We start from the raw sequence: 68,783 nt of genomic DNA on the forward strand, positions 1-68,783 counted from the left end.
CTCAATCTCTCCTCATAGCATCCGCAGGAGGTGAGTTATTTTAGCCCCTGTAATTATTGAGGAAGCTGATGCCGAGAGTTCAGGTGACTAACCTAAGGCCATACACCTGGGAAGAACCTGTGCTACCGTCTGATGTCAGCGTTCCCCACATCCTGACCTCTCTCCCACTGCCTCACCTCATGCCAGGTGCCGGCCACCACCCTCTCCCTCCAGCCCTTCACTCCCTCTGCCTTGCCAGATGTGTATCCTACAAGTTTGTTTAGAAGCTTGCCTGTGGGAGGACTGCGGATCTCTCAACGCTGCATGTGAGAATACCTGAGGAGGAGTTCCCGGTGTGGCTCCGTGGGTTAAGAACCCGACATCGTGTCTGTGAGGATGCGGGTTCGATCCCTGACCTCGTCTGGTGAGTTAAGGATCCGGCATTGCCACAAGCTGCAGTGTAGGTCACAGATGCAGCTCCAATCTACTGTGGCTGTGGCTGGGGTGTAGGCTGGCAGCTGCAGCTCTGATTCAACACCTAGTCTGGGCACGTCCATAGGGCACACGTGCAGCCATTAAAAAAAAAAAAGAAGAAGAATACTTAAGGAATGTTCTGAGCACTTGATGATGGTTCTGCCTTGGGTGGATCAGAGGAAAGGAAGTTCTCCTCCTGAGATTGGCATCAGGGCAGTCACCTAGAGGAATTCTGGAGTGATAACAGAAACTCCTTAGCACCCTTCCAGCCATTCGTGCTGTCAGGAATCAGCACATGCTGTCCCCAGGTGAGCTGGGGTATGAGGGCGTATTACTGAGTCACACACAGGTCAAGTTCTCTGGCACAAATCCAGCCTACGCTCCAACAACAGTTTGTCAGTGTTTCCCAATACCAAGCAGATCGTAAATCAGTGAAGCAAAAACTGGGTGACGGGGCAGCAGCTCACCCCAGTCATCAGGAAGGGAGGCTTGGAATTTAGTTCTCTCATCAGTGCTCTAGTCATGAGAACGCAGAGTGAACAACACTGAGAATTCTGCTTTTGTGGAGCTGAGGTTCTAGTGGGAGGGGGTATCACACGACATATGGGGTTGTGCTAAGTGGTATTTAAAATATAAGACAAGGAAAGGGTGGAGGTCGCCGTTTTCAGTAAGGTTAGCCAGGTGTTCATACCACGTGTCTTCAACTGAGCAACTTGCATGTAGGTGAAGGAAGCTTGGCAGTGGGTTCATGCCCTTGGGATTCACCACCCTTACCTGTGCCCTCTTACTCAGTAGCTGGAACGGCTGTTTAGGTGTGCTACCAGCAGAGAGACCACAGCCTGTGAGGTCAGGGTGTCATTCTGCAGGACAGCACATGGCCGCAAACTAGGAGTGGTACCTTGCATCTCGTTATTCACGTAAGAAAACGTTGCTTCCATCCACACAACCCTAGGCTCGCTAGATTTTGTGATCCAGTCACCTATTACCCCAGGGAATAGAGTTGTGGTGCCTGGTAAATTGGAAAGAGTCAACCCCCTGGCCATTCAGGGATTTTCACTTGCTGAACCAGTAGAGAGAGAAGGAGTTACCCCCCTGGGTGGACGGATAGATTCTGATGAGCAAGGGGAAATTCGATGGCACTTCACAGGGAACTGTGTCCTTAGAACCCAGGGGACTCGTGTAGGGACCCCTCTTTGCGCCTTCGTTCCATAATAATGGTTCAAATGAAACTCTGCCAACTACTACAGAACCGCATGAAGACATTGCTCTTGCCCTTTATCATGATAGGCATTCATACATACATATTTATACATTGACCTATGTGTATGCCCACACAGCCAAGCACTAAAATCAAGACAAAGGGCAGTTCCAGCGCTCCACCTGGCTCCCTCGTGCTCCCTCCCAACCACCTCCCTACCAGAAATAACCACGGCACTAGCTGTGTTTTTTCTTTTTTTCATCTTTTTTTTTTTGCCTTTTCTAGGACTGCTCCTGCGGCATATGGAGGTTCCCAGGCTAGGGGTCTCATCGGAGCTGTAGCTGCCAAGCCTATGCCAGAGCCATAGCAATGCGGGATCCGAGCCGCGTCTGCGACCTATACCACAGTTCACGGCAATGCCAGATCTTTAACCCACTGAGCGAGGCCAGGGATTGAACCCGCCCGCCACCTCATGGTTCCTAGTCGGATTCGTTGACCACTGCGCCACGAGGGGAACGCCTGGGGTTTTTTAAAATTATTATTAATTTAGTTAATTTTCCATTTTTTAAGTTATTTTTCCTTTTTAAAAATGTATTTATTTTCCTTTTTTAAAAAATGTATTTATTTAGTTTTCCTACACTAGCTGTTTTTGACTTCATATAAATGGACTCACACCGTATGTGTTCTTTTGCGTCTGGCTTTTTTCATTCAATATCATATCAGTGAGATTCATCCATGGGGGTCTGTCGTTTCCGCTGAGCCAGAACAGGAACTCCTATCTTGTCTGCTCTTAATTTGCGTTGCCTTGATGAGTATTGCTGACGACCTCCTATTCAGGAGCTCATTAACCATTTTTTTTTTGTCTTTTGTCTTTTTTGTTGTTGTTGTTGTTGCTATTTCTTGGGCTGCTCCTGCGGCATATGGAGGTTCCCAGGCTAGGGGTTCAATCGGAGCTGTCGCCACCGGCCTACGCCAGAGCCACAGCAACGCAGGATCCGAGCCGCACCTGCAACCTACACCACAGCTCATGGCAACGCCGGATCCTTAACCCACTGAGCAAGGGCAGGGACCGAACCCACAACCTCATGGTTCCTAGTCGGATTCGTTAACCACTGCGCCACGACGGGAACTCCTCATTAACCATTTTGATAGCGTCTTCTGTGAAGTGCCTGTGCTCAAGTACCTTACCCACTCAAAAAATCGTAGTTTCCTCACTGATTTATAGAAGACTTTAGATATTCAGGAAATAAGTCCTTTGTCAAAAAGATGTATCGCAGGAGTTTCTGTTGTGGCTCAGTGGGTTAAGAACTTGACAGAGTGTCTGTGAGAATGCGGTCTTTGATCCCCGGCCTTGCTCAGTGGGTTAAGGATCCTGCATTGCCACAAGCTACCCCGCACAGGTTGCAGATGTGGGTCGGATCTGATGTTGCTGTCACCGCGGCTAGGCTGCAGCTCCAACTTGACCCCTAGGCTGGGAACTTCCATATGCCACAGCTGCGCCCTCACCCAAAAAAAAATATGTATTGCAATTATATGAATCTCATTCTAAGGCTGCTATTTTTTTTTTTCTTTGCTTTTTAGGGCTGCACCCGTGGCATATGGAAGTTCCCAGGCTATGGGTTGAATCAGAGCTGCAGCAGCTGGCCCACGCCACAACCACAGCAACGGATCTGGATCTGGAGCCTCGTCTGAGACCTACACCACAGCTCATGGCAACGGCGGATCCTTAACCCACTGATCAAGGCCAGGGATCAAACCCGTAACCTCATGGTTCCTAGTCAGATTCGATAACCACTGCGCCGCGACAGGAACTCCATGTTTTGCTTTCTTGTAATTGATGTACTTTCTTCAGTGATTTTCAACGCATTCTTGGCTCCGTGGCTAGAGTTAACAAACTTGATCACACCATTCTGCGTTTTCAATGGTGGTACATTACTCTTAGTACAATGACCAGTCTCTTGCTTAAGGTATCTTAACACCCAGCTTGATCTAGCCACCTATTTCGCAAGCCAAATCCTGTGTCTACTGTACCACTCTAAGCACAGACACAGGGCACAGAGTTCCTTGGCCAGATCATACTGTCATCTGAAGAATGAGAGGAGAGTATGACCTCCGCCATACACAATGCGTCCATCCCCTAAGCTGGTTACCTACTACTCAAACTTCAGTTCTCACCTCCTCCAGGAAGCCTTCTCTGGCTGCACAGTCCCAGTGCCCTAAGTCTAGGTTAAGTGCCTTCCTTACATGCTCTCCTTGCACACTGGCTTTGTAATTGTGCTTAAGTATTTCTCTCACTGCAGCTTCGCTGAAGGAAAGAAGGAGGCCTATTTATTTATTTATTTAGGGTTTTTTTTTTGTCTTTTGTCTTTTTGTTGTTGTTGTTGTTGTTGCTATTTCTTGGGCCGCTCCCGCGGCATATGGAGGTTCCCAGGCTAGGGGTTGAATCGGAGCTGTAACCACCGGCCTCCGCCAGAGCCACAGCAACGCGGGATCCGAGCCGAGTCTGCAACCTACACCACAGCTCACGGCAACGCCGGGTCGTTAACCCACTGAGCAAGGGCAGGGACCGAACCCGCAACCTTATGGTTCCTAGTCGGATTCGTTAACCACTGTGCCACGACGGGAACTCCAGGAGGCCTATTTAGTTCACACGGAGGCACTCCCTAAATGTTATTGAATGAAGGAATAAATGTAAAGGAGAATCCTCTCTAGGGACCCAGAACACGTGGGCCGTGAAGAAATAACGGGGTTTCCATTCTCAGATCTTATACGCAGCAAATAAGTTAATACTCCAGAGCCTCAGTTTTCAAACTCGTAAAGTGGGAAGGCACCACGGTCTCCCAACAGCTGCCATGAGCACCAAGACAAAGCACGTACCGGCACCAGGCTTGGCGCGCAGCGGGCCCTTATAACAGCGATAAAAATGACAAGGGCAGGAGACTCGGACCGCCTAACTCCTTCCTATGCGCAAGCGCGGCCCTTGACCGCCCGCAAGCCCGGCCCATCGCGCCCTCGTGCGTCCCCACGCGTGCGCGTGTTCGACCGGAACTCGGGCCGGGGCCGGAGGTGAAGGGGCGGGACCTCCGCAGTGCGCCTGCGCCGTGAGAGGCTGTGCGCCGATGGGGCGGGGCTGCGCAGGCGCGCCAGGCGCCCCGGTTCTGGAGCGTAAACAAGAGCGGGGCCGGGATGAGGCGGCGGTTGATGCCCGCGCGACGAGGGGCGGCGAGCGAGGCGGCGAGCGGGGCCCGGCGCCGACCCTGAGCTCCCCCGAGCTGCCCTCGAGCGCGCGAGTCCCCGGCCGGGCCCACCCGCCGCGCGCCCACCATGAACCTGGCGAGTCAGAGCGGCGAGGCCGGCGCCAGCCAGCTGCTCTTCGCCAACTTCAACCAGGACGTCACGTAAGGACGGGCGTGGGCGGGGTCGGGGGCCGGGGCCGGGCCTGGGGGCCTAGAGCGGGCGAGCGCGGAGGCGTCCCCCGGGCGGGCGGGGCGCGGGGCGGGAGGGGGCGTTCTCCCCGGGGTCGCTCGGGTTCGGCCCTGGCGCTTCGGTCTCTGGGTGGGCAAGATGACGGGGATGGGGAGGCGCTTCACCCACCTCGGGAAGGTTTTCTCTTTTCAGGCCTCACGTCTCGCGAAGTTGGGGGCAGAACTTTGGGCCCTGACCTGTTGTCTCAGTCGCTTCTGGGGCGGTGGGAGTAGGTTTCCTCTTCATCCTGCCGCCGCCTCCTTCCTCAGCCCTACCCCTCCCTTCTTTACCCTTTTCAGGCCCTTCTCGTCTCTTCCTCATCCTAGCGTTCCTTTGATTTCCTTTTCTTCCTGTCTCCTTCTTTTTGACAGGTAATTGTGATGTCCTCCTGGAGCAAGAACCAAACTTAGCAGTAACCCTGGTCTCTGATCTGGGGAGAAACTGAGCGAACGGGGAGGTGACAGGAACACCCGAGGGGTCTTGGCGCTTCAGGGAATGAGCCATCCTTCCAGGGGAAGAGGGGCCCTTAAGGGCAGCCCTTGGGTTTGGACCGCTGTTTGTTCACGGCCGATTGGGTGTGGAGCCGATTCTTCAGAGGCTTTCTCCGGTGATGCGAGAGGATAGTTAAGAGATGAGGTTCCTGGAGAAGGAAGGATGAGTTGTGGGCTGGAAGGGAGGAGAGCCATGTTGGGAAGTGAGTAAGAGGAAGTGACCTAAGAGGGGAGAAGGCGTAGGTCATGGGCCTCACACTCAAGAGCCATTTGAGTTGGTCTTGGCCGAATGGAATCAGCAAAGTAGAACACGAGGGTTGTTGGTTTTTTTAAAATTAAAAGTTAATTGTCGGAGTTCCCGTCGTGGCGCAGTGGTTAACGAATCCGACTAGGAACCATGAGGTTGCGGGTTCGGTCCCTGCCCTTGCTCAGTGGGTTAAGGATCCGGCGTTGCCCTGAGCTGTGGTGTAGGTTGCAGATGCGGCTCGGATCCTGCGTGGCTGTGGCTCTGGCGTAGGCCGGTGGCTACAGCTCCGATTCGACCCCTAGCCTGGGAACCTCCATATGCCGTGGGAGCGGCCCAATAAATAGCAAAAAGACAAAAAAAAAAAAAAAGTTAATTGTCGGAAGTTCCCCTTGTGGCTCAGCGGGTTAAGAATCCGGCTAGTATCCAGTGAGGGTTTGGGTTCAATCCCTGGCCTTGCTTAGTGGGTTAAGGATCCAGCCTTGCTGTGAGCTGTCGTGTGGGTCACGGAGGAGGCTTGGATCCCACGTGGTTGTGGCGTATGCTGGCAGCTGTGGTTCCAATTCCACCGCTAGCCTGGGAACTTCCATATGCCACAGGTGTGGTCCTAAAAAGCAAAAAAAAAAAAAAAAAAGAAAGAAAGAAAGAAAAAGGTAATTGTTGGATGGCAGGCCTCAAGTCAGTGGCGTGCACCGAGTGCTCAACAGCCCCTTCCAGATCATGGATGTAGTGCAGGCAGCTCTGCAGTAGGACCTTCGACACTTGGGAGGAAGCAGATCGTCTCCTCCAGCTGCAGGGGAGAAACCAAAGCTGAGGAAGGTTCGGAGCAGAGCCTCAGTTAGTGGAGTCAGGGCAGGCGTGGGATCTAGGTTTCCTGAATTCTCTTCCAGTGTCCTCTCCAATCTGCCATGCTCTTGTTTCTCCCTACAGAGTAGGGTCTGGAGGACATGCAATTTAGGAAGCAGACTGTAGCAGTCCTTAAAAATGCAAGCTATCCAGCACCATAGCTTTCTGTGTGACCAAAAACCAGTGTTTAACAGAAACACTTTGGACAACCAGTTGCTGGTGGTTATAACTGAGCTGGACTGTGTTGTATTAATCCGGGTAGGGGAGATGACATGTCAAACTGACACGTTTGGTTTTTGAGTCCTTTGTACTTTGAGACTGGTAAGAATGGTAGCTTTATGGGGTTTTTTTGTCTTGTGTAAGTTAGAGGATTTCCAAAACATTTTTTTTCTACCCTTCTTTCAGTTTTTCACTGCTCCTCATTTATATTGAAAGGAAGTCAAATATGAGAAAGCGGGAGTTCCCATTGTGGCTCAGCGGTAAGGAGCCCAACTAGTAACCATGAGGGTGTGGTTTCCATCCCTGGCCCCACTCAGTGGGCTGGGGATCTGGCCTTGCCATGAACTGTGGCGTAGGTCACAGATGAGGCTCAGATCTGGCGTGGCTGTGGTGTAGGCCGGCAGCTACAGCTCCGATTCAACACCTAGCCTGGGAACTTCCATAGGCTGTAGATGTGGCCCTAAAAGGACAAAACAAACAAACAAAACACAACCAAACATGAGAAAGCATTCTCTTTTGCTGTTGTTTCAAATGGTGTTCAACTTCCAGCTTCCCTGCATAGAGAAGATTGTCCCTCTGGTCTGAAATAAGGTCTTTTTCAGACTTGAAGACCCTCTGCCTTCCCCCTCTTCCCTGAGTCCTGAAGTTACTAGTTCCAGACAAGATTTGGTGTGTTAGAATTTTGACTTGCCAGAGAGACCTTGCTAGCGTATGAGCATCAATTGTAAGGAATGGTAAGATAGGATCATACAAAAAGTTTATTGACCTTGCAAATCAACTATAGCAAAACTTTAAAAAAAATGAAAAAAGAGGAGTTCCCGTCGTGGCTCAGTGGTTAACAAATCTGACTAGGAACCATGAGGTTTCGGGTTCGATCCCTGACCTCGCTCAGTGGGTTAAGGATCTGGCGTTGCCGTGAGCTGTGGTGTAGGTCGCAGACGCAGCTGAGATCCCGCGTTGCTGTGTTTCTAGTGTAGGCTACAGCTCTGATTAGACCCCTAGCCTGGGAACCTCCATATGCTGCGGGATTCGACCCCTAGCCTGGGAACCTCCATATGCTGCGGGAGCAGCCCAAGAAATGGCAAAGAGACAATAAAGTAAAATAAAAATAAAAAATGAAAAAAGAAAGTTTACTGGTAAAAGTGACTAATTTGTTTTAAATCTACATCTGCAGGAAAAACAAAAGCTCCTGGGAGAGGCTTTACAGTTTCCTCCTTCCTCTTCCTTGTCCATCTCCAACATTAATTTTAAAAGAGGAATACACAGTTTTTCAATAAAGAATATCGGTCTACACCCACTGTATTCAGTGAGAAAATCTGGAGGCCATTTCACTTAATAAAATACATACTGTGTCTTAAGCAGTAATATTTCTTTCAGACCAATTCTGTCTGTCCTGTCTGTTGGTCCTGGTAATATGGTTTCGAACATGGTAATATTTTCTCTGTGATTCTTACCCTAGAAGGGTGAGTATTTTGTTTTATTATGACTTTTTTATTTTATTTTATTTTATTTTTTTAACTAGAATTGGGAACGAGGCATCCAGGAAAACTGGTCCCTGTGGTCTCCTTCCTAGCTGGTTAGTTCCAACCCTAGTTTCTGAAAGCAACCCTGGGAAGGTTTGTGTTGGAGGAACTGAAGTTTTAACATGGGAGTTAAAGAAACTCGTCAGGGGCCGAGTCTCACCTGAATCTTAGCTGGAAATGTCCGGGACTGGGGACTTGCAGGGGACGCCCCTCCGCTGGGGGAGGTCCGCGATTCGGCAGTGTCCGCATCTTTCTAAAAGGGAGAGAATGAGGGCAGGCGCCTGGCTTCCCTGGCTTCTGTCTGCAGCGTGGATGTGGTTAGTGTCTGCGAGTCACGGGCGTAGAGAGGGCACAGCCGACTGCTTTCTCGAACCCGCTTTCCTTCTGCCCGGGCACAGCGCCTGTTCGGGGAAGGTCGCATCTCTCCTTTTCCCTCATCGGTGGATTGAGGGGCTTGGAAGTAGGTGGTTTTGAAAGATCCTTCAACCTGAACGTCGTAGGTGGTTCTGGAGTTGCCGCCATGGCGCAGTGGGTTCCGAATCCGACTGCAGTGGCTCGGGTCGCTGCGGAGGTGCAGGTGTGATCCCCGGCCCAGCACGGTGGGTGAAAAGATTTGCCATTGCTGCACCCGTGGCGTGGGTCGCCGCTGAGGTTTGGCTGCAGGCCCTGGCCCAGGAATTTCCATATGCCACAGGTGCAGCCATAAAAAAAAGAAAAAGAAAAGGTTCTAGGTCCTTCTGCCTGCTCTGTAAAGGGTGTGTTGAGAAGGACAGGGCGGTCCCTGAGCAGGCTGTGGCCCCGTGGCCGTGGCCAGTGGAAAGGAGACTGCTGAGCGTGAGGGTTGCTGTGACCCGTGGCACACGCATGATGCGGTTAAGCGAGAAGTTACATTGCCCCCGAGTCTCCCGCCGGCCTCTAAGAGAGAGGTCTTAGCACATTGCTGGGGGGCGAGCAGAGGGGGCTCCCGGCTGGGGGAGGATGAGCTCTTCTTTGGCTCTGACTGAGTTTGCAAGGCCTCCGCAGTCCAGGTGGAGGCCTGGGGTGGAGCTGCGCTGAGGGGGGCCCTGCAAGGCCCCGCGCTTACGGAGTAGGGCCCCTGGGTGCTGGTCGCAGTTGGAGTGGCGTCCTTTTTACGGGTGTGGACTGTGTCTGCTGAACCCTGTCATGGCGTGTGGCTCTTTGACGAAGGTGATGAAAGCAGAAACTTTATGGACTTCTCACGGGCAAGAGGGCAGAGAAAAGGGGGTAAGAAAAATGATTTTTTTTAAATGTTTTTAATATCTTTAAAATGTTTTTTAAGAAAACGTTTTTGTTTTTAGTAGAAATCGGTGTCTTTTAGGTACAGAACACGCCAGTTTAAGTTCCGTGACAGAGACCCGCAGTTAAAGGTGGTGGATTTCTTTCTGCTCCCTCTCCAAACTCAAATAAAATATCAACAGTATTTTAAAAGCCTAGACCCATAGAATGCAGAGAACAAGAAAGGAGGCACTAGCCACAGCGTTTTGGCAAGTGGTGAGGGAAGTGGGTCCTGCCTTGCTAGTGGAGAGAGCAGAGAACCAGCCAGGCTGCTTGGAGCCACAGGGGGTCAGGACGGATGGTCCAGGGCAGCTCTGCCCGTGGAGCGAAGTGGGCTGTGATCAAGTGTGATCAAGTTCAAGGGTTGGCCCAAAGTACGTCTCAGAAGCAATCACGGTCTCCTGCCCTGATGAAAATACTTTGCAACCCAGCAGTGCCGTGTGTATCTGACGTAGGCACACAACCCCTAGCCCCTCGTTAGGGTCCGAGAGGGTCGCCTGATCACGGGGGCTGTTTAAGGGCCTGAGTCCAGGCAGGTGTGGAGGATTTGCCATCCCACGCAGAAGGCTGCATAAGGATGACTGCGTTTTCAGCTGCCCCCGCAGCATGTGGAAGTTCCCAGGCCAGGGATTGACTGCGAGCCAGAGCCGTAACCTACGCCACAGCTGCAACAACGCTGGATCCGTAACCCACTGCACCAGGCCAGGGATCAAAGCGGCGCCTCCACAGAGACGAGCTGGATCGTTAACCCACTGTGGCCCAGTGGGAACTTCCAAGAATGACTTCTTTAAAAATCAGAGATGGTGGGGAAAAAAGGCTTTGATGCTTAAAATAGGGGCCCTTGGTTCTCCGGAAATCATTGTCCTCAACATCCGTTTTCCCGAAGTCGTGAGTGGTTGAGAGATTCTTTTATTTTTATCTCCCCTGAATATTCTTGTATTTCCATGGGTTCCTTTATTGCTTTTCAAAATGTTTACATGTAATAATACCCAATTACTTCATCAGCGTAATTGATATAGTGAAGTATTTTTGCAGAGAAAAATTACATGAACTGATAGGGTTTCGTTTGTGTTTATACGTCTAGGATGAGCCAATTGCAATTTTAAATTTTAAAATTTTTTTCTTTCTTTTTTTCATGTTTGGCCACCCCTAGGCTTATGGAAGTTCCCGGGCCAGGGATCAGATCCGAGCCATAGTTGCAACCTAAACCGCAGCTACAGCAGTGCCGGCTCCTTAACCCACTGTACTGGGACTGGGATCCAGCCTGAGTCCCAGCATTTCCAAGACACTGCCAATCACATTGCGCCACAGTGGGAACTCCTTGATATTTAAAGTTTTTGTTTAATTGCAGTTTAATAGTGCTTATCATGGCTCTGTTGTTGGACTGTGTTTCTTCTACGTAAGTATAAAAGAGGTGGAAAAATCGCAAGTTTTTAATAGATGAAACGGTCATTAAAATAGCCCTGCCTTTTCTTCCTCTCTCTTTTGGCCGCCCTGCAGCACATGGGATTCCCAGGCCAGGGATCAGATCCCAGCCGCAGTTGCCACCTGCTCTGCGGTTCTCAGCCCACTATGCCGGGACTGGGGATGGAACCTGCGACCCAGCACTGCAGAGACGCTGCCGATTCCGTTGCGGCGTAGCAGGAACTCCAAAGCAGCCCTAATTTTTCTCTCTGTGTACACGTTCTCCTGGGAAATGGCCGGTCTTCGCTGTCGCCGGTCTTCTGGGTTGTCTTCTGCCGCCTCTTCTCCCGAGATGAGATACAGTCCCAGGGTCCCGTTCTTTGTCCTGCTGCTCCTGCTTTGTGCGTCCATCCTCTGCTTCCGAAAGCGGTCCTCCCTTCCTTCTCCCCTTGCTCGGCCCCGTTCTGGAGAGCCCTGATCTTCTGCGAGGCAGCGCTTGGTTTACTGGCTCAGGCTCCTGTGCTAGGCGCCTGCAGAGCTCGGAGGGCCCCGGGCTCCTAGAAGAGCGGGCGGGTTGGGTGGTGAACACGGGACCTGCCGCACCAGGCTGGCCTGGGCCACCTGTGTCGCCTTCCCGTTCCAGATGGAGAGCGAGCTCTCGGGTCTCTTGGGTTTCCATCCTGCTGCTCGGCGGTAGCGTCACGTAAGCGACTGGGCCACGTCTGTTGCGGCCTCGCTGCGGCGCAGAAGGATCGAGCCACCTGCCGCGGGCGTAAACCTCTCTCTGTCAAACGTACAGTGTTGTCTCCACCCGTGGGCTCATTGCCCCGCGCGGGTGTGTGCCAGCTCCCCTGAGGACCCCCACCGTGTCTCGAGGGCGTCTTTGTCTTAGGGCCGGTCACTTATTTACATGTCAGATTTACCTCCATAAAGTTGTCTGGGTTTTCCCTGAGAAGACCTTCGTCTAGGGTACTGACACCCGCCTTTTCCTGGCTCCGAGGTGTGGCGTCTCCTCTGCCGCTCTCCTCTGCTCGCCGCCACCCCTCGCCTGGGACCAACTGCGGGAAACTCTTGGTGCTCATTTTGGGTAGAGGTGATGGTGGCTGGTTGGTAACCGGAGCGCGTTTGTGCTTTTTATCACTGCCTACACGTATCAGCTCTTATTTCTGAATTTGGCTCTTTTGCAGGTCTCTAGCTGTTGGTAGTAAATCCGGTTATAAATTTTTCTCCCTTTCTTCTGTGGATAAACTGGAACAGATCTATGAATGCAGTAAGTGTTTGCTTTATTTTTCCCCTTCTTACAATAGACAAGTGATGCTTGAATGAGGTTGCGTTCTTAACTGCAGACGTGATGATTGCAATCCAAACACCCCTTGACCAGTAATCTTTTCTCACCTTAGTCTCTCTGGGAGGTGATGAAGTGCGGTCTGTATGTGCCCCCAGGTCTTTTTCTGTGCATTTGCCGACTTAGAAATGTACACGTAGAAAATACTTGTCTGTTTCAGAACATGGTATATGCTATATGCATTATTCTGTAATTTCTCCCCTTTTTTAAATGCCGCTTAAACCATTTAGGTTTCTGTCATAGAGGCTTCTAGAATTTGAAAATTTTGCATTCCCTAGGAGTGACTTATTTTCTCCAAATTGGCACTGTATGGCCTTTGAGCAGCTGTGTGTCAGTGGCCCCGGGGGTCGCGGTAGGGCCGTGAACTTGGCCACTTTGCTTAGTCATTTACTGTGACTTTAGGTAGATGGCTCCATGGACTTGGGTTGCTTTGGGTTTTTTTGGGGGGGAGGGGGAGGGGGGACCCAGTACTTGTTGAACAAATAGTGGATCCAGACCCTCCCCCAGTGAGAATAGCAGGAAGGCTTTGCCTTTATTTTCACTGATGTGATGGCAGATGTACCTACAGCTGTAGGAAACAACACAGATCCCCGCTCCCTCCCCGCCTCTCCCCCCGTGGTAGCATCTTGCAGAGCGGCCGTCCAGTCGCACAGCCCGGAAGGCGACCCTGTGTTGGGGTTCCTCCAGCCGACCTTGTACCCGCGTGTGTGGGTTGACGTCTTCCCACTCGTTCTCGCGTCCACCAGGGAAGCCTCGGGGCAGTTCCAACCCCAGGGGATCCTTGTTGGCTTTTCGTGACCACTCGTCCCTTCCCTGATCCCTGGCAGCCACGAGGCCGCGCTCCGGTTCTCAAATGCGGTCACTGCACGGATGTGACAAACGTGGACGGGCGTCAGCGTTTGCGGTGGGCTCGGCTCGCTCAGCACCATCCCTGGCGGTTCCCCTGAGCTGCCGTGTCGGCAGCGCCATCCTTTCTGTGGCCGGGGCGGGTTCTCTGTGGGGTGCGGCCCCACTGGTGAACCCTCACCTGGCGAAGCGCGTCTGGGCTGTTGAAAGTGGAGCTGCTGTGAACATGCGTGTGCAGGGGCTGGTGTGGGTGTAGCTTTTCACGTCTCTGAGATGAATGCCTGAGTAGAGTTGCTGGGTGGTGTGTTTGGTTGGTGGAGTGTTTTTGTTATTTAATTTTTTTTTTTTTAAGCGCTGAGCCGTTTTCCAGCGTAGCTATACCGTTGTTCGTTCCCACCAGTAACGTGCGAGTGAGCCCGCGCCTCAGAATCCTTGCCAGCTTCTGGTGTTCCCAGTTTTGGGTTTTTTGTTTTTTTCCTTTTTTAGCCGCCCCACAGCCTATGGAGCTCCCGGGCCAGGAGTCAGATCTGAGCTGCAGATGCAACCTAAGCCACAGCTGTGGCAGTGCTGGATCCTTAACCCACTACACCACGAGGGAACTCCTATTTGGGTTTTTTTAATGTTGCGTTTTGAGAGTTCTTTATATATTCTAGGTATCAGTCCTTTGTCACATACGTGGTTGATAATACTTTCTCTGTATATGATGCCCTGAAGTGTGCCCGTGGCCCTGACCTTATTAAGACTTCTTGGGGAGTTCCTGTCATGGTTCAGTGGAAATGAACCTGACTAGTATCCATGTGACCCCTGGCCTTGCTCAGTGGGTGAAGGATCCGGCGTTGCCGTGAGCTGTGGTGTAGGTCGCAGACTCGGCTCTGATCTGGCGTTGCTATGGCTGTGGTGCAGACTGGCAGCTGTAGCTCCAATTTGACCCCTAGCCTGGGAACCTCCGTATGCTGCAAGTGTGGCCCTAAAAAGACCCAAAAAAAGAAGGTTTCTTCTTGGTACAGGAGTGCTGCTGTGATGCAGCAGATTAAGGATCCAACTGCAGCACCTTGGGTTGCTGTGGAGCCTTGGGTTCGACCCTCAGCCCTGTGCAGCAGGTTAAGGATCCAGTGTTACCACAGCACAGGTCTTGTTCCCTGGCCTGGGAACTTCCATGTGCCACTGGTGCAGCCAAAAAAGAATTCCCAGTACAGAGAATCGCCTCCATCAGGGGCATGTGTCCGGCTTCCCCTAAGCCCCCTGTTTGCTGCCCCCGGAGGCCAGTGCCGGGTCCTCCTCAGGGAGATGGCTGGAAGTGGAATTCTCGGAGTCAGTGGCCCTGAGTCATGGCTCCCACCTTCGATTTTTCTCCTTCGTCCTCAAGCTTGCCTCCTGGTGCTTACCTAATTTTATTTTATTTTATTTTATTTTTTGTCTTTTTGCCGTTTCTTGGGCCGCTCCCGCAGCACATGGAGGTTCCCAGGCTAGGGGTCGAATCGGAGCCATAGCCGCTGGCCTACACCACAGCCACAGCAACTCGGGATCCGAGCCACGTCTGCAACCTACACCACAGCTCGCGGCAATGCCAAATCCTTAACCCACTGAGCAAGGCCAGGGATCGAACCCGCAACCTCACAGTTCCTAGTCGATTCGTTAACCGCTGAGCCACATGGGAACTCCCGATGCTTACCTAATCTTGTCAGAAAGCCTTCCTCTTCGTGTGCAGCTGGCAGATGTGACAGAGTCGTAACACAGCTCCACTTGAGGTGGTGGGTGCTCATCTCAAGTGGGTGTGTTTCTGAAAATCTCCAAATTGCCTGCCTTCATTTGATCCCCCCGGGATAGTTTCCTACAGGGAATTTCTTCAAAGAGAGGTAGCCTGATCTTTGGAAGAAGGATGCCCTTGGGCTTTTGTGAGTGACTGAAGCATTTGTGAAACCGACATCCACGCGAGTGCTCCAGTGGTGCCACTAAGTCGTGGCTGTCGTGATGAGAGTCACTGGGTCTGAGATCCACAGACTTTCTCTCCATTGGGAGGCCCGGAAATCATGAATGGCTTTATCTTTGAGCTTGTGCTCTGTAAATGAGGTCTGAGGGTGCAATGGAGCACGCGCTGGACAGCAGACGGGCTGGGCGGCGCAAGCGCAGGTAAGCCGGGGCCCAGGAGCTTCGATAGCGTGTGAGGATACCAGAACCTAGTCTTGATACGTCCTCAAATTGAATCAGTTTCCTTCATGTTTCTTAAGGGGTGTTGGGCACCTCGTTTTTCAGAGGTTTTTTTTGCGGCACAAGATGTGATGCCTCGCTAGCATCATGAAGAGTGGGTGTTTGCTGCGAGGGCGACGTGGCGTATAGATGTCTTTGTTCTTGTTAACGTTGGCCCTTAGAAGTAGGTGCTGGCCTGCACAGGGCAGGCACTCTTGGACAGTTCGTCCTCGAAACTGAAGCGTTCTTTTGCTTCTTTCTTTCGTACCTTTTATTAAGTGGGCAGAAGAGTGTCTCTCAGAGAACAGCTTAGCTACTGGGGTCAAGATCCTTTTCTGGCATTTTTCTACACGTCGTTTCGGAGCAAAGAGTAGTGTTGATGGCCTCCGCGTTCAGCCCAGGCTCCTGTGGCTGCTCCTGTCATGACTTTCGACCTTTCTATCAGAGCATCGGGTCTTCGCTGTGGGTCAGGCTGCTGTTACAGAAGGAATGAGCCAGAGCTCGTCTTGGGAGAAGCAGGTTGGACAACTGCGTGTTCTTTTGGTAAACAAACCAACCCCCCCTGTGCCCAGCAGCAGCAGCAGGTTGTTTTGAGGGCTCTGTTGTCGTCTCACATTTTAAGAAAGTTGTAAGAACTCCTGTGTGTGCTTTGCCCGCTCTCGGCTCCATGTGGTTTTGTGGTTCATCGTGTTCCCTTTCCCTCTCTGTATGTCCTTTTTTCCTTTTTTCTTTTTTTTTTTTTGGAGGGTATGTAAAGTGCAAACGTGGTCTCTCTCTCCCCTGAAATGTTACTGCCACAAAACCCTGCCCAGTTGGGCAATGTAAATAAAGGTGGTAGACTTAGTGTTTGTAACGTGGCTGGGAAGTTTTGAAGGCGAGGTTGGCCTTTTCACATCCTGCCTCGGGTGTCCTCTCTGCCTCTGCGTTTCTGAGCTGGGGAGACGCGCCTCCCGGAGCACCCGCTTGTGCAGTGACGCGTGAGCAGACTGTCAGCCTGGGTTCCGACTGGGTTCGCTCGCGGGGGGTTTTCAGTGGGGGCACCGACAGGGGCGAATGCGGCAGCCCCCGGCCGAGTCTGCTGGGTGGAAGGGCCCGGGCCGCCGACAGGCCACCTGGGCAGCGCGCTGAGTGGGGCCCGGCCCTGCCTCCTCCTCGCTGGCCGGCCCGGCGGCTCCAGCAGAGGCAACGCCGCGCTCCTTCTTCCGGGAAGTAGTTCCTTCAATTACATGTTGGACGCGCAAGCTCGAGGAGGAATGTTTGGCAGGGACCGTGGCCGAGGCCACCTGGCACAGGCTGTGACAGCAAGGCCTGGGCCACTCGCGGTCATCGAGGCCACCGAGGTCACTCTGGCTGCCTTCTGCCCGCCCCCCTCCCGCGGTGGCTGGGCTCCCGTCCCTCCGTCCCCCCCCCCCGGGCGGCCTGTGCTCTGGCTCTTCACCGGAGGCGGAGGCGCGTGCGTGCGTGAGTCGCTCGCGGGTCCTTTGGGTGCTGGTCTTTGGAAGCTCTTGGGAGTGAGGTGGAACAGGAATGTTGAAGCGCCTGAAGTGATGCGGCGGCAAGGGAGCCGCCCCGCGGGCCCCCGGTCCCAGGGCCGGCAGGGGTCGGAACCGAATCCTTCCGAGTGGCTTTTTACAATACGCGGGGACAGCAGTGGGCTCACTCCGGGCTGACTGGCAGGCAGTTCGTTGCCTTGTGCAGATGGCCTCAGCGGGGTTCTGGTTCCTGGGAATCTGCTGGAAGCTGTGATGCTTCCCAGAGAAAACCCGACATGTAGTCTATGATTCTGGCAGTTCAGCAACCCCGAAGGCTGCTCTGAGGCCCAGGGCCTTGTGGTCCTGGAGGCGGCCGCGGTGGCAGTCCCTCCTCCCCGCCCCCAGCTCTGCCCTCCGTCGGTCACACTTGTCCTCACGCAGCACAACAGGGTATTTCAAGGCCCTGCTGCCCTGACAGTCTTACTCCAGAGCTTAATATGTTGGCCTGAATGCTTATCGATGCAGTAGTTGCCTGTATGTGTGGGGGTTTTTTAATAGCGCTTTTGAGATGTAATTTAGATGCCATGAAAATTACCTTTTATAGTTCAGTGGGTTTCAGTGTATTTACTGAGCTGTGCAACCTACCTTAGTCTAATTTTTAAACATTTTTTTCTCACTCCCCAAAGAACCCCCAAGTTCATGGGCAGGGCATCTACTCCCCGCTCCCCACCCCCTCGGCCCTGGGCGGCTGCCAGTCTCCTTTCTGCCTCTGTGGATTTGCTGCTCTGGACATTTCAGATAAATGAAAGGGGTTTTTATTTGTTTGATTGTTTGTTTTGCTTTTTAGGGCCGCACCTGCGGCACATGGAAGTTCCCAGGCTAGGGATCGAATCAGAGCTGCAGCTGCCAGCCTACACCACAGCCCCAGCAACGCCAGATCTGAGCTGCGTCTGCGACCTACACCACAGTTTATGGCAACGCTGGATCCTTAACCCACTGAGTGAGGCCAGGGATTGAACCCGTGTCCTCGTGGATACTTGTCCAGTTCCTAACCTGCTGAGCCACAGTGGGAACTCCCATTTCAGAGAAACAAAATCACACGTGACAGCTTCCTCCACTTAGCGTGTCTTCGAGGTTCCCCATGTTAGAAGCATGTTTGAGCCCCCCCTTCTTTCTGGTGTTCAGTGACATTGCCCTGCGGGTGTGTTGATGGACACTTGGACTCTGTAACTAGTGCTGCTGTGAGCATCTGTGTGCAGGTTACCCGCCCTGTGGACTTGGTGCCGTTTCTCTTGAGTAGGTAGGCGCTGCAGGAGTGGAATTGCTGGGCCAGCATCTTCATTTTGCCCACGTGTATGGCTATAAGATCGGCTCCCAGAGGTAGAAAGACAGAGGCGACAGATAAACGCTTAAATTGATAGATATTGCCAAGTTGTCTTTGAAAAAGGTAGTACCAGAGTTCCCGTTGTGGCTCAGTGGGTTAGGGACCCGATGTTGTGTCTGTGAGCATGTGGGTTGGATCCCTGGCCTCACTCAGTGGGATGAGGATCGGGTGTTGCCGCAAGATGCAGTGTAGGTTGTAGCCGAGGCTTGGATCTGGTGTTGCCCTGGCTGTGCCGTAGGCCTCAGCTCCGGCTCCGACGTCACCTCCGGCCCAGGAATTTCCATATGCTTCAGGTGCGGACATGAAAAGGAGAAAAAAGGGTGCACCCCCCCCCCCCCTTTTAACAGGGGTCTGAGTGCCTGTTTCCTCATTTCCACAACACTGGGCATCATCAAACATTTCAATGTTTTCTAAGTCAGATTTTTTTTTCTTTCTTTTTTTTTATTTTCCCACTGTACAGCAAGGGGATCAAGTTATCCTTACATGTATACATTACAATTACATTTTTTCCCCCTAAGTCAGATTTTTTTAAATGTTCCTTTGTCTTTTTTACATTTCTTGTAACTGAAATGAAACTTTTTCTCACACAACCGTTTTTCCCCTTTGCCTGTTCTCCCGCTGGACGGCGTGTCCCTAGCCGACGGCAGGTTAGCTAGCCACGTGGTATGGGTTGCACGTCTGTCTTTGGGGTTGTCGGCGTTTTGACCTCGTTCTGAGGTCGTGAACGGCTGTGTGCTCACATGGGCCGCCTCTCGTAAGGCTCCTGAGCTGGACGAGCTCCTCCCGTACCCACGATGCCTGAACGCTCTCTTCCGATGTCTTCTCGGCCTTTGGATTTGTGTTTTACCGTAAATACTTCCTCCACCTGGAATCGCTTTTGCTGTAAGAGACGGTCCACGTTTATCCATGAGCTGGAAGATGTTTTTCCTGTGTTTATTCGGAGAGGCTTACCAGGGTATTTAGGGGAGAAGTGTCAGGATGATGAGCCTCTCTTTGAAATTTGACCAGAGAAAGAGATAGCTGAAGCTAAATGGCAGAAAGACAGTATTGGTTAAATCTAGATGATGGGTATATGGAGATTCATTATAATGTTCTCTTTTGTGAACATTTGCAGTTAAAAATAGCTTTGCTGACTCCATACTGCACTTACCCTGTTTGTAAAATTCTGAAAGTGTCTTCTGCTTTTTGTCGTTAAAGTTTAAAAAAAAAAAAAAACAACTAAATACAGAACTACCACATGACCCAGCAATCCCACTCTTGGACATATATCTGGACAAAACTTTCCTTGAAAAAGACGCAGGCGGAGGTCCCGTCATGGTGCAGCGGAAATGAATCTGACTAGGAACCATGAGGTTGCGGTTCAATCCCTGGCCTCACTCAGTGGGTTAAGGATCCAGTGCTGCCGTGAGCTGTGATGGAGGCCGGTGGCTATAGCTTTGATTGGACCCCTAGCCTGGGAACCTCCATATGCCTCGGCTGTGGTCCTAAAAAGAAAAAGAAAAGAAAGAGATACATACACCTGTATGTTCATTGCAGCACCATTCACAACAGCCAAGACATGGAAATAACCTAAATGTCCATTGACAGATGAATGGGTTAAGAAGATGTGGTATATACACATAATGGAATATTACTCAGCCATAAAAAAGAACAAAGTAAAGCCATCTGCAGCAGCATGGGTGGAACTAGAGACTCTGATACTAAGTGAAGTCAGTCAGAAAGAGAAAGACAAATACCATGTGATATCACTTAGATCTGGAATCTAACATACGGCACAAATGAACCTTTCCACAGAAAAGAGACTCATGGACTTGGAGAACAGACTTGCGGTTGCCAAGGGGAAGGATGTGGGATGGACTGGGAATCTGGTGTTAATAGGTGCAAACTGTTGCCTCTGGAATGGACAAGCGATGAGATCCTGCTGGACAGCACAGGCAGCTATATCCAGTCACGTGTGATGGAACATGTAGGAGGATAATGTGAGAAAAAGAGTGTGTGTGTATGTGTGACTGGGTCCCTTTGCTGTACAGTAGAAATTGGCAGAACACGGTAAACCCGCTCTAATGGAAAACATAAAAGCCATTTTTGGAGTTCCCGTCGTGGCGCAGTGGTTAACGAATCCGACTAGGAACCATGAGGTTGCGGGTTCGGTCCCTGCCCTTGCTCCGTGGGTTAACGATCCGGCGTTGCCGTGAGCTGTGGTGTAGGTCGCAGACGTGGCTCGGATCCCATGTTGCTGTGGCTCTGGCCTAGGCCGGTGGCGACAGCTCCAATTCGACCCCTAGCCTGGGAACCTCCATATGCCGCGGGAGCAGCCCAAGAAATAGCAAAAAGACAAAAAAAAAAAAAGCCATTTTTTAAAAGTCAGACTTAGAGTTAAGTGGGAAAGATGATTATTTCTCTGCTTTCTCTACACTTGGATTCAAGCAAATGTATGATGCAGCCTTTTTTCTTTTTCTACCATTTTATTATTGGAAGTTTCCAAACACAGAGGAAAGTCGAAGTGTTTTAGAGTCTCTTGCTAGCACTTTACCCCCCGTCCGTCCGTCTGTCCGTCCGTCCATCTTACTCCTCGTGCCTTGCATTTCTCTGTACCCTGCAGGCACCCGAACCCACAACCCTGAGCTACTTCAGCAGAGATGTCAGTAACTGCTGTTTGAAGAAGCATTTACACGCAGCCGAATGTGAGATCTTGAGTAAACATTCTGTGTTTGGACAGCGCATCCATCTGTGTATCCTGAACCCCTATCCGGGTTCACCGTCCCTCCAGAAGGCTCCTTCAGACCCCCACCCCACCACTCCCAGCTTGCTTCCGCCCCCCAGGGGGCAAGCAGCGTTCTGGGTTTGTGTCCTGTGGTTTAGTTTTGCCTGTCCGACCTCAAAGAGGTGCCGTGTGTGCTCTCTCAACGAGGTTCCTTTTGCTCGGAGTAGTGTTTTGAGATTTGCCCATGTTGTTGTGTCTCCGTTGCCCGGTCTGTGAACGCATGCCAGGTGCTGATGGAAATCTGGGCTGTCCCACTTGTCAGCTGTTGTGACTAAAGCCGCTCTGCACATTCTTAGAGAAGTCTTCTCGTGGACGCACCTTTTCCCTTGTCTTGGGTGAATGGAAGTGGGATCTGTGTTTCATTCTGTAAGAGACACCCCGCCCCTCCGAAGGGGGTCCGTGGTGTGTTCCCCGCAGAGCTGTACCGTCTGGCCAGCGCCTGGTGGTCTCGGGCTTGTTCGTGTTAGCCCTTCTGCTGTGTGTGCAGCGATGGCTCAGGGGTTTGGTCTGAATCCCTGGGGGCGGATGACTGCAGACACACGCCGGCCCTCGGTCGGTTATCTTCCGCCAGTTATCTCCGCAGCGCTTGTGTCCCTTTTTACGTTTGATTGCTTTGTCTCTCTCTTATTGAGTGGTCAGCGTTCTTTACATATTCTGGATACCAGTCCTTCGTCTGATGCGTTTGGTGAATGTTTTTTCCCAGTCTGTGGCTTGACTTGTCTTTTGAGCAAGTATTTGGAAATTTGGTTTAAAGTCTGATTGACTTTTTTCATTTATGCGCGACGCTTCATGTATCTTTTCTAGGAAACCTTTGCCTGCCAGCAAGTCCTGGAGGTATTTTCCTGTGTTTTCTTTGAAATCTTGTAGTTTCAGCTTTTCTGCTTAGCCCACTGGTCTCTTGCGTTCATCCTGGCGTGTGGTGTGAGGAGGCTCAGGCCGCCTTCGTCCTTATGCGTTTTGGTCCCTCCTCCATTTGTCAGCAAGACTTTTCTTCCCCCACTGACGTGCTTTGGTGCCTGAAAGCAGCCCTACTAAGTGTGGCTCCATTACTGCTCTTCATTCTCTTCTGCTTGTTTGCTGTTTCTAACCACTCCTGCGGGGTATGGAAATTCCCAGGCCAGGGATGGAACCCGAGCCACACCTGTGACCTGTGCCACAGCAGCAGCAGCGCCGGATCCCTCACCCACCGCGCCGAAGCGGGAGCTTGCGATCCTGCTTTTTTCTAGTGGTAGTCTGCTTGCTCTGTGAAGTCTGCTTACTCTGTGGGAGGCTTGTTTCATGCCGTCCTGAGTCGTAACCTTGAACGACTCCCACCTTTGTGCCCGTCAGAGCCAGGAACCCCTCTGCACGCGTTAGAGAAACTGATGCTTTCCTCAGGGAGTCCATCTTCTCCTCTCCCACGTGTTCCGCTGGGAAAACCAGTCCTGCCGGACCGTCCTGCCTTCCAGATTGTCTGTGGTCTGTTCCTTCACTCATTCTGTCTCTACTGCATGGTCAGTCTCTCCATCCGTTCATCTGGGAGCTCATTGGTTTCAAGCCCGAAGCTTCCTCTGAGTGCAGGTGTTCACGGGGACCTGGGGCCCGCCCTGCCCCGACTCGCAGCTCTGCCGCCGCACCTGCTGGCCGCCCCGGTCCTCTTCCGCTCCCCCACTCACGGCCGCCGCCTTTCCTTCTGCCTCCACCTCTCCATCAGGATTTGTCCTGGGTCTCCTGGTAGCGCCCGTGTCAGTGAGCCAGGCAGTGTCAGACCTGGGGCGGGGGCAGTGTGGACAGGCAGACCCACTCCTGTCCCTGGAAGCGAGGCCCAGGGCTGGGGACCGCTGCTGAGCCAGGGCCCAGGTTCTCAGGGTAACAGGACAGCTGCGACGGTGAGAAGTAGAGGATGCGTCAGGCCCTCGCGCCTCCAGTCCCTCGATCTTGGAGAGAGAGGTGGCCGGAGAGCGGGAGCCCGACAGCATGGAGAGCTTGTCCCCCGCAGGAGTGCGCGCGGCCAGGGGGGAGCCGCGCGTAGACACGGCCCTCCCAGCCCCTCCCAGCCCGTGGCGTCCACTGCTCACCCAGCAGGCCCTGGGTGTACTTCGTCCCCGCACCCCCGGTCCTGAGGCACAGGGCGTGACGGGAGCACGAAGGTCTGGTCCCTGGTCCCCAGGGAAATTTTACTGCAGACTTCTCGTTCTGGGTGACGTCTCCCCTGACTGGTTGGCCTGACGTGGGAGTGCTGCTGTGCCCGCTGCTGGAGATACATCAGCCTATGAGAACAGGCCGAGCCCTGCCCCCTGTGCTGGCGGTCACTCCTGATTGTGCCCTTCAGTCAAGGGTCAGCAGCTCCCCTGAGATGCTGCCAGGCAGGCAGGCTTGAGACTTGCCTCTGTTGTTGTTGTTCTTTTTTTTTTTTCTTTTTAGGGCCACACCCGCAGTACATGGAGGTTCCCAGGCTAGGGGTTGAATCGGAGCTAGCCTGCACCACAGCCACAGCAACGCAGGATCGTTAACCCACTGAGCAAGGCCAGGGATCAAATCTGCAACCTCATGGTTCCTAGTCAGATTCGTTTCCGCTGAGCCACGACAGGAACTCCTATTCTTCTTGAATAAAGCTTAGTTTGTAGCTGCCGGAGAGAGATGTGATTATAAGTTGTGTAAAAGTGCCTTTGATTAAACTGCTGTGAAGAGCGTAGAACCACGCACTTGATCTTGTCTCCTCTTCCATTCTTTGTAATAGCGAAATCTTGGTTTTTTCCACACATCCGTGCAGCATCACTGTAGATGTGCCTGGTGACTGCTGCCCAGCAGTCGGGACCTGATGCTGATGCTCATGAGGCTTCAGACCCTTTGTGAGGACTGACGCCGGCATCTCCCTCCCTCCACACAGCCTGTGTCTCAGTACAGGGCCTTGGAGAGCCTTCTCGTTGGCTTTGGCAGTTTGGTTCCTAAACTCACTCAGGCGTGTTTTTAGTGAACAAGTGACTTCAGCCCCAGAGCTCCTCCTCTCCTGGAGGAGACTTTTCAGGTAGCTCTGTGCATGGTTGTGGGCGTGGATTTTCACAGACGGGGGTCCTGTTCCCCAGGGGGTCGGACCTCCCAGGTCCCCCGGGCTGACCCGTCTGGCCGGCTCTGTCCTCCGAGCCCCGTTCAGGTCCAGATGGAGTGTGGCTGGGGGTCGTTGTTGGGTTGACCACGGCGCATGCTCTGCCCCCGGCTCAGCTGGACTCCCTGTAGCTCAGCTGGAGACAGCCGCACGTGGGAGTCGTGTAGAGTTTGGCTCTGGGACTTTCCTGCCTTCCAGAATTCTCTTTGTTGCTCAATCCGAACTTAGCCAAGCTATTGGCAATAAAACAAAGGGGGGCTAGGAGAGATTGGGGTGCGGGGGGGCCGTCGGTGGAGACGGGGGTGAGGCAGTAGCCGTGGAGGCACTGTAGCTGCTGTCTCCTCTGCAAGAGGCTGTGCACAGTTTATAATACACGGTCTTCTGAGTGGGGGTGTCCCTACCTCCAGCTGGAGCTGCCAGCCCCTCGTTGCTCCTGACAGTAGAGTGGCAGGGAGCCCCATTTACAGACAAAGCTAGCCCTCCAGAGATGGAGTCATCCAAGGAGCGCCCAGGGCCTGTCACGGCAGGTGCCGTTCTTGGTGCCAAGGGTGTGGCCGTGAGCTGGCAGCTGAAGCCTCTGTGCTGGGGGGGTGCTCATGGTCCAGTGGGTTTAGGGAGCTCCCAGCGAGCCAGTGAAGAAGGTGGGCACAGGGGACCCGGGGAGGCAGTGGCAGGGTGACGGGTGTGGAACGGGGGGGCTTCTCCGTGACGCAGGTTGGGGGGCGGCCTGCACGCGGCTTGTCCGGGCCTCGTGAGCGGGGAGTTGGACCTAGCCTGCCTCCTCACGCCGCGCGCGCGCGGAAGCCGTGGGCCCGCTGGGCCTGTTGGAGGCGCGCACTCCCATGTGGCTCTTTGCTCCTCTCAGCTGACACGGAGGACGTGTGCATCGTGGAAAGGCTCTTCTCTAGCAGCTTGGTGGCCATCGTCAGCCTCAAAGCGCCCCGCAAGCTGAAGGTCTGCCACTTCAAGAAGGGCACTGAGATCTGCAACTACAGCTACTCCAACACCATCCTGGCCGTGAGGTTGAACAGGCAGGTGAGCGACGCTCCGACCTGGATCCGCTGCCGGCGCCGCGCTGGCCCGTGTCCCCTGTCTTCAGTGGGGCTCGTGGCCGTCGCTGTCCCCCCGGCCTTGCGCCTGCTCACCTCACCCCACCCCACTTGACTCTGGTCTCTCGTCTCACACCAACCCTGTTCCTGGCAGTGCCCTCGCCTCTGCCCGTTCCCGTGCTCACGCCTCAAGACCCGAGCCTTCTGGAATTCTCTTCTGGCTCAGTGGGTTAAGGTTATAAGTGTTACTTTTTAAATAGAAATCGGGCGTCTTTTTCCTTTTTTTAAACTGTTAATTTGACTTTTAATTTAAGGTGAAGGATCTATTACTTTTTTGTGTCTTTCCCCAAAGTTCATAATGCGCGTCTGGCCTGGAATGTGGGCCTGGTGGCTGGCACTTGAGTTTATTTTGTGAGGTGGTTGCGTCGCGTTTGCTTCCTCTCAGAATACAGCCCTGTCCCGAGGGCCTTTGGCACACCCTGGATGCAGGCAGGTATCCTGTGCAGGCACCGCTCGCCACGTGGCTGGCTGTGGGCCCTGCCTGCCACGCAGCCAGTGGTCTGTGAGGTGGGTGGGCCCACGTCTTCACAGTGGCGGCCACCTATGTGCATGAAGCCAGGTCTGTGGATGGCAGAGGTTGGTTAAGGGGGTAAATTATAAGACGTGGCGCGTCGTAACGTGTGCGTGTCCGTTCACGTACCAGCTCGGGCAGGGACGCGGGTGGGCCGCTTGTCCCGCTTGGGTAAATCACCCTCCTGGCGCAGCAGCTCCGAGTTCCTCTTCTTTAAAATGGAGCAGGAACATAGACACCTGCAAGATAATCTGAGAGCAGAGGGAATTGTTACACTCCCCCACATCCCTGGGTTTGCCTTTCATCCCGCTGTGCTCGAGCAGCCTCAGTCCTGGACGGCAGGCTGCACACCCTCCCAGGCCCGGCCGAGGTTCCGAGAGCCAGACAGACACGCCACATGTCCCTTGGCTGGCGTGACCGGTTTCCGTGCCGTCGAATGGCATCCCACAATCAGAGGGCCCGACCCAGCCGGTGGCCGAGGTGGCCGTGGGGAGGGGGGGCCGGCGCCCTGGTGCCGGGCTCCGTCTTGGTGCTGGGTTCCTGACCGCGTGCCTCCTCCAGCGGCTGGTCGTGTGCCTCGAGGAGTCTCTGTACATCCACAACATCCGGGACATGAAGGTGCTGCACACCATCCGGGAGACGCCCCCGAACCCCGCAGGTGAGCCCGCCGCCCGCCGGGCAGCCCAGCTCTGCCTTTTGAAGGCAGGGCGGGGAGGGGTCTTCCTCCTCTGAGGTCACAAGTGCCGTCCGTCTGACGCCGGTCTGGTGACCGCGTACATGGTGGATTGCTCAGCCTCCCCGTTTGAGGCGGCAGCATTTCTAACCGGAGACCGTCCGCCTGCGTGGACGGTCCTGCTGCCCCTCCGCTGGAGGTCTGGGGGTGCGGGACTTAGGAGGACCAGCCCCGCAGCCACCGCGCTGCATCAGAGCCCCCCTTGGTCTCTGCTGAGAGCAGGCTGACCTCGGTGGCGGGCCTGACCCGCCTCTGTGGTCGCGCGTCGCCCGCAGGCCTGTGTGCGCTGTCCATAAACAACGACAACTGCTACCTGGCGTACCCCGGCAGCGCCACCATCGGGGAGGTGCAGGTCTTCGACACCATCAACCTGGTGAGTGCGTCCCCGGGTCGCCCCCGCCACTGCCCTCCTCCGCAACGAGCCCTGCGGCGCCTCCGGCCTTCGCGGGTCCTGGGCTCGGCCCCTCGATTTCCGCTGCCACCCGCGTCAGGCCGAGCAGGTCTGGGGGATGCGGCGCCCCCATGCTGAGCGCCCGCCTAGCGGCGAGCGTGCTGGCAGCAGTGGAGAAAACTTTCTGGAGAAGTTGCTTTGCCTTTTGGTTAAAAGGTTTTGAGCAGCATCTCCTTGGCCCCCCTGGCCCCAGTTAATCAGGGGGCCGTGGCACTTGTATTGACTGCGCTCGTGGGTTCGTACCCCTGTGGGTGTTTTCAGCTGATGTGGTGTCTGTTTCCCCTTCCAGAGAGCTGCGAACATGATCCCGGCGCACGACAGCCCGTTAGCCGCCCTGGCCTTTGACGCCAGTGGAACCAAGCTCGCCACTGCTTCCGAGAAGGTAAGGCCGCTGCGGCCCAGTAGAAACTAGGTCAGAAGTTTCGACACTCTGTAAGACTCTGTTCACGCAGACGAGGCACCAGAGCAGTTTCTGCATCCACCAGCTCATGGCCAAGCAAAGGCCACATCCCGCTGTCTGGGCGCGAGTCGGGGAGACGGGCGGGGCCCTGCTGTACTCGGCCGGGATTCCTTAGCGTCCTTGGGGGGTGTTTGGTTGTTTCTGCCCTTTAGGGTGGGTTTCCCGTGTTCCTCGGAGCCATCTGACTAGTGTGCTTAAGTCTCAGTATAAATCCTTTCTGTGCCTCTGCGTGTGAACCTGAGTCTCCGGTGAGAAGACCCCCCCCCCCCCGGCTTAAGAGGACGAGGCCTTTTGAAACTCCCTACACGCAGGACAGAGTGGCTCTGGCAGCGCCTCCCGCCGGCCCCTCTTCTCTCTTGGCCGCGTGGCACCGGCGGCCTCGTTCTGCGACCCCACTGTGTCTTCTCCCTCCTCCACCTTGTCGCCTGTGCCTTGGCTTGTCCTCTCTCCTCTGCTGCTGCCCAGTTCGGCGTTGACACTTTCTCACCGAAAATCAAAAGTAGCCTCCCTCCCCGCGAACCAGCCAAGTGCGGGACAAAACGCCGGCTGGCTTCGCCCGCCTTCCTGCGGGGGCTTGACCCTCACGTCCCCGAATACCGATACCGCTCTGCAAGGGTCGCTCCCTGGGCCCTTGACACGCCTTCGTCTCATGACCCCTCGGCAGGTAACCTTCTCCTGCTTTGTGACGAGGGCTCGGAGAGTTAAGTCATCGGCCCAGGGCCACCCGGCTGGGCAGCGACAGCGGGACGGGACTCCAAGCCTGACTGCCTCAGACGCTGGGCTGGACAGTCACGCTATCACCCGCCCTTTTCCCTCCGCCAGCAGGATCCCATCCCTTCGTGAATCCGAGCCTTATCTTCATGGTTTTTGCCGGGTCTTAGGAGGCCCTAAAGCACTTTGTGGAATTTCAGGGCTAGTAAAAGAAGACTTTCTCGTCTGGACTCTTTTTTTCTGGCCACACCCAGGGCATGTGGAAGTTCCCAGGCCAGGGATTTAGCCATTGCGGTAACCTTGCCAGACCCTTAACCAGCTGCGCCGCAGGGGAGCTCCAGGACCCTTGATTTGCTTTACAGAAGACTCCTAGTTCATGGCATCAGGCCACCAGTGGCTTCTCAGCCCCGCTGTGCCCTGGGTGCCAGGGCTGTGCCGAGGTGTGGGGCTTGATCCTGCTTCCAAGAAACTGCAGTCTCCCTATGACTGACAGCTCTTAGTTAATTAGTTTCAAGCAGTAGGTATGCCATTAAAAGTATGCCTAAATCTGAAAGTTTAGGCTGCAAAGGACAAAACTTTTGCCATGGTTCTTTTTGGTCATGGGTACACTAGTTACTTCATTCCCCCTGGTTCTCAAGAATTACAAATTTGGTTGATGTCCTTCTATTCAGAGAATCGCTATCTTTTTTTTTTTTTTTTTTTAACGTGGCACCTGCTGCACATGTAAGTTCCCCAGCCAAGAGTCACATTGGAGCTGCAGCTGCGGAGCGCACCACAGCCATGGCCACATGGGTCTGTGCCACATGTGTGACCTATACTGCAGCTTGTGGCCATGCTGGATCCCTGACCCACTTAGTGAGGCCAGGGATTGAACCTGTGTCCTCACTAGAGGCGGTATCAGGTCTGTAACCTGCTGAGCCACAGCGGGAACACCCACGAGAATCACTGTCTTCATTAATATTTTCAAAAGGGGACCCATTCTATCTTCAGCTTGATTTTTAATGCTGGTTATTACGCCATTGTAGGAATTTACCACCACTTATTTAGACAATTCCTGGTGTTCTACATTTGGGTTTTCTGTAGGTTGGGTTTTTCGTTTGTTTGTTTTTTATGTTTATAAACACGTGAGATAATCTTTTTTTCTAATTCGAAGCATAGTCGACTTGCAGTGTGGTGTTCATTGCTGCTGTACCGGAGAGTGATTGAGTCGTGCGCACACGTGGAATCTTTTTTATATTCTATCATGGCCTGTCCCGGGCCGTGGAGTAGAGTTCTCTGCTGTGTTGTCGTTTATCCCCTCCGTGTATAAAGCTGGCATCTGCTACCCCCTACCTCCCAGTCCCTCCCTCCCCACTGGCAGCCACAGGTCTGTTCTCCTTTCCCGTGAGTCCACTTCTCTTCTGTCGATACGCTCGCTTGTGGCATATGTTAGATTCCACGTAGAAGTGGTATCATGTAGTATTTGTCCTCCTCTGACTCATTTCACTTTGTATGAGAATCTCTGGTTGCATCTGTGTTGCTGTACGTGGCTTTATTTCATGCTTTTTTATGGCTGAGTAGTATTCCATTGTGTATATGTACCACATCTTTGTCTGTTCACCTGTTGATGGACATGCAGCTTGTTTCCTTGTCTTAGCTATGGCAGCAGTGCTGCTGTGAACACGGGGGTGCATGGATCTTTGTGAATTGTAGTTTTGTCCAGATAGATGCCCAGGAGTGGGGTTGCTGAATCATATGGTATTTCTATTGTCAGTTTTCCCAGGACCCTCCAGGCTGTTCTCCACAGCGGTTGCACCAGTTTACATCCCCACCAGCAGTGCAGGAGGGTTCCCTTTTCTCCACAGCCTCTCCAGCCTTTGTTATTTGTAGACTTATCAGGTCCATTCTGACTGATGTGAGGTGGTACCTCGTTGGCATTTTTAGTGGCATTTCTCTGAGAAGCAGCCACATTGAGCATTTTTTCACAGGTCAGCGTGATAGGAAGTTAACAGCGAGCGGCGAGTGTGAAGGGGGTGGGCCTGCGGGGCCCCCGGCGCAGGGCAGCTGCCGTCGCGCTGTCCCTGCGGGGCTGAGTGCACTCCGCTGAGAGCCCTTTTTCCGTCCTCTCTCCCGGCCGCAGGGGACCGTGATTCGGGTGTTTTCCATTCCAGAAGGACAGAAGCTCTTCGAGTTCCGGAGAGGCGTGAAGAGGTAAGGGGTGTCAGTCTCCCCGGTCGATTCTGGGGCTTCTGTCTTCTCTGTGACTCACAGTGGAAGCTCAGCCGCTGGGGGTCCCGGTTCCGTGACCGGCATTGCAGCCTGGCCGGGCGGTCCTGTGGGGCTCTGGCGTCGTGGGAGGGAAGGGGACCTTCCTGTAGAAGCAATCTGGGCTTTGTCTGTCCGAGGGTCCCCGTGCGCACGCGGGGCCCTGGCCGGATGGCCCGCGGGTGTGCAAGGAAGAGCTTGCGTGGCCGGACCCGGGGCGGACTGGGAGCTCCCTTCCCGTCAGCAGCCCCCCTCCTCCTCTCTGCTCGGAAGACCTGTCACCAGCTCCCCGTCACCCCAGCAGATGGCTTTGGCCCTTTGTCTCTTCTTTTTCTAAGAAACCCCAAACCGCAGTCCCCATGCGGCGCCCCCTCGGCCTCCCCGTCTGACAGCTCCCGTCTCCGGGACCCGCAGCCGCCCTGCGCTGGGCCCGGCGCCCTCTCCTCCCCAAGCCCACGCCGCCTCGTGTCGCCTCCCTTCCTTCCCCCGGTTCTCCTTCCTCGCTGCTCCTGCTGGTTCCCTCCATCTCTGTCTCGCCCCGGAGCCTCTTCCGGCCCCTCCCTGGGCAGCCCTGTCCCTCCAGAGCCTTGTCTCCCGTCTGCCTGTGACCCTTGGTCTCTACGAGTGGCCCAGGCCACCTGCTAAGCGGGCCCACATTTCTCCTACTCGCCGGGTGCCAGGCCCTTCAGCCACCAGCCCAAGTGGGGCCCCGTCTGCCCGGCCCTCACACAGGCCGTCTCTGCGTGGACACCTGTCCTTGATGGGGGCCCGATCCGGAGGGCCTTCCTGTCACCCGTGCACCCGGTCTGGCAGCGGGCAGGTGCTGGCCTCCCCCTGTGCACCCCGGGCCACGTCCCCACCGGCCTCGCGTTCGCCTTGGTCTCGGCTCTTGGCCCCCGGGCTCCTCCGTCCTTGAGTCTGAGCCCGAGCCTGGTCAGAGCTCGTTCTCTGACGGGGTGGCCGTGATGCGAGCACGGCCCTGTCTGGAACCTCCCACTGCCCTCCGCTGCCCGGGGCTCTGTTCCAGACCCCGGATCGCCGTGCCTCCCTTTCCCGTCACCCAGTTCCTCCCACGCTCAGAGGTGGCGCTGTGACCGGCCCAGCCCTTCCCGCCCAGCTCGTGTGGTGGCGCCTTCGCTCACAGGGAGTTTGGTGCCTGCACACACCCTGCTCCGAGCCCCACTACCGGAGTCTCAGCCCTGAGCCTCGGTACAGCGCGGGGCACGTCCTGAGCTCCCAGGAATCGTGTTGAATTGACTAAAGCCCCTCACTTGCCCGGGCTAGATGCACCTTGTATTTCTGGGCTTATGAGGAAGTAGGCTTTTATTTGGTGGTTTGGAGACTTTACGGTGCTTTTCAAGATAAACAGTCGCGTCTCAGCGTGTTGACAGTTTGCTGAAGAGCGTCGTCAGGGCTGCCCGTTGATCCTCCTCCCCGTTGAGAGTTGCGGTGGCCGCCGTCCTGGGTCTCCGACCCACCTGACCGCTGTCAGTCCGGCCTCGGTCACTGAAGACGGTTGAGGTCCCGGTTCCCTTCGTTTCCTGGACGGTAAAGAAAGTCGTCCCCGGAAGGGTCCGTCGCCTTTCGGACGCTCTCGCTCCTTAGAAAGGTGTTTGGAGCCGGTGACGGACGGGCCTGAGACGCCAGTGGAGCCCGTGCGCCTGTCACGGGGCCTCCCTGCTCCGACCGCCTTCGGCCCCCGGGAGGGTGCGGGGGGCCTCGGCCGCGGCCCCGGGCGGCGGCGTGACCGGCCCCTCCCGCCCGCAGGTGTGTGAGCATCTGCTCGCTGGCCTTCAGCATGGACGGCATGTTCCTGTCCGCGTCCAGCAACACCGAGACTGTGCACATCTTCAAGCTCGAGACTGTGAAGGAGAAGTGAGTCGCACACACGCCCCTGTCAGAGGGGCACGGGGCACCTGCCCATGCCCGGGGCTGGCCCGCCAGGGGAGCAGTGAGCGGTGCTCCCCCCCGAGCGGCCGGAGTCCTCGGGGAGCGCGCTGCACGCGGGCGGTGGGCTGAGCCCCGGCACGGGGAGCCACGCGGCTGGTCCCTCAGCGCTTCTGAGACGGCCGCCTGGGGGCGCTGGTCTCGCTGCCGTGGATTCGCATGGTCAGGGGGCGGCCCTCGCGCCCCCCCGGAGCAGCGTCGTTGCCCGTCTGACTGTAAGGAGCGGTTAGGCGGACCCCCGGTGTGCACGAGAGGAGCAGCATCGGGGCCGGTGGCGGTGGCGGCGGGGCAGCAGCCGACGGGAACAGTGGCCCTGAGGCTTGGGGGCTGCCTGTTGGGAAGGTCGGGGCCAGGGAGCCTGAATTTGGCCGTCTGTGTCCTCACATGCTCCAGAGCAGGGGCTACGCGTGGGCCGTCATCCCAGGCGGCCCCCACGGAGGCGCTTGAGAGGCCCCTCTCCAGACCCTCGAGGACACGCTCTGTAACGTCCCCAGGGTTCCGAGGGCCCGTCGTCTCCTGTACCCTCTCCTCCCTGGAGTCTAGCAAGTTCCAGGGCTGACACTGGCCCCTGTGTGAGCGGGACGAGCTCGGGCTGAGCTGGCGTCCAGCCCTGCGAGTCTGACGGCGTCTCCCGCTTGCAGACCTCAGGAGGAGCCCACCACCTGGACGGGCTACTTCGGGAAGGTGCTCATGGCTTCCACCAGCTACCTGCCCTCCCAGGTGACAGAAATGTTCAACCAGGGCAGAGCCTTTGCCACGGTCCGCCTGCCTTTCTGTGGCCACAAGAACATCTGCGCGCTGGCCACGTGAGTAGAGCGGGTCCTCCCGCCCCCCACCCCCGCCCCGTGCAGCCAGCCCGGGGGCCGGCTTCCCCCCGATGAGCTGCGCGCTGAGACCTCAGGTCGAGGCAGGAGTCAGGAGGGCAGTGTGAGGTGCGCCTTTGCTGGCAGTAGACGTGGCCCTGTCTCTGCATCTTCTACTTTCTTTCTGCTTTTGTTGAGAATGCGTAACACGTTCATAAGACGATGTCATGGTCAAAGCCACGGGAGCGAGCCAGTGCTTAGCCCTGCCTTGGGGCCTCTGGCACCAGCAGCCTCGCCTGGCTGGAGGCCCCGCTCAGCAAGTCCGCTCAGGACACATCTCCCGAGCACAAGAGGCTGGCTCGAAAATTCAGTGACAGCACATCTGTGATTCTGCGCATCTCAGGAACATTATTCTGCATGCTTTTTATCCAACTAGCATAGTCGAAAAGCTCATGAAAACATCTGCCGTTAGTAAAATCAGAGAAGCCACGATCTGCCCTTGGTAAAATCAGAGAAGCCACGACACCGATTTTGTTTGCACCTGCTGCGTGGTCGGCAGTGTGTGTTCACACTGAGTGCCCTGGCCCTGAGGTCTCGGCCTCGAGGAGCAAAGCGGACACAGCTTTTATCCTCTTAGACGTGGACATAGGTCGAGCGCTCGAAACCGAAGTGTGCTTGTTTGGGGGTGCTTTCCTGGGCAGGCAGAAGGCCAGGCTGCCGGTTGAATAAGCGCTTTGCGGAAGTTCTGGTCCTAGAATTTGGTTGCATTGTATTCTCAACAGAATCCAGAAGATTCCGAGACTGCTGGTGGGAGCCTCTGACGGGTACTTGTACATGTACAACCTGGACCCCCAGGAGGGCGGCGAGTGCACCCTGATGAAACAGCACAAGTAAGGCCCCGCCCCTGCCACGCCTCCCGCGCGACAGGCTGCTGGCAGGCGGGCTTGGAGGTGTGCCCTGGGACACAGAGGGGCCCGGCGCTGTGCGCACCCGCTCTCCGCACCTCTGCCCCTTGGCCGGCGCTCTGTTCCTCCTGTGGGGGCCTCGGGCCTCTGCTTCCGCAGGTCGTGCGATGACCGCGTGCGTGCCCGCATCAGGAGCCTGGCGCTGCTGCGGGCGTACACCCGACAGCTGCTCCCTCTCCTCCCCCAGGCTGGACGGCAGCATGGAGACCACCAACGAGATCCTGGACTCCACGTCTCACGACTGCCCCCTGGTGGCGCAGGCCTACGGCACGGCTGCGGCCAAGGGTGCGCCGGTGCCTTCATCCCCGACCGCACTTGGTAAGGGCGGCGGCCGGAGCCTGGAGGGTCCGCCCCGCTGGCCCCGCGCGGCTCTCGGGCTTCCTGCTCTTCCCCTTCCCCAGGGCGGGGGCCTGCGGGGCGCAGGCAGGGACCCACTGTCGTAACACACCGTTTTCAGGGCCTCTTGAGGCAGAATTCACTGTCTTCATCTTCGAAGAAAAAGCGGCCCTCAGGGTTTTGGGTGCACGTGAATTGGCCGTCCCCTGACGGGCGACTCTCCGCCAAGATCCCCGCCCCCCGGTGTCTGTCCTCGGTCCTTCCGGTCTGCCTCTGTGGGGGTTCCGCTCGCAGGCCTGGCCGCTCCTGGCGCCGGGCCCCTGCCCCCTCCCGGGATGGGCGCGGCCGTGTGCAGTCGGGCCCCCGGGTGCAGGTGTTGGGCCCCTTGGGAGCCGCCTCCCCCCGAGGCTCCCCTGACGCATTCAGCGAGGCTGCAGGTGGCTCGGACGTGAGGTTCTCCTGCTCACAGTGACTCTCCTTTCCAGTTGGAGGCGCTTTGAGTGTCCATGCCCCGTCCACTACGGACGGTGCCTCCCGTGCCCCGGCGCCCTGTCGCCGTAGCTCCTGACACTCTGGGTCTTCACCGGAGTCTGACCTAAAGCTCACCCGTCCGGAGTGTCACTGTGACCCCCGCTGCCCCACGTCCAGGCCCGGGCGCCACCTCGGGGTCCTCGTGCCGGCCCGGCCCTGAGGCTCCCGCCTCTCTCCGCAGCCTACACGGACGAGCTGGGCGCGGCGGGCGGCGCGGGTCTGGAGGACGAGGCCAGCGCCCTGCGGCTGGAGGAGGACAGCGAGCAGCCTCCCATGATTCTGCGGACGGACTGACCTTGACCTGTGAACCCTTCAGAGCCCTGAGGCAGAGGACACTGACAGAGGACTTCATGTGATGCTGCTATGAACTTTGACCCGAGATGGGGCGAGGACGGCAGAGACTTCAAGAGGAAAACAAAGCTTGTAGCTGTGGTTTCATCCCACGCTGTTGAGAAATACATCGTTTTCACTTCAGTGGCTTTTAATCTGGCTTATAAGTTTTAGCTTTTTGTTTCTTTTCTCTTTTTGCCAAAATTAACTGTTTGGTGGAGCCCTCGAAACCTCCTTGCTTTGCATGTATTCCTGTGCCAAGCCCGCCTGGGGGAGCTAGCGCCGCTTGGTGAGAAGCGCAGGTGGTGGGGTTTGACTCTGCACAGCGTGTGGCGCGCCCGAGGTGGCGGGCAGCGCGGGTCTGGTTCTGCTCAGGCGGGGCCGGCGTGGGGGGGGCTCTCTCCCCAGAGCCCCTCCGGGACCACTTTCCCCGTTTTATTTTGTTAATTAAATTTTTTCCAAATTGGATTCTTCTGGGATTTCTTCCGTGGTGGATCTTGGTTTCTGATCTTGTTTTCCGTGTGGTTATTAGAAGAGGGAGGCTCTCCCTGATGGCGAAAACTTTTCCTGCTAACAGCACGTGAACTTGAAAGAGCACCTGGGAGTCCTGCAGGAGAGGGCATGTTGTGTCATTAGATTTTCTGGTCTTGCCTTTAATCTTCCTGTTGAACAGCTGTGCGTGTGTGTTTGGTTGTGGGGGGTTTTTTTTTTCCTCTTTTTTTCAAGGACCCTTTGTAGCTGTTTCTGTGCCCATAAAGCACAGAATTAAGACGTGGTGGGCCCTCAGGTTAGGCTCGTACCTCGAGCTCCACGTCCACAGGGACGCTTCTCGCCCGGCTCGGGAGTGGGGAGGAAGCCGGCTGGGAAGGCCTCCCTACAGGGTGATGTGTGCCTGCTTCCACCTTAAAGGTTGTTCAGAGTCCTGAGAGATTGTGGTCACAAGTTCCAGGACTTGCCTGCTTTCCCTTCTCATTTTTGTAGAATTCAAACAACTTCCAATACCTCGAGCTCTCCATTCCAAGCCAAGACACTTAGCAGTTGAAGTTTTGAGAGGTGTGGTTTTGTTTGTTTGTTTGTTTGTTTTCCCTTTTTAGGGCCACAGTCTCAGCATATGGAGGTTCCCAGGCCCAGGGTCAAATCGGAGATAGAGCTGCCAGCCTACACACACCACAGCCATAGAACACAGGTTTCGAGTCGCATCTGCCACCCATACCACAGCTCACGGCAACGCCGGCTTGTCACCCCCAGGAACTGGGAGTTGTCCTTGAGCTGACCGTCCACTCTCACCGCTCGGCTCCAAGGTCAGTCCCCGTGCCTCAGGCTGCCTGTCCAGTGGTTGGCTTTGAGGTGCCCAGGGCATGCCTGGCTTGGGCAGAGATCTCTAGAAACGCTGGTTATGGCTGCGACGTGCAGTGCTGTGGGTTGGGGGGAAGGCGGGAACGTAGTTGACTTTCCCTGCGGCCCCTGGCACGTCTGACTTGGGTCTCTGGAGCCCCATTGGCGGGTCTGGTACCCAGGCACCAGCCGAGCCAAGCGAGGGTGGCGGGGCCCGGATAGCAGGTGGTGTCTCTCTGCCTCTGGAACCAGGCCCGGGGAGAACCGCTCCCCTGTTCCCTGGCGCTGGGCCTGCTCGGTGGCTCCGCACAGGTGGTGGGAAGCAGCGGCTCTGCTTCGCCAGGTCTCTCCCGTCGGAGGCGCCTGGTTTTGTCTGTCCTCAGCATCGGTCACACCCTCAGTTTCCTCCCCGGCCCAGCCGGCCCCCCAGGCACTGTCTTCTGGGGTCTTTGCTGCAACCCATCTGCTGCCGAGATGGGGGTCCGAGGATTGCGGGGCGTCGCGGACCAGCCCTCGGGGGGGTGAGTGCCCTGCCTCCTCCATCACCACGGGCACCACTCCGTCTGAGCTCCCTGCTCCTGCTGGGGGCTGGGAGCGGGCACGGGCTGCTGCGTGGCGGATGGCAGGACTCTTTTTGCCACGTGGACGAGAAAGGGCTCGGCGGGACCAAACAGGACACGTGCCCCGATTGGCTGAACCCCAGCTGTACACCGATGTTAATTTTTTATGTCATATTTTTCCAAACTTAAGAAAAGACCATTCGTCGCTGCCAGGAAACTCACCTAGTGGACCTGTAGCTCTGGAACAGACCTTTTGTGCTTTCTGGCGCAACAGAGCCCGAGTCGGCTTGAATTTGGAGTTGGAAAGGGCTGAGAGCAGCCCCGACTCCGCCCCGTACTGCGGCGGGGCCCGGGCTCGGGGCTGCGCAGACGGGGCCATGCCTGCCCCATGGCAGCTTCAGGGCACCTCTCGGAGGGGACTGCAGGTGCCCAGCTCCACGCCTGGCCTGCAGCGAGCGCCTAGCACACACTGAGGCAGAAACTGGTCCTGCAGACCTGAACCGCCGCCGTCTCCGTTCTGGCCCCTGGAGCGCGGAGCTGGTGGGAGGCGGTATGAGCCACATTCACGCACAGGGTTCTCCGTGGCTCTCCTTGTCCCTGGCCTTCCCACCCCTGGACCCCAAGAGCAGTGCTCAGACTTGGGCGTCGGTCTGGGGGCCTGGGGACTTGCTGAGTCCTGGACACTGGGTCCTGCCCTGCGGCTCCAGGTCACCACCAGGACCCAGGCCTGCACCCTGGGCCCAGCGCACACCTGCTCTGGCCAAGACGGGACACGAACCCCTGCCTCCCTGGTCTTAACCTGCAGCACCCAGCCCTGTCCCCTGTCAGGGCTCCGGGAGCTCACGCCGCATGGACCAAGCCTAACCTGCTCATGGGCTCACTTCCGGAGGAGAGGCAAGAATCTCTCACCTTGCCTGTGGCCAGCAGGGACCACGTGCCGAGGACACCGGAAGCCTGGGCTCACCGGGCAGCACTGGCGGCGTCGCCCCAGGCCTTTCCCGCCGTCACCTCTGATGCTCGGGTGCAGAGCTGCCCACGGGCTGCGCCTGGACGGGTATTTGTCCCCCACCCAGCCCTGGTCTCTGTGGCTCCTCTTTGCCTGTGGGGACGGCGGGGTCCCTGGTTTAAAACGTCCGTGTGACACTGCGGGTAACACCGCTGGAAACCCAAAGTCGTCATTTCACAAGTGTCCTTGGTTTTCCTTCGGCTCGAGGTGGGTGATTGGATTTGCGGCGTCAGAAACGCAGAAACAAAGTGCACGCAAGCCTTTGGCGCTGTGCCCGGAGAGCACTTTCTACAGAATTCTCCTTGCCCGTCGCTTCTCCGCGGACAGTGTGTGATGAGCGCTAACCCCCAAGCAGAGAGATTTCGCTGCTGTGTGTTTTCGTTCTTACCCTGGTCAAAGTCCTTGGCCCACGTGGTACCTTTCTGTTCTGAATTTTGTCAAGCACAAAAAAAAAAATTGCAATTTTGAGGTGTGAGCAGCCCAGCCCTTACCGTTCCCTGGCATCTGACCAGGAGAGTCTTTAATATGGGAGAATTAAATCTTTTTGAAGGTCAGAATTTAAAAAGACTTCTTTCATTCTTCACCTCTGTTTTCCTTCTTTACTGCGTTGCAATGTAGTTATTCCTTCTTAGGTGTTCTTTATAGGGGCGCCTGTTGTATGTGTTGCCAGTACGTTGGAGGTGCGGGGAGGGTGTCTGTGTGCGTGTGTGTGTCTAAGCCCTGAGCAGTGTGCTTACTGATTACAGACCACACCAAAGCCTGTATATAACGTCACTTAAGGGACTTCCCGTTGTGGCTCAGCAGGTTAAGAATCCAACTAGTATCCTTGAGGACGTGGGTTCGATCCCTGGCCTCACTCAGTGGGTTGAAGATCCAGCGTTGTCCTGAGCTGTAGGTTGCTGATGGGGCTCAGATCCCTCATTGCTGTGGCCATGGCATGGGTCAGACGCTCCAGCTCTGATTAGACCCCTGGCCTGGGAACTTTTACGCTGCAGGGCCAGCCCTAAAAAGAAGTAAAGGAAAATTAAAACCTGTGCTGGTTTTGGTTTGGTTTTGCTTATTTTCCTTGTTGTTGAGTTGGGTTTTCTTTTTCTTTTTGTCTTTTTGTCTCTTTAGGGCCGCACCCGTGGCATATGGAGGTTCCCAGGCTAGGGGTCCATTCGGAGCTGTAGCTGCTGGCCTACACCACAGACACAGCAACATGGGATCCGAGCCGCGTCTGCAACCTACACCACAGCTCATGGCAACGCCGGATCGCTAACCCACTGAGCAAGGGCAGGGATCGAACCCGAAACCTCGTGGTTCCTAGTCGGATTCGTCAACCACTGCGCCACGACGGGAACTCCTCCTTTGTACCATAGTTAAATGCAATGTAATTCCACCTAGAATATTACACACAGCCAAGAATCAGAATCCTGCAGCCTGACCGAAGTCGTATCAAGGTGTTCCTCCAGAATTGCGTTTTGTCCGTTGTGAAAGAGGTTTTATGCTTCTTGCTACTGGCATTCTTGGCCTTCTCTGAAAGATTGTAGAAAACCTGCGTCTCAGAAAATGGTGAAGTTGAGCAGCTAAATTCTCTTTGTGTGTGTGTGTGTGTCTTTTTAGGGCCACACCTAAAAAGGCATATGGGGAGTCCCCGTCGTGGCTCAGTGGTTAACGAATCCGACTAGGAGCCATGAGGTTTCGGGTTCGATCCCTGGCCTCGCTCAGTGGATTAAGGATCCGGCGTTGCCATGAGCTGTGGTATAGGCCGGCAGCTACAGCTCTGATTCGACCCCTAGCCTGGGAACCTCCATATGCCGCGGGCGCGGCCCTAGAAAAGATTAAAAAGATAAATAAAAATAAGAAGGCATATGGAAGTTCGCAGGCTAGCAGCCGGCCTACGCCACAGCCCCAGCAATGTGAGATCCGAGCCGCGTCTGTGACCCACACCACAGCTAGCTGCTTTCCCAGGGGTTCCCACTGCCGCTCTGGGACCTGGGCACCTGGGGGAGGGGGCGCAGGGCCTGGAGAAGGAAGCCAGCACCTGGTCTGAGGTGCCTTCCCCACCCCACCCATCCGGGGTTCCCTGAGCGCCTTCCGGTGTGCAGCCTTGGAGCTGTGATGGCTGCCTACCCCCACCCTGCCGTCTCCCACAGCCGCCTGCACCCAATCCTAGGGCAGGGCCTCCTCCTCCCAGCCAGCCCTGTGCTGCCTCCCACCACTGACAGAGGCCCCTAGGAGGCAGCTTGGCCCCCAGGAGCCTTGTGCCAGCTTCTCGCCAGCTCGGTGCTAATTTCCATCCTGGGTTCCATGAGCAGGTGCATCCTGGGAAACTCCATTCCATCCTAGAAGCGCTAGAGGTGTCGCCTATGCTAGTGCCAGTGAATCGGGCACGCAAACGGGCGGGGAGGGCGCTGAGGCTACAGCCTGGCCCATGGAGCAGAGAAATGCTTTGTGCCAAGGGCCCTTTGCTCGAAGGCACTGGTTCATTTTCTCTTAGTCAGCTTAGTCCTGGTTGGTTTGGGTCAGTGGCTGCTCCTAACGCCCACGGTTGAAGTGTGCGATCAGCTCCCTCCCATCCCCAGCAGGTGGCAGGAGGCCCTGCCAGGGCCCTCGGGAAGACCACCATGACGCTGTTTCAGACGTGATGACTGACAATCTCGGGCGGAGGGACCCATGAGGACCCGGAGGACAGATCCCATCGTCGTGAGGAATGTAGACACTGGCGCCTCCGTTCACCGGCCTCAGGGCTGGTCGGAACCCCCGGCACCGCCCCAAGAGCACGGAGAAGAAGGGAACGCGCCGAGCCTTCCCCCGGGGCCAGGGCAGTGCTCGCACCTCGGAGCTGAGTCGCCCGGGCGAGCCAGCACCGCAGCTGCCGTGGACAGTCACTGAGTCCCGCCTGGGCAGAGGGCGTGCACTGCCCACCCCGAGCGGAGGCCCCTGCAGCCCAGCCCTGGCTGCCCGTCCCAGGACCTTCCCTGCCCCCGGCCGGGCTGCTGTCCCAACACCAGTAAGACGGCAGACTGAGCATGGCGACGCCCCAGTGACACTAGCCTCCACCTAATGAGCACCTACTCTGTGCAGGACACGTCCCAGCATCGGGTGTGTCCTCATTCACACCTGTGTCTGCACGGGCCACTTGCAAACAGGACCCAAGCCCTGAGGGTGGCGAGGGAACTGGAACTCAGCCGCAAAGGTGGACGCAGCTGAGAGGGGCCCGCACCCCCCCCAGACCCAAAAGGCTGTCCCGGGAGGACACCCCCCTCCTGCCACCGTTACCCCGCCGGCAGAACGAGGCTCAGGGAGCCGTCACTTTTCTCATCCATTCTGGAATGTTAGCACTTGGACCTGCTTAAAAACAACCACTTCACTCCCACTGGGAGGGCAGGCATCACAAGAGTGACAGTGACCGGTGCTGGCCAGGATGCAGAGACAGGAACCCCCCCGTGCGGGGCTGGGCGGGGGGATCGTCACGGGGCGGGGGGGGGCACCCACTGTGGAAACAGCCTGGAGGCTCCTGCACACGCGCAGCACAGGGTCACCCCCTTGGCCCGCAGTCCCGCTCCTGCGTTGGTACCCAGAGCAGCAGGAACGGGGACTCAGAGGCCGGGACGTGGTGTTAGGAGCATTTTCACAGTGTTCAAAAGGGTGAGACAACCCAGGTGGTCTGTCAGCAGATGGCAGGATCGAAATAGAGCTCGTCCATGCGATGGAATATTATTCAGCCCTGAAAGCAATACTGACAATCTGGACGCACCCCGAAAATGTGGTGCTGCCTTTCCCACTGTGGCTTTGCGGGGGTGTCTTTGTGCACTCCTGTGAGTCTGACTCATGTGTGCAAACATGTGTGCGTGTGTCTATGGCTCAGTCCATTCAGGCTGCTATTTTAAAAGTACCAGAGCTTGCAACACAGCAATGGGAGAAAAAATTACGTATACATGTATGTGTAACTTGGTCCCCATGCTGTACAGTGGGAAAAAAAACATAAAAAAAAGTACCAGAGGGTGAAGAAAAATAAATAAAAATTTAAAAAAAGGTTCCAGAGGGTGAGTGGAGCTCCCGCTGTGACACGGTGGGTTAAGGACCCAGCTTGTTTCTGTGGCAGTTCCAGTTCCATCCCCCAGCCCAGTGCGGTGTAGGGAGAGCTGATAGGGATGGAGGAGGCACAGGTGGGTGTGGTCCCAACGGGGGATCAGAGAGGAAGAGGGAACCCGGGGGAGGCGGGGAGGCCACTGTCAGTTCAAGAGAGCCGTCAGCACGGGCAGGCTTGCCTGATGGGCAGCCTTGCCTGATGGGCAGCCTGATGGGCAGCCTTGCTTGACTGCCAGAGTGGAGGTGCGAGAATGGCCTCAGGTGCTTGGGCGGGAGATGGGGTGGGGCCTGCATTCCCACGCAGACCAGGGGCCAGACTTTGAGGGCTGCCCTTCAGCTGATTTGAATACTAACTAAGGAGGAGCTGCTACGCCCAGAGAGGAAGAGGCGGGCCTTTGCAACCCCCACGCCCCTGGGAGGATAAAATCGTGGCCCACTGGCTCCTAGGGGCAGAGTTTCAGTGCCTGCCCGCCTGCGTCTCTCCCAAGTGTCCTATCCTAATACATCTATTTTTTTTTGTCTTTTTTGCCATTTCTCAGGCTGCTCCCGCGGCATATGGAGGTTCCCAGGCTAGGGGTCTAATCAGAGCTATAGCCGCCGGCCTACGCCAGAGTCACAGCAACGTGGGATCCGAGGCGTGTCTGGGACCTCCACCACAGCCCACGGCAGTGCTGGATCCTTAACCCACTGAGCGGGGCCAGAGATCGAACCCGCAACCTCGTGGTTCCTAGCCGGATTCGCTAACCCCTGCGCCACGACGGGAACTCCAATACATCCATGTCTTGCCTGTCACTTTGTCTCTCGCTCAATTCCTTTTGTGCGGAGGCGTGAAGAACCCGAACCTCAGTGAGTCCAGACACAGGGTGAGTAGCTCGAATTTAAAACCGTGGGTTCAACTCCCAATCTGGGTTTAGGTTGGGTTTGAGTGCCGGGACGTGGGTTCAAGTCCCAGTCTGTGATCCGGTTCGGGTCCGGCCGTTAGTGCTGTCAGTTTCACGGCTTCAGCTTGGACTCAGCCCCTGGCCCGGGAACGTCCCCATGCCGCAGCTGCAGCCAAAAAGAATAAAGCCATAAGGTACCAGAGATGAGGCAGCTCCTACACAACACACCTGATTTCTCACGGCCCTGGAGGCTGGAAGGGGCAGGCAGCTTCCAAGCCCGGTGAGGACCCTCGTCCTGGTGTCCCCTGCACCCCGGGGGTCGGGGGGAGCCCCCTGGTGTCTCTCTTATTAGGGCACGAATCCCCACGATGAGGGTTCAGCCCACGTGACCTCATCACCTCCCAGGGCCCCCAGCTACGTGGGGTTCGGATTCAACACAGGAATGTGGGGCGCACTCAGCCCACCGCAGCGTGTGGCATCTGTCCCTTGGCGTGGGCGCCGCTGGGAGGACCCCTGCCTTGACGCGGCCACCAGGACGCTGGTCTGGCCTCTCCGTGGCCGTGTGGCCGGGGTCACAGTTCCCAAAGTCAGGAGGGTCCTCCCAGCAGGTTTCAGGGCTAACAGATGGTTTGGGGGCCACATCTGCTGTCTGTTCCCGCCAACTTCTGGCCTCGTGCCCACGTCCCTGGCTCAGCCCCACCCCCCCCCACCCCCGCAGGCTGCAGATGCCTTGAGAAAGGATGTGCCTTTTTGGGCCTCAATATGCGACAGGTTCTGCAAAAGGATGAGGGGATTAAGGGGCTTTGTGTTGCGTTTGGCCGACACACAGTCACACTGTTTCAGAGGATAAATGTAGAAAATGCCATCTAAACACATTTTTAACTCGGGCTTTTCAGAGAAGTTCTATAATCCCCCACGTAGCACCTTATAAACTCAATCTGCGTATAAACTCTCCCCTCCATTTGCTCAGGCAAACTCCCAATTTGCTGTTCTCCTTGCCTTTCCAGGCCTCGCCTTAGCCAGCCCCCTCTCCTCTCTTCTGACCAAGATTGTTTGTTTTAATCTTTTTATTATTATTATTATTTTGTCTTTTTGCCTCTTCTTGAGCCGCTCCCGCGGCATATGGAGGTTCCCAGGCTAGGGGATCGAATCGGAGCTGTAGCCGCCGGCCTACACCAGAGCCACAGCAACGCAGGATCCGAGCCGCATCTGCAACCTACACCACAGCTCACGGCAACGCCGGATCCTTAACCCACTGAGCAAGGCCAGGGACCGAACCTGAAACCTCGTGGTTCCTAGTCGGATTCGTTAACCACTGCTCTCCGACAGGAACTTGTATTTGGTTTATTTTGAACGCAGTAGCTTCCCAAGGACCCCAGCCATTTTCAGCCTCTTCTGCTTGGGCCAAACGGAAAATAGGGGACCCTTGACCCGGGCGTGGGTCCCACCCTATTTAACAGTAAATCGTCGGGGAGCACACCTGGTTTGAGCTTCTCGTGATCTCCAGACTTAGCTTCTCCGAATCCACGGCCTCCTGCCCCTTGATGGGGAAGGTGTGTGAGCAAAGAAAAAGCCACAGCTCCTCTGTCCTGTGCACACGAATCCCCGAGGGTAAACAAGGAGAGACGGTGAAGGTGACAAGAGTGAAAAGCCGAGGAGTTCCCGTCATGGCTCAGTGGTTGACGTATCGGACTAGGAACCATGAGGTTGCGGGTTCGGTCCCTGCCCTTGCTCAGTGGGTTAAGGATCCTGTGTTGCCGTGAGCTGTGGTGTAGGTCGCAGACGCGGCTCGGATCCCGAGTTGCTGTGGCTCTGGCGTAGGCCGGCGGCTACATCTCCGACTAGACCCCTAGCCTGGGAACCTCCATATGCCACAGGAACGGCCCAAGAAATGGCAAAAAAAAAAAAAAGACAAAAAAAAGAGTGAAAAGCCGAATACTGTGGATCTAGGCATTTCTGGACGCCACGCAGCAAACTGTTCACGAGGCCCAAAAGCATTTCCCATGCCAGGCAGCCAGGAGTCCCAGAGCTCTCAGCCCGAAGAGGTCGGTGCCAGCCAGGATCGCTGGGGAAGAGCCACAGACTGACAGCGTAAACCACAGGCACGTACTCCTTCGGTTCTGGAGGCTGGAGTCCAAGCCAGGGGGTCAGCAGGGCCTCGCTCCCACCACAGGCTCCAAGGAGGAGCCCTCCCTGCTTCTTCCGGCTGCTGGTGGCCCACGGCATCCCTGGCTTGTGGCCCCAGCCCTCCAGCCTCTGCCGCCCTCGTCACATGGCTTCTGTGTCTGTGTCCTCTTTCTTACAGGGACACCAGCCATCGGATAGAGGGCCCACCCCAAATCCAGGGCAATACGCTCATGGGATCCTTAATTCCATCTGCAGTGACCCTTTCTCCAAGTCATGTCACACTCATGTTCCAGAGGGACATGGAATTGGGCCAGGAGGGGGACGCTATTCAAACCATCTCCATGGGTTGCTGGGGAGGCTGTGACCGCCCCCCCCCCAACTCCGGCCTTGGTTTCCCCGCAGGTGAAAGGGGGGTGGTAGCCCTGCTTCCCACCTGTAGCTCATTCATCAAGTGGAATAATTCACGGAAAGCACCTGGCCCGACCCTCGGCTTTCGGCAAATGTCACCTTCCTCTTCCAGGAAATCTTCCCAAATCAAAACTGGCTGTGTTTTCCCTTTTCTCGGCGTGACCCCCAAGACCGGCCCCAGCAGGTGAAGACGGGACCGCTGCCCGGAGGTTCTGATGCAGTGGCCTGGGTGGCGCAACGAGGCACGTCTAAGTTCCTGGTGATGCTGATGCCACTGGCATGGGGGCCACACTGAGAACATCTGTCCTAAGGGCCGGAGATGGAGTCTTAAACACGACCCCACAAAAAAGTGAGGGACACAGCCAGTTGTCAGCCCGGCTTGGGTGCCAGGGAGGATCTCGCTGTGGCTCTAACTCTGCAGGATGGACACTTTCCTTTTTTTTGCCTTTTCTAGGGCTGCATCCGCGGCATATGGAGGTTCCCAGGCTAGGGGTTTAATCGGAGCTGTAGCTACCCGCCTACACCACAGCCACAGCGACACCAGATCCTTAACCCACTGAGTGAGGCCAGGGATCGAACCCACAACCTCATGGTTCCTTGTTGGATTCGTGAACCGCTGAGCCACGACGGGAACTCCAGGGTAGACACTTTCATCCTGGCCCCAGCGAGCTCCTCCCTGGTGCTCCACGAGGGGGCGGGGCAGGGGCAGGAAGTCCCGCCCACGGGGAGTGATGGACAGGCTCCCCCTGGCCAACCATCCACTCTCCTGGGTATTGCAGAGGCTTCCAGGGGGCCTCCCTGCCTCCACGCTGCCCCCTGCTCCGTGAGGAATGGTGTCGGCTTGCTAGACACTGAGACCCCACCCCACGCTCTCGTGTCTGGCTCTTTCTCTCGGGCGTCGCATCTGCCAGGCCCATCCTGCTGTGTGGCAGGAGCTTGCGGGTTCTCACTGCCATGCATTTCTCCATCCTGTTAAAAAGTAGCATCACTCGTCCTGTGGACAGACAGGTGGGTTTTTTTCAATGTGGGGCTTGTTACAAACGGTGTCCTGCAAACATTCTTGTGTGCATCTTTCGGGGCCTTCCCGTGGGCTTAATACCTAGGAGTGGGGTGTCTTGGGCGTGTAGTATGCAAATAGCCGCTTTAGAAGGTGTAGCCAAACTATTTTCCAAAACGGTTGTTGCAGAGATCCCCGGCTGCACCACAGATCATCCCAAACTTGGCCTAAAACTACAGTTTCTCGGGGGTTCCCGTCGTGGCTCAGTGGTTAATGAATCCCACTAGGAACCATGAGGTTGCGGGTTCGATCCCTGGCCTTGCTCAGTGGGTTAAGGATCTGGCGTTGCTGTGAGCAGTGGTGTAGGTCAAAGACGTGGCTCGGATCCCGCGTTGCTGTGGCTCTGGTGTAGGCCGGTGGCTACAGCTCCAATTGGACCCCTAGCCTGGGAACCTCCATGTGCCGAGGGAGCGGCCCAAGAAATGGCAAAAAAAAAAAAAAAAAAAAAACCCTGCAATTTCTTTGGTCTGTGCAATCCGCTGGCCTTTACTCTTCTCCATCGGCTGGGACATCCCAGAAGCATCTTGCCTCCTTTAGCTGGAGTAGCTAGGAGTTGCCCCACCACCACCACGTGGCTGCTCGGGCCCCCTCATGGCATGGCTGGCGGCACCCAGGCAGCAAGGCGTCGGACCTGGTGGCTGACTTCCACAGAGGAGAAGTGGATGCTGCAGCGTTAAGGGTCCTGCATTGCCGTGGCTATGGCGTAGGCCGGCAGCTGCAGCTCAGATGCGACCCCTAGCCTGGGAACTGCCATATGCTGCAGGTGTGGCCATTAAAAAGAAAAAAAAAAAAAGGAGGCTACCAGGTTTCTTTAAAAAATAATAAGACAATAGCTGGCAGTATCACCTGGACCTCATTCTCTGGGCCAAAACAAGTCAGGCGATCAGGGCAGGTTTAAGGGAGGGAAGTCCATTCTACCTCCTGACCAAGGCAGGGGCAGGAGGGGAGGGGCTGGCAGCTGCCACATTGGGCATCTGCCCAGGACTGTGCCACGCCCTTGCAAAGCACGTGACAATTCTGGTCGCTTTTCCATCTTCCCCAACCCTGTACTACGCTGAACATCTGCGATACATTCATATTTTTAAAACACAAGATAGGGAGTATTTCACAGCACCCCTGATGCACCAGCTCAGCTGGTGGAAAAGCAGCCCACCCCATCCACCGACCTCCAGGCCCCTTGGCGCCCGATGGCCGAGAAACCCAGAAAACTTGGTGGAACATGCTGTCTCTGTCACTTGCAGCCGCGTGGGGGCTGTCTTCTGGGGGATTTATATTTGCATAAGCCGGGGGAGGGCTTGGCTGCGAAAGAGCTCTGAGCCCGAGTTCGCAATAGCAACACACATGCTCTGAAATGCTTAAAATAAACCCCGGTAAAGACACAGGCTGGCCAAGGGATGGTGGTTACCCAGCCACCATCTAGAATTCATGTTCAGCCCTCGAATCCTCTTCAGGGTTTGCCTTACTTTATGCTTAAGCTGCTCGTTGAATGGATGCGCTGAGCACTTGTCCAAGGAGAAGCCACAGAGCCTGTCCTGGGGGCGGGGCTTGGGCTCCAGCAAAGGGAGGCCACGTGGGCGCCTGGAGGGTTTTAGCAATGGGAATGAACTTGGCAGACACAGACAGCCCTGCCCTGGGCTGTAAACACATGTCCCTAACTGGGCTCTGCAGAAAGAAGGAGAGACTCTCAGGTTGAGACAGTCAAGGGCAAAGCAGTGACACGGGTTTCTGGCCCAGGGGCCTGGGAGTGTGGGTCCCAGACGGAGACCCCCGCTTGAGGCTGGACCTAGAGTCTGTTTGAGATGCAGTCAGGGCCTGAGACCGCTCCAAACACAAGTCACTGGCACCTGCCCGGGGATAAGAGGCAAGACAGCCCTGGACGCCTGCACCATCCAGGGGGCCTGGGGCAGGTGCCATGGCTGGGGAGGGGCTCCAGGGAGCCATTGTGTAAGGGGGACGGAGTTTCTGTTTAGAGTGAGAAAAAGGCACTGGAAATAGATCCTGGTCGTGGCTACACATGTGAAGGTACTTAATGGCACAGAGCTGTACACTTAAAATGCCTAAAGTAGGAAATTAAAAAAAAAAAAATTTAGGGGGAGTTCCCGTCATAGCTCAGTGGTTAACGAATCCAACGAGGAACCATGGGGTCATGGGTTCAATCCCTGGCCTTGCTCAGTGGGTTAAGGATCCGATGTTGCTGTGAGCTGTGGTGTAGGTTGCAGACGTGGCTCGGATCCCACGTTGCTGCGGCTGGGGTGTAGGCTGGTGGCTACAGCTCTGATTGGACCCCTAGCCTGGGAACCTCCATATGCCGCGGTGCGGCCCTAGAAAAGGCAGAAAGACCAAAAAAAAAAAAAAAATTTAGGGAGCTCCCATTGTGGCTCAGCAGTAACGAATCCGACTGGTATCCATGAGGACGCAGGTTCGATCCCAGGCCTCACTCAGTGGGTTAAGGATCCAGCATGGCCGTGAATTTCGGTGTACGGTGCAGATGCGGCTTGGATCCCGTGTGGCTGTGGCTGTGGTGTAGGCTGGCAGCTACAGCTCCGATTCGACCCCTAGCCTGGGACCCTCCAGATGCAAACGGGTGCAGCCCTAGAAAAGACAAAAAAAAAAAAAAAAGAAAAGAAAAGAAACAGAGAAATTAGTGGTTTCCTACATATGAGCAAAGCTTACTTAGAAAACAGAAGAGTGACAGAAAGCCCTCGCAGTAGCCATAGGCTGTTACAATGGCAGCAAAGATATAAAACGCTGAGTAATTTCCACGAAAAAGGCTACAAGGGCTAAGGTGACTGGAGCCGCTCAAGAAATACTGTTGAATGAGTGAATGATGATGCATTTCTCCAGAGAGATATTAAAAAAAAAATAAGAGAAAAAACATATCCTGTTTTTTTAAACAGGGAACGATGAGCAAAGACATTGAAAAGCCTGATGATTATAAAAAAATAAAATAGGAGTTCGCGTCGTGGCGCAGTGGTTAACGAATCCGACTGGGAACCATAAGGTTGCGGGTTCGATCCCTGCCCTTGCTCAGTGAGTTAAAGATCCGGCATTGCCGTGAGCTGTGGTGTAGGTTGCAGATGCGGCTCGGATCCTGCGTTGCTGTGGCTCTGGCGTAGGCCGGTGTCTACAGCTCCGAATCCACCCCTGGCCTGGGAACCTCCATATGCCGTGGGAGCGGCCCAAGAAATAGCAAAAGGACAAAAAAAAAAAAAGATTAAAAAAAAATAATAAATAAAATAAAATAGTAACAATGACCTCGGGGATGGTTTACTATGGTGTCTACCCCATAGTAATAAAACGCTGGGGTGAAAGACGACCCTCTTTCATGAATCTAGGTAAAGAGTCTGTAGGTTTTCTTTGCCCTGTTTTTTGTTTGTTGTCTTTTGCCTTTTTAGGGCTGCACCCGTGGCATATGGAGGTTCCCAGGCTCGGGGTCCAATCAGAGCTATAGTGGCAGGTCTACGCCACAGCCACAGCGACGCCAGATCCAAGCCGCATCTGCGACCTGCACCACAGCTCACGACAACGCTGGATCCTGAACCCACTGAACGGGGCCAGGGATTGACCCCACATCCTTGTGGATACTAGTCGGGTTCTTAACACACTGAGCCACAGCGGGGACTCCTCCTTGCCTTGGTTCTTTCAGCATTTGTAAGAACAACATGGGGCTTGTCTTGGGCTGCGTGGGTCCCAGAGGCAGAACTAGAAAGAAGGGTGTTCCCGGCAGATGAGAAGGCCAGTGCCAGGGACCTCAGCCCAGCGGGTCTCCGAGCCGTCCCACCCCAGGGACAAGGAAGCTGGGAGGTTCATCCACCAAGTTCCACCCATCATGGACCAGGGTCCCTCCCAGGGCCTGTGGCTCCTGGGACAGCAGGTTCTCCTGCATGTCTGGACCGGGAGCGCCCTCAGGTGGAGGACACGGGTGTTTGCAGGTAGACTGGTAACAGATGTGGGCTTGTCCCGGCAGCTGGAGGGGCTGGGGGAAGATAGGTGAGAGAGATGGGGGGGAGACAGGAGAGAGTGACCCCGGCCCTCAAAGCACACCCCAGCTCGGACCCTCGCTCTGGTCAATGCTCCCTGCTACCCCATCATCCCTGACAGCCCCTGAGCTTTTTACTCTCCCTGTGGTTTGGCCTTTTCCAGAAGGTCACACCCTGGGAATGGTACCATCTTTTCAGATTGGCTTCTTAGTCATACGCGTTTAAGTCTCTTCCATGTCTTTTCATGGCTTGATCGCTCACTCCTTTTTAGTGCTGAGTAATATTCCACTGCCTGGATGGACCACAGTTGGCTTATCCATCACCTCCTGAAGGACGTCTTGGTTGCTTCTGGATTTGGGCATTTTTTGAACCAACCTGCTGTCGTCATCCGTGTGCAGGTGTGCGTCCGTGCAGATGTGCATTCTTTTTGTGGACATCAGTTTTCACCTCCTCTAGGTAAATACCAAGGAGCGTGACTTTGGGATCTCGCTGTAAGCGGGGGGTTTAGTTTAGTTTTGTTTTGCCATTTCTTGGGCCGCTCCTGCGGCCTAGGGAGGTTCTCAGGCTAGGGGTTTAACTGGAGCTGTAGCTGCCAAGCCTACGCCAGAGCCACAACAATGGGGGATCTGAGCCACCTCTTCGACCTACGCCACAGCTCATGGCAATGGCAACGGCGGATCCTGAACCCACAGAGCAAGGCCAGGGATCGAACCCGCAACCTCATGGTTCCTAGTGGGATTCGTTAACCACTGAGCCACAACGGGAACTCCAAGCGTGTTTAGTTTTGTAACAAACTGCCTCACTGTCTTCCAAAGTGGCAGCACCATTTTGCATCTGGCTTCCTGAGATTTTTTTTTTGGTCAAAATATGCTAAAGTTACGCATCTCGAGGTTGTGTTGGTCACTCCTGATCTTAATGCCACAGCCAGTTTGGCAGGAGTTCAGGTCCATTTGGGCAAATGTCCACATGCTTCTGGGAAGCGAAGCTGTAGTCTGGATCCTCCATCACCCGGGGCAGCCGGAGGCGTCAGGGTCTAGCTCTGGGCGCTGGAGATGCCAGCCGCCAAGACGCCTGTGGCTTCCTCTGGCCATCGCACCAGAGCTGGGCCCAGCGCAGGGCTCCCCAAAAGCCCAGGGATGCAGCTGGCAGAGCCTGGTCACAAGCCGTGGCTCCTCCAGCTGATGCCCCTGGACCCGCTGACCCAAGGCAGGTGTCAGAGACTGACCCCCAGGAGGAGGAGCAGAGGACAGCGCTTTGACGGTCCAGAAAGAGGAGAGCAGGCAGGTTGGAGGGCCAGCCTCTGCAAGGCTCGAGGCACAAATCACTGGTGTGTTGGCCGCTCTGGGGAGCGGGGGATGGGGGGGATGGGGCTTCAGGGTCTGGCAAGTCTCCAAATGGCACCCCTTGATGTACCCCAAGTCCTGCTCAGAAGCCGAGATCCTCAGCCCAAGCCACGAAGGGGCTGCTGGGCACACACCCGGTGTGGCCCTGCTGGGACTGTCAGCTGGACAGATGTCTGCCCTGGCCCGGGACTCCAGGAGCACGCAGACTGCATAAAGCTCTCTTCCTGGCAAGGCCGAGCCCTGTTTTTCCCCAGCACCCACCTCGTACCATGTTCCGTGTGGGCCGTTCCCAAGTGGCCCCTGGTCCTTCTATCAGTACTGGATGTGTTTTTACCGTTTTACAAGACGTCTGGCGCTCAGGGAGCTTGAGAAGTGTGATCCAAGACACACAGAAGAGGAGTTCCCGTCGTGGCGCAGTGGTTAACGACTCCGACTAGGAACCATGAGGTTGCGGGTTCAATCCCTGGCCTCGCTCAGTGGGTTAAGGATCCGGCGTTGCCGTGAGCTGGGGTGTAGGTTGCAGACGCAGCTTGGATCCCACATGGCTGTGGCTGTGGTGTAGGCCAGTGGCTACAGCTCTGATTCGACCCCTAGCCTGGGAACCTCCATATGCCACAGGAGTGGCCCAAGAAAATGGCAAAAAGACAAAAAAAAAAAAAAGACACGTAGAAGAGCTAAAGTTTGAACCTAGGATTGCCTGGACACGAGCATGGAGAGACTGGCCAGCAGAGAGATGGAGGGGTGTGTGTGTGTGGTGGTCCATCAGTGTCACAGCTGATTGCCCTCTTCCCAGCTCCACGTTCAGTGGCATCACAGGGGCAGCTGGGCACCAGCTATGATGGGAGCATTTACACCAGAGGCATTGGCAACAGCTGCCAATCCGAGCTGGTTGTTGGCTATTCACCTGCCGGCTGTTGACATGTGCGTGTGTGTCTGGGTGTGTTTATGTGTGGCTGTATTCGTAGGTGAGTCTGGCTGTGTGTCTGTGTGTGTGTGTATCATCTGTGTGTAGGTCAGAGTGTTACGTGCATTTTTTGGTTGGAGGTGTCCACACGTGTGTCTGTGTGTGCTGTGTGTCTGCGTCATCGTGTGTGTCATCCTGCGTCATCTGTGTCACTGTGCATGGCCTCTCGAGCTGAAGCTTGCGGTGTCAAGTGAAATCCAGTCTGAGCGGAGGAGATGACACTCTCCAGTTTGCTTGCAAATGTCCTTGAAGAGGCAAAGGACGCACAGCTGGGCTGCAGCCAGGAGGCGGGACGGGGGAGGGGCGCGGGAGCCAGACAGACGCAGCCGCCAACAGAGGATGCCCCGGCCCTGGGGCCACCGTGGGCCCCCACGACCCTTCCAGCCCGACCCCAGCCCTTGTGAACGCACTCCTAGAAGAGGCTTCGTAGAGATGAAAATATAAACCTGGTTGCTTCCAAAAATCACCGTAGGCTTAACAGCATCCGTCTCCCCTTTGTTGTCTCCCTGTTGTCATGGAACTGACGATACCGATAAGGATCAAAGGGACCAGAATAGACTCCACGGGCTCTGTTTCCCGCTTAACTCTGAGAACCTTCTGCCCCCTAAACTTCAGGCTCTCGGCTCCTTCCACAGAATATTCTAGATGCTGTAGGGCAACCCCCGTCCCTCTGAATGCTGGTACCCTCTGCTGTCCTGAAACAGCACGTCTTCCTAGCAAGAGCCCCAGCACCCGCCGCCTTGTGTCTGACCATCGGACCAACCCCCTCCCAGGCACCTGTGCCCGTGTCATTTGCACGGGGCCAAACAGAATTCTTCCCTGGACGGTTCACAGTGGGCCTGAGTTGGGAGACGTGTTGGTGGCTGTGAGCCAGGAGCTGTGGGTGGCCGGAGACAGAGGGCTCCCCAGCCCCCCCATCCCCTCTACCAACTTACAACCCCCCTGCACCCCCACACCCCCACCGCCAGTATTCTAGTCCCTGACTCCAGCTGCCTCGGAAGCCCGGCCTCCACCTCCGCCCTGGCCTGTTTGGTTAAATGTGCCAGGCCTGTGACCCCCACAACTTCCCAAGCCCTGACAGTGCCCCCACCCAGCCCCGCCCACACCATGCAGCCAGAGGTGAGCTGCCCCTTCCGCACACTGACCCCCCCCCCCCCAGTTTTCTGGCTTCACCGTCACCTCTTTGGGGAGCTCCCCGACCTCCTGTCTATGAACCCTGCCTGCCCCCCCAGGTTATCCTCCAGCCAGCACACTTGGCTGGCAGAGAGTTGGCCCAGAAGGCACCATGGACCGAATGTCTGGGCTCCCCAAATTCCTGGGCTGAAACCTAACCCCGCAGTGTGAGAGCGTCAGGAGGCGGGGCCTGGGGTGATGAGGTCAGGAGGGTGGAGCCTCATGCATAGGACCAGCACCCTTATAAAAGGGACCCCACAGAGCTCTCGCCCCCTCCACCCGGGAGGATGCAGCCCGAGAACTGTGAACCAGGAAGCAGACCCAGCAGTGTATCTGCCGTCACCCTGACCTTGGGCTTCCAGCCGCCAGGACTGCGGGACGCACATCTGTGGTTTAAGCCGCCCAGCCCAGCCTGGTTCCGATACAGCCGCCAGTGTTTGCGATTCACTGAGAGGCTAATAAAGGAGGAAGCGCAGGAGTTCCCGTCGTGGCTCAGTGGTTAGCAAACCCGACCAGTATCCATGAGGACGCAGGTTCAATCCCTGGCCTCTCTCAGTGGGTTAAGGATCCGGCGTTGCCATGAGCTGTGGAGTAGGTCGCAGAGGCAGCTTGGATCCTGTGTGGCTGTGACTGTGGTGTAGGCTGGCAGCTATAGCTCCAGTTTGACCCCTAGCCCGGGAACCTCCATATGCCTCAGGTGGGGCCCCAAAAAGACCAAATAAATAAATAAATAAAAGAACAGCAGCCCTGGCTCCCAGGACTGCAAACCCACTCCATCCAGACCAGGGAGGGGGACACAAAAAGAGGCCCATGATCAGCTGACTCCACCCCCTCTTTTCAGCCACAGACCGCACCCCCGCTCAGGCCTGGGGACCAGAAGTCAGGTTCGGACTCTAAGGGCCCCCCGCCCCACACACATCCCCGGAGCTCCGAGCATGGCCAGCCCCAAGGGGACTTCAGTGTCATGACATGCAGAGGGTCACAGGGAGTTCTCACAAGTGAGAAGAAGGTGTCCTGTGAGGGTCGGTGGAGGAGGGGGAACCAGTAAACTCCCCAAGGAGCAAGGCAAGTGCTTGGCAAAGAGGCCCCAAGCAGGCCTGGCAGAGGTGTCTGGGGACCAGGAACCGTGGGTGGCAGGCACCCAGGCACTCACGGGCCGGGCCTGCTGGGAGAAAGTTGACCGTGGCCTTGCCTGGAGGGGACTCCACCTTGCACAGGAGCCTGGCTTTGGTAAGATGTCCCTGGCTGGCTCCACCTGTCCTGGCCCAACAGTAGCCTCTTCACGCAGACGTGATGACCAAGGCCCAAGGTCACCAGCGAGCATGCCGGGAGACAGGGTCCCAGACCAGCTTCTGGGGCGCCTGCCACTCCCCCCTCCTCCCTTATGCTCTCAGGGGCTCAGAAGGCGGCCACGCCATCAATTATTAAATAGCCCTTAAAAGCCCAGGAACCCTGAGATGGGGCTGGGCTGGAAGCCATCAGACTCCTCACAGCCTTGGGCTAAAAAGGGAAAATTAGTTTGGGTGGGGGCAGGGTGTCCACCCGGCCATCTCTGAGTGCACCCAGCTTGCAGCCTCTCAGGGGGAAGGACAAAGCCACCGAGAAGGGGATTTTGCGAAGCACGGGCGGGTCCTCAAGTGGGCTGTGTCCCTGTGATGTCATCTTGGGGACGGGGGCCCTGTGACGCGTGACTCTATGTCACCACCTCCAAGAGAGCTGTCAAAAGTTCAGGAGCCCAGAGGCGAACCTTTGGCCAAGAACAGAGTTCTCCGTTTCCCCCATGAATATTTAGTAAGTCCCACAAAGAGTGGCTGACGCGGATGGCAAAGGCACCGTGCCTTCCGTGTCTCGCTGGATGTTCTGTCGTGTGTGTTATTTCCTTTGGATGGGGATGGAGGAGGCACAGGTGGGTGTGGTCCCAACGGGGGATCAGAGAGGAAGAGGGAACCCGGGGGAGGCAGGGAGGCCACTGTCAGTTCAAGAGAGCCGTCAGCACGGGCAGGCTTGCCTGATGGGCAGCCTTGCCTGATGGGCAGCCTGATGGGCAGCCTTGCTTGACTGCCAGAGTGGAGGTGCGAGAATGGCCTCAGGTGCTTGGGCGGCAGATGGGGTGGGGCCTGCATTCCCACGCAGACCAGGGGCCAGACTTTGAGGGCTGCCCTTCAGCTGATTTGAATACTAACTAAGGAGGAGCTGCTGTGCCCAGAGAGGAAGAGGCGGGCCTTTGCAACCCCCACGCCCCTTGGAGGATAAAACCCTGGCCCACCGGCTCCTGGGGGCAGAGTTTCGGTGCCTGCGCCTGCCCGCCTGCGTCTCTCCCAAGCGTCCTCTCCTAGTACATCTGTTCCTTCCCCATCGCTTTGTCTCTGGCTGAATTCCTCCCGCGCAGAGGCATGAAGATCCCGAATCTCAGTGAGTCCAGACATAGGGTGAGTAATTTGAATTTTAAACCGTGGGTTTGGAGTTCCCGTCGTGTCGCAGTGGTTAACGAATCCGATTGCGGGTTCGATCCCCGGCCTTGCTCAGTGGGTTAAGGATCCAGCATTGCCGTGAGCTGGGGTGTAGGTTGCACATGGGGCTCGGATCTCACGTTGCTGTGGCTGTGGTGTAGGCCGGCAGCTTCAGCTCCGATTGGACGCCTAGCCTGGGAACCTCCATAGGCCGCGGGAGCGGGCCTAGAAAAGGTAAAAAGACAAAAAAATAAAAATAAATAAAATAAAATAATAAAAGCGTGGGTTTAAGTTCCAGTCGGGCTTTAGGTTGGGTTTGAGTGCCGGCACATGGGTTCAAGTCCCAACCTGGGTCCTGGCTTTGTTCAGGCTGTTAGGGCTGTCAGTTTCACTTTTACTACAATTTTTTTTCCCCCCCGGGCCCTGTGGCATAATGGAAGTTGCCAGGCTATGGACTGAATTGGAGCTACAGCTGCTGGCCTACATCACAGCCGCAGCAACGTCAGATCCCAGCCACATCTGCAGCCTACACCACAGCTTACAGCAACACCAGATTGTTAACCCGCTGAGCAAGGCCAGGGATCGAACCCACGTCCTCATGGATGCTAGTCGGGTTCTTGACCTGCTGAGCCACAACGGGAACTTCATTACAGCCTTTCTTTTAATCACCTTCTTTCTCCCTCTTTTCTTTCTTACCACCACCTTTTTCTCCCACCTCAGCCACCCGCCGTGGGGGTCCAGTGGCATCTGAAAGTGCTCTGCCCTTTACCCGTCAGGAGGTGGCATCCCTGTCCCCTCCCCTTGAGCCTGGGCGACTCTTCGTGATGCCACCAAGAATGGAAAGAGGCAGAGTGATGACCACAGAGGCTGGATCAGAAAAGGCCACACAGGGTCTTTGGAGAATCCTGGTCTGTGAGCCCTGAGCTGACAAGTGAACGCTCTGTGTCTTCTAGAACAAAGTGCCCTAAACCGAGGGACTTAACACAACTTCCTGTGGGCTGAATCGTGTCCCCTCAGAGTCATATGTTGAAGCCCTCACCCCCAGGACCTCATAATATTTGGAGACAGGCCCTTAAAACGGGTAATTACGGCAAAATGAGTGCCCCAATGCAATAAGATAGAGGTCCTTCTAGAAAGAGGAGGTGAGGACACAGACACAGAGGGACGCCCACATGAGGACACAGGGAGCGGGGGGACATCTGCAAGCCAGGCCTCCGGAGACCCTGCCCTGCGGACCCCTTGCTCTGGGACGGCAGCCTCCAGACCGTGAGAGCATAGGTTTCTGGAATTTAAGCTGCCTGGGCTGTAGGACTTGGTTACAGCAGCCCCAGCAAACCAATATACAGCTGACGTTTGTTGTCTGTTCTAAGGAAAACCCTGGGGGCCCGACACGAGCCACAGGTCCATCCCTGACCAACCACCTGTCCCACTGGGCGCTGTCCCACGACTGGGTTCCCACCTCCCCCACAGGGCGACAGGACACGGAAGCTTCCAGAACCAGCCCAGCCCCTTAGACACACACCCTTTCAGGGACCGCGGGCCACCACCAGCCCCCTCTTCTTTCCAGGCGGAGGAATGGGGGCCCGGATCAAGGTCACCCAGAGAGTCAAGAACAAAGACATCTGGGCTTTCTCTGGAAAAGTCTGAAGCCTATTAAATCCTTAAAGGCTTTATCAAGGGACGGGTGCGTGGAGTTTCCTTAATCCTGCGAGAGGATTAGCAGAATTCAGCCAAGATAAGCTGCTTCCAGGGGCCAAACAGCCGCCCCCCCCCCCCCCCCCAGCACCTGCTTCTCCTGCACGGGGCGCAGCCCTGGAGGAGAGCCGGGGGCCCTGCCGCCAACGCCTTGGGGTGCCCACCATCTCCTGATGCCACAGCCCGCAGCGATGACGGCCGCAAACCTCAGTGCTGTAGACCCCTCTGGACACCTTCCCAGGGGCCGGGCTTCTGGGCTGGGAAAGTCACGCTAAAGAGGGTGTGCAGTCTGGAGCCTGCGGTCAAGGCCCCAGGGCAAGGGTCAGCTGGGGAAAGGCCCGCACGCTGCAGGTCTAAATGGTTGAATTAAAACCAGAGTTCCCGCCGTGGCATAGCGGGTTAAGAATCCACCTGCAGCCGCTCTGGTTGCTGCAGAGGAGCAGGTTCAATCCCAGGCCCAGCTAGTGGGTTAAAGGATCCCGCGTTATTGCAGCTGCGGCGTAGGTCGCAGCTGTGGCTCAGATTCAATCCCCGGCTGGGAACGCCCTCTGCCCCGGGTGTGGCCATTTGTGGTTTATCTTTCTATGGCATGTATATCTGGATCAGCGAAGTATCCTCTTTATAATCAGAGGACACAACAAAGCTATTTTCAGCTCGGGGACAAATGAGTGCACTGCTAAATCAAACCCCAAAGCCCTGTGCTGCGGAGGCCAGGCCTGTCTTGCCGGTGGTTGGTGGCTTCCCTCTGCAGGGTGGGGCTCTGTCTACACAGTCAGGGGGAGCCATGAGGATGAAGGAGGCAGGCAGGGAGTTCTGGAGTCACAAGGCTGGATAGGAGCAGCTCCCGAGGCTCAGAGAGGGTGAGGGCCCCGCCCTGGGCCACACAGCCCTCGGGGCCCGGTGGCACTCCCCGCAGCTCTCCTGGGGCTGGGGCACCGGCGGCTGCTCGGGTGTTTTCTCAGCACTTGGGAACAGATGGCTCCAACTCCCACCCACGGAAGCCAAACATTTTCCCTGGTTACCCCGCTAATTTGCTCACAAGCCTCCTCTTGTAAACAGAGAGTACAAAGGCTCCTCCACCCAGCGTGTCTGACGAGCATATTCTGACTCCACCAGCAGAGGCCTCAGAGAGGGCACAGGAGGGTTCAGGTAAGCCTTGGGCAAGGCCCAGGTGTGGCCAGTCTGGGCTCCAGTCCTGGGTCTGCCACTCCTTCCCCAGGGGAGCCTGGCAGGGAAACCTTGGGCCAGCCTCTAGCATCCGGTCTTCTCACCTGCGAAATGGGCTCGCGAACTGCCAAGGAGGGGGACGTGAGCCGTCGCCGGGGCGCTCCTGGGATCGGAGTATCTGTAAGAGTCTGGTCCCCCTGCCTGCCTTCCTCTGGGCTCAGTATGGTGGCCCTGGGCTCTGGTGCCCCTCTGCCCCTGACCCAGTGGGTAGCTGGTTCACCCAGCCCCTCTCACTGACAGACACCACGTCCAGGCCCCCAGAGGCTTCTTAGCTGTGCGACCTGCAGCAAATGCCTTCACTCCCCTGGGCTTCATTGTTGTCTATAAAGTGGGGTGTCCTCAGGCCTCCCTCCTGGTGACACCTGATACCAAGGGTCACCCCTCCAATGGGAGGGTCTGTGGCAGATCCCTGGGGAGGGGGCAGGGGGCTGAGACTTTTCAGGTATGTAGGAGTTGGGGGGTTGAGGGACCCGTGTGGATAAAGCCTGGGAAAAGGCTCATTGTAGAGGGAGGGGAAGCTGCAGGATGTTGGGTGTGGCTGGTGCCTCAAGGGAGGGGCGGGGGGAGCAGTCCCAGGAGGGTTTGGAGCGTTTGGGGAGATCAGAGCTCCAGCAGCAGCGCCCGTCCCCCGAGGCTCCCGTCCCCACCCCCACGCTCGTCCTCAGCAGCCCTAATGAAGAGCTCTTCCAGCTAAAAGCGCCTGGAGCTGGTCCAGCATCTCCTGCCGTCCTGGCCGGCCTCCAGCAGCCGCCCCTGGGAGCCTTCATCCCCGCTCCCTGGCCGGCCTGGGCTGTCCTGAGGGGCAGAGGCCCAAGATGCCACATACGGCTCGGTTCCGAGTCCTGGAAACCTGGCCTGGGCCTGACTCCCTCTCCTCTCCCGGCCTAGGGGGCTGGGGGCGCTGGGGGGGCAGCATGACCTGCAGCACAGACGGGGCGACTGAGGAGGGCCCAGCCTCGCTGTGTGGCTCGGCCCCCACCCCCACCCCCGAGTCCCTGTGAGGGTTGGAGCAGAAGCTGCGCTTGGCCATGACCTGGCTCCTAGCTGGTGCCCGGAAGCGCCAGTCCCCGGCCCGTCCCGCTCAGCAACACACCCGCCGCATCTGTCCTTTTAGGAGAGAATCCTGGGGTTTTATTTCTACCATTTGCCTGTTTGCCCAGGAGGCTGCATCTCTTTTTCTCCAGAGTTTGTCGCTGGGGCACAGGCGGGGGTGGCCTGCGAGGCCAGCAGGGCCTTCTTCCCAGGCCCGGGGCCTTTCTGTCCAAGTCAGAAGGCGAGATCCAATAACTGGGGTCACTGGGAGCATGAAATCCGGCTCACGTACGGCTATGACCGTGATGGGTCACCAGGGTCACGGTCACAAGACCCACTGTCCCCAGAGGGAATCCCAGCCTCACCTCCCTGGCGCTGGCTTCCTGGGCTCTAATAGGGAGCTCCTGGGGTCCCTGGAGGGGTTGGAGGACGTGATGCCGATAAAGGCGGCTCCCAGCATGGGGGCGGCGGGGAGACCCCCATCCCTCTGCCATCGGCAGGGGCCCGGCCTGTGCACCACGTCCAGCAGGCCAGCCCTGGACAGCGCCCCCTCCGAGGCCTCCCCAGTCTGCCCGCTCCCTCTCCCTCCCCGGCTGTGTCCTGAGCAGAGCCTCTCCCTCCAGTCTCCGCCTGGGTCTGGCTCTTGGCTGCCTGTCCAGGTTGATGGGAAGATTCTAATGGGCTTTAAGTTAATAAGTTGGGAATAAATTAGGTTTGAGCTCCGCGGGAAGCAGATGGCAGAGCTGCTGTGGCCTGGAACAGCCCCCTTGGACAGCGGTGGAGGCGGGGCGGGGGGGCGGGGGCGCACACCCCTGGGCGCTCTTTCTTCCCTCCCCCAACCCCCAACATTTTATTGTGAACATTTTCAACCTAAAGAAGAGTCAGGAAACCCCCAGAAGTCTCCTGCCTGCATTTTGTTCTGGGTCTGAGAAAGCTGCCCATCTCCGCCCCGCCCCCATCCATCCTCCCACCCACCTTTCTTTTGTTTCTCTTTTTAGGGCCGCATCTGAGGCATACGGAGGTTCCCAGGCTAAGGGTCGAATCAGAACTGTAGCCACCGGCCTACACCACAGCTCACGGCAATAACGCCCGATCTTTAACCCACTGAGCAAGGCCAGGGATCGAACCCTCAACCTCATGGTTCCTAGTTGGATTCGTTAACCTCTGAGCCACAACAGGAACTCCATTTTTTTTTTTTTTTTTGCTAAGCTTCCTTTTTTTAATGCACTTCAGAATCAATTGCACCCCTAAACCCGCACAGCGTTGGCCGAGTTGTGGCAGATGGACTGTTTTGTCTGGTGGACACATTGGATTAGCCAGATTTGCTAATCCAATGCTAATCAAAATCTGGAGCGTATCACCCCAGACAGCCCCTTTATGTCTCCCACCCTCCCCGGTCACCTTCTCTGATTATCTCTGATTCATCCTGCCTCTTCTAGAAGGTCACGTGCATGGAAACGTGCATGTGGTATGTGTTCTATGTTTGTCTTTTTCCACCCAGGATAATGCACTTGACTTTCATCCTGTTATTGGGGGGACCAGCAGTATGTTCCTTTTCATTGCTGAGTAGTATTCCATGGTAAGGAAGGACCACAGTCTGTTTAACCATCTCCCCTTGAAAGGCCCTGCCAGGCTGTTCCCAGGTTTCTACTATTGTCCATAAAACCCAAATATGCCCTTATGTGGACATTTAATTTTGTTTTTTTGCTTTTTAGGGCTGCACGTGCAGCATATGGGGGTTCCCAGGCTAGGGGTTGAATTGGAGCTACAGCTGCCGGCCTACACCACAGCAACAGCAATGCCAGATCCAAGCCAAATCTGTGACCTACAACACAGCTCATGGCAACACCTTAACCCACTGAGCGAGGCCAGGGATACTTAACCCATATCCTCATGGATACTAGTAGGATTTGTTCCTGCTGAGCCACGACAGACACTCTCATTTAGTTTATTTTTAAGATTATCTTGAGTCCCTCCCTCCCCTCAAACCAAGCCCGCTCTGTGGCTGGGGGGGACAGAAAAGTACCTCAATACACCTGCTGGTCTTTGGGCGGGCACATTGCCCCTCACTGAGTCACCCTGGTGGGCCAAGATGGGACATGGTGGTCTGGGGTGGCGTCTACTCCTTGGGGAGGGATGGACAGTGGCTGGGCAGGCTGGTGGCTGTTGTCATGGCAAGAGTGGGAGTTATTCTTAAAAGTCCACCTTGGGAGTTCCTGTTGTGGCACTGGGACACAGGATCAATCCACATCCTAGCACAGTGGGTTAAGGATCTGGTGTTGCTGCAGATGCAGCGTCGGTTGCAATTATGGCTCAGATCTGATCCTTGGTCTGGGAACTGCATATGCCTCGGGGTGGCCAAAATAAATACATATAAAATTAAAATCCACCTTGGCCCAAAGTGTCACCTCTGAGATTTGTACCTGAGGGCACCCACCTGGAGGGTTGGTTATGGGCCCTCTGGAGGAATAAACCCAAGAGCCCCCAAGAAAGGAGTCACCCTGGGCAAAGATGAAATGAACAATATTGCCATAAAACATCATCTCAGGTCAAGCGAAACCTCAAAGTGCCATTGTCAGGAGTAAAAGACATGGGTAACAAATATTTCAGGTGGTGCCTTGAAACGCTCTCAACTAGATGAAAAGGCTTCTAAGAACCCGAAAAGCATGCATCTTAGACTCTCTGTTAGACTAGGGAGCTTCTAAAAAGGGCCTTGTCCCACAGCCCAGCACAGAGCGGATATCTCAGAGATGTGTGAGGGCGGTTTTTACCCAGTGGAGTGTATTTAATCTGATACATGGGAAGCCCACAAAGTTTTTAAAGCAATTATAATGGCATAGACTGGGCAGCTCAGCCAGATCCCTGTTGGTAGGACCTGAGCACAGAAACCCATTAGCCTTCCCGTCCATTCCTCAAATTTGAGTGTGTGGGAGAAAATGGGGAGAGGTCTGAGGGGGTCAGAACATTCTGGGCTTTGGGTGATATCCCTGGAGACACTGAGGAATCATGGAAATGAGCTAGCAGGAAAAGGACACCTTTTAGAAAACTCACTGTCCGCCGAGGGAGCAGGGCTGGGGGGCAGAGTCGGGGAGCCAAGAGATCACTGACAAAGCTCTGGTAGCCACTCCACTGAAAGATGATTTTGGGGGGGGCGCGTCTGAGCCATTTAGCGCAGCACTCAGGACCTGCCAAGGGAGGACCGAGCAGGGGCTTTGGTCCCTGGTGGTGGCGGTCCCCTGGTCACTCCATCCATGATGCAGGACCCACCCCAGCCTCTCTCTGCACCAACCTGGCAGCCTCCATGAGCCCAGATGACAGAACGGGGATGGCTGTGGGCCCCTCCTTCAATGCCTGCCACAGCCCATCCCCTGCTCCTTCCACGGGGCCTTAACTGGCTGCCTTTTTCATCTTGGCAGATGGCTTTTCTCCAAGGCAAGGAGGTTGCTAACAGGGGCCGGAGGACAGGCATTGACTAGCAGCATTCTTGCTGCTGTCAGCGAGGCTCGGGTGTCATCAGCAGTGACGGCAGGTCTGGCCCCGAGCCTGGTGTCCCCTGGCACCCCCAGAGAGGTCCCCAGGCCTAGCCACAGACGTCTGAAACCCCCTCCCCCATCTCCCCGTCTTAGCAGGTGGTGTCGAGACTGGAAGGAGAGTCACTCCCAGGCCCTCATATAACTTGGGGCCATCGGGAGCCAGGGCGTGCGGAGAGCGTGGGCCCGGGACAGCGAGGTAGACACGAGATGTCTCTCTCCCCACACAAATGCATTTTTAGTTTTTCATGAAAACCACGTGTGTGGTGAAAAGCACTACAAACAAACTGTTAAGGGCTTTCTGTAGAAAAGACAGAAAAACAGAGAAGAAAATAATGCCTCCCGTCCCCACATTCAATGGCAACCACCGTTGCGTATTTTGCTACCTTTTCCTTTTAGCATTTTCTCTACGTGGCGCGAAATGATCTTGTATGCAGAATTGCGCATCGTGTTTGTCCACTTGATGATAAAAAATTCAAAGTGTTCAAAAGGCTGCAGTAAAAAAAAAAAAAAAGTGTGTCCTTTCTCTGACCCCATCTCCTCAATCTCCGTCCTCAGAAGCCATCACTATTTGCGAATATTTTCTGCAGGGTTTTCTACCGATATTCACAAATGAGACTGGTCTCTCTTGTTTTCTCGGAGAAACTTTTGTCAGATGTAGGTGGTTCTCTTTTGTCCTGTGCTCTGGAATGACGAGGTTGCGCTTTAAGAGTTGAGTCGAAATCTGTTAATTCTGCGAAACGACCCACAGCCAGGGTGGATCTTTAGTGAAATTCTCTTCCCTCTGCAGTAAGTGCTCTATGGATTTCTTGTCTGATTACAGCGTGTCTTCTCATTTTGCTTTTCCCAGAAAATCATCTTTTTCCCGGTGTTTCCAATTTGGGGGCACAAAGCATCATGTATCTTTTGTATTTCTTCCCATTACCTGTTTCCCATTACGCTGCCAGTTTTCCATGTTATGATCAATTCTTCATGGAGTTCCCATTGCGGCTCAGTGGTGAACGAATCCGACTAGGAACCATGAGGTTGCGGGTTCGATCCCTGGCCTTGCTCAGTGGGTTAAGGATCCGGCGTTGCCGTGAGCTGTGGTGTAGGTTACAGACGCGGCTTGGATCCTGCATGGCTGTGGCTGTGGCGTACGCTGGTGGCTACAGCTCTGATTCGACCCCTAACCTGGGAACCTCCATATGCCGCGGGAGCGGCCCAAGAAATGGCAAAAAGACAAAACAACAACAACAAAAAAGCTTCATAACTGTACATCCTAGTGGTGGCTTACATGTTACTCCAATAGTTTTGCTGTTTTTTCCTTTCAAATGTAACAATCGTGTCACCTGTTCCCCACCCCGCTGACTATTCCTTATTTGCTCTTCTTGGGTAATCAGGCTATTTGCAATGTTTGGATAGTATGAAGAGCATTTTTTGTATATCAAGCCTTTTCTGTATTTAGCATCATTTCCTTAGGCTAGATTTTCTGCATCAAAGTCAGGTTTTTTAAGCCAATTTACCTTCCAGACGGGTTGTTCCAATTTGCGCTCCCACCAGGAACATAGGTTTAAAATCCTAGGTCAGGAGTTTCCCGGTGGCTCAGCAGGTTAAGGATCTGGCCTGGTCACTGCTGCAGCTCGGGTTGCTGCTGTGGCGCAGGTTCCATCCCTGGCCAGGGAACTTCCGCATGCCATGGGCGTGGCCAAAACCAAAAACCATCCAAAAAAACCCAGGTCAGAGCATGTTCCCTACTCTGGCTGAAACATTCCAGGGGCTCCAGTAAGACCCCCTTAGTCTGGTTTCTGCCCTTCCCCCACTTCTTCTCCCTCAGAACGACTCCTCCTTTCTCTGTTCCAGATACACTGGCCTTCTTTCTGAATAGAATGAGCTTCTTCTGGCCTCAGGACTTTGCACTGGCTGTTCCTTCTGCCCTGAACACCCTTCCCACAAACCTCCCCACCAGGGGCAAGTCTCACAGGTCCAGCGTCACCTTCTCAGAGTGGCCTTCCCTGACCACAATGATACCCATCCATTCCCGCAGACACGTGCAACTGCCTGTCCCACCAGGTCTCACAATCTTCTAGGCATCTAATGCTTCCAGAAATGATTATACCTGTTTATTGCCTGTGAAACCCCACGGGGCAGAGACCTGACCTGTCCCCTGCGTCTAGAACAGTGTCTCACATGCACCAGATACATTTTATTTACACGGAGGACAGCTGGGCATGGCTTCCTGCATCAGCCCTTTCCAAGTTCTAGAGCCAGGAAAGGCATCAGGCTCATAACTTTAATTACTTTGAACAACCGGCCGTGTCCCCTGACACCTCCTCCCCCCCCCCCCGCCCCCCACACAGCAGACGAAGGGAGGATAGGTTCCTTCCCATCGGTTCCTAGTTCCTATCCTTGAGGCTGAACCCCTTTCCTGGCATCAGACTCCCCCCACCCAAACCCCTGTCAGGGCGGTGTGCGGACCGTAAACCGAGGCTCAGAGAGGAGGGCGTGCTGGGATTAACAGCCCCCCGGAGGGTGACCATTCCGTCTCCTAGGAGAAAACTGAGGCTCCGTGAGGGGAAGCAATCCCGAGAGCAGGGGGGCCCAGCCAGGCAAGGGTGGGGACGAGGCGAGGGGGTGGCACGGGGCGGGGGTGGGGGTGGGGCTGCCGAGGCTCCTAGACCTGTCTGGGATTCACACTTTTTCCTGCCCGCGAAATCCTACTCATCTTCAAAACTTGAATCAGATCACTGGGTGACCTGTTCCCCCCTCCCCCAAGCGCTGTTGGCTTCCCCCGCGAGGGGACCCGGTTTGGGGAGGGGTAGATGGGAGGAGGGGGGGCAATAAGCCTGGGCACCCAGGCGGGGAGGTGGGCCTGGAGGGGTGGCGGCTCGATCAGCCACAGGTCACCCCGGGGTCACCGGAGCCGGCACGTCCCCGGGGCGTCCGGGACGCAGACTTGAGCCTCCGCCCCTCCCCCGCCCCTGCGGGCACTGCGGGCGGGGCAGGGCGGAGGGGGGCGGAGAAGGAGGAGGGCAGACGGGGCGGGGCTTCGCGCGGGGGGCGGGCCGGGGCGGAGCGCGGGGTCCCCCGCTGAGCTCGCCGCAGCTGCTGCGCCCCCCGGACGCTCTCGCCCGACCCGGGGGCCGGCCGACCGGGGACCGGCGGAGGGCGGAGGGCGGAGGACGCCGGCCGCGCCTGGCCGGAGGCGGGGTGCGGGGAGTGGAGCGCAGCGGGCCGGGGCGCGGGCGCCCAGGGGTCCCGGCGCGGGGGCGTTGGGCGCAGGCAGGGCCAGGCGCGCCGAGGACCCCGGGACCCGGCCGGGCTGAGGTAAGCGGTCACCGCGGGGGTGGCAGGCGCGGGCGGGGACGGGCTGGGACGCGGGGGACCTGTCGGAGCCTTTGTCTCAGGCGCGCGCGGCCCGGCTCCGCGCCTCTCCCCCCTCGGCGCCGGCTCCAGCTGCCCAGTCCTTTGGCGGGGACACGTGACCCCGGGGACCCCGAGTCCCCCACCCCTCATCCCAGAATGAGAGGGCCCCCACCCCAACCCTGTCCAGCATCCGGACCGGGCCAGCTCCCTACCAGCCCATCTGCGAGTGCAGGACGCAGACCCGGAAAGGGGAGAGTGGCCGGTGGCCCCAGGCCCTCTCAGGGCGAGGTGCCACCTCCTTCCCCGGGCACAGCCTGAGCTTCCTTCCACCTCAAGTTCCCCCCGAACCTCCTCCACCCCACCTCACCCTTTCCCGCAGCCACCCCGTCCCAGCTCTCCGGGAGGCGGCTGGAAGAGGTGGGGCCTGCACCCAGAGGTCACCTCAGGGTGGTCCCCGAGGCTCCGTTGCCTCGGAGCACAGGCCTGGGAACCAACTTTGTTGCTGATGGGGCTGGTCTGCGGAAGGAGCCTGGGGTCTGAGGGCAACGGAGGCACCAAGGCCAGGGGCCGGGGACTGGAGCTGGGCATCCCAGGAGCAGGCAGGCACCTGAGGCCAGTGCATTCATGCATCCTCCCTGGACTCCAGGGAGGGGGTGGCCCAAGCGGGTGGAAAGACACTTTCCTGTGGGCAGAACCGACAGGGGGGCGTTGGGGCAGCCCGGAACGCTTGGCTGGGACAGAGCAGCAGAGAACTCATGCGCTGGCCCAGGCGTGGGGACCACGGCCATCCAAGGGCATCCAGCCAGCCAGGACTTGGGGCTCACGAGGAGCCTGAGGCCCAAGGAGGACCAGCGGGCTGGCTTTGCTCATAGAATTCAGGCTCCCTTGTGCGCTCTGGCCGGAGATGGGACATGGCCCCTTAGAGGAGTGGCCTGGCCTTGGGGTCCACCCAGCACCTTCAGGGTGCTGGGGGCAGTCAGAACCCACGTGCACTCAGTCGCAAATGAAAAGGGGGAGCCAAAGGTGGTCGGGCTGCCGAGGCTCTGATACGTGCTGTGTGACCCCAGGCTTGGCTCTCTCTTCTCACTCGCTCTTTCGGCAAAGTGGGGGCATGAGTGGGGCTGCCAGGTCTGCTGGGGTCGGGAGCCCTCTGGGGCCCACAGCTGGGCCCCGGAGCAGAGGCTGGACCGCTGAGCACCTCCTCTGGGCAGCCAGCCTTCCGTCCTCACCCCCCCCACCC

The 68,783-nt window shown here is 56.2% G+C and overlaps 2 protein-coding genes across 6 annotated transcripts in view; both read left to right on the forward strand.

Annotated features, from left to right (window-relative positions):
• The first annotated feature begins 4,783 nt into the window (after nt 1-4,783).
• Nucleotides 4,784-35,821, forward strand: WIPI2 (WD repeat domain, phosphoinositide interacting 2). 3 transcript variants are annotated; one of them, XM_047779458.1, is made up of 12 exons: nt 4,784-5,049; nt 12,327-12,409; nt 25,088-25,257; nt 26,404-26,500; nt 26,851-26,948; nt 27,316-27,408; nt 30,317-30,387; nt 32,209-32,316; nt 33,030-33,194; nt 33,974-34,081; nt 34,344-34,474; nt 35,205-35,821. In XM_047779458.1, the coding sequence occupies exons 1-12, from the start codon at nt 4,976-4,978 to the stop codon at nt 35,315-35,317; spliced, it is 1,311 nt and encodes a 436-aa protein (XP_047635414.1). In that variant the 5' UTR covers nt 4,784-4,975; the 3' UTR covers nt 35,318-35,821. The 3 variants fall into 3 exon arrangements, with proteins under 3 accessions (XP_047635414.1, XP_047635415.1, XP_047635416.1); XM_047779459.1 differs by having other exon boundaries at nt 4,804-5,049; nt 12,397-12,409; XM_047779460.1 differs by lacking the exon at nt 12,327-12,409 and having other exon boundaries at nt 4,967-5,049.
• A 23,552-nt stretch (nt 35,822-59,373) lies between these two features.
• SLC29A4 (solute carrier family 29 member 4) overlaps nt 59,374-68,783 on the forward strand; it is a 24,146-nt gene continuing 14,736 nt past the window's right edge. For 2 of the 3 annotated variants that reach the window (XM_047779461.1, XM_047779463.1), the window contains exon 1: nt 67,436-67,504. The gene's annotated coding sequence lies outside the window, so the exon portion shown is untranslated. Of the gene's footprint in view, nt 59,559-67,435; nt 67,505-68,783 lie in introns of those variants that run through there. The other variant, XM_047779462.1, reaches the window with a different exon arrangement.

This window comes from Phacochoerus africanus, chromosome 5 (assembly GCF_016906955.1).
Source record: "Phacochoerus africanus isolate WHEZ1 chromosome 5, ROS_Pafr_v1, whole genome shotgun sequence".
Lineage (NCBI taxonomy): Eukaryota > Metazoa > Chordata > Mammalia > Artiodactyla > Suidae > Phacochoerus > Phacochoerus africanus.

What these genes read in the sequence shown, in the direction of transcription:
- WIPI2 (XM_047779458.1), top strand. Translation starts at nt 4,976, where the DNA reads ATGAACCTGGCGAGTCAGAGCGGCGAGGCCGGCGCCAGCCAGCTGCTC. An exon ending in ACCCTGATGAAACAGCACAA is followed by an intron (nt 34,082 to 34,343) that starts GTAAGGCCCCGC and finishes CTCCTCCCCCAG; the next exon opens with GCTGGACGGCAGCATGGAGA. An exon ending in TTCATCCCCGACCGCACTTG is followed by an intron (nt 34,475 to 35,204) that starts GTAAGGGCGGCG and finishes CTCTCTCCGCAG; the next exon opens with CCTACACGGACGAGCTGGGC.